The sequence below is a fragment of the Perca flavescens genome, chromosome 12 (assembly GCF_004354835.1).
Source record: "Perca flavescens isolate YP-PL-M2 chromosome 12, PFLA_1.0, whole genome shotgun sequence".
NCBI lineage: Eukaryota > Metazoa > Chordata > Actinopteri > Perciformes > Percidae > Perca > Perca flavescens.
The window spans coordinates 3,228,875-3,300,963 of NC_041342.1; the positions used below are offsets into that span (position 1 = coordinate 3,228,875).

The 72,089-nt window shown below is 41.5% G+C and overlaps 2 protein-coding genes and 4 long non-coding RNA genes across 7 annotated transcripts; 3 read left to right on the top strand and 3 right to left on the bottom strand.

Moving 5' to 3' along the window:
- Positions 1 to 7,021: 7,021 nt before the first annotated feature.
- LOC114565649 (uncharacterized) lies at positions 7,022 to 10,643 on the bottom strand. The gene is made up of 4 exons (XR_003693955.1): positions 10,262 to 10,643; positions 9,013 to 9,082; positions 8,623 to 8,791; positions 7,022 to 7,557 (listed from the first exon to the last, which is right to left on the bottom strand). It is a non-coding gene; the product is annotated as an uncharacterized LOC114565649 (long non-coding RNA).
- Positions 10,644 to 10,752: 109 nt separating this feature from the next.
- Positions 10,753 to 13,367, bottom strand: LOC114565650 (uncharacterized). The gene is made up of 3 exons (XR_003693956.1): positions 13,160 to 13,367; positions 12,216 to 12,370; positions 10,753 to 11,190 (listed from the first exon to the last, which is right to left on the bottom strand). It is a non-coding gene; the product is annotated as an uncharacterized LOC114565650 (long non-coding RNA).
- Positions 13,368 to 33,784: 20,417 nt separating this feature from the next.
- On the bottom strand, positions 33,785 to 43,089 carry LOC114565912 (uncharacterized). Of its 2 annotated transcripts, XR_003694000.1 has the most exons (5): positions 42,006 to 43,089; positions 40,696 to 40,754; positions 40,455 to 40,532; positions 36,244 to 36,314; positions 36,017 to 36,050 (listed from the first exon to the last, which is right to left on the bottom strand). It is a non-coding gene; the product is annotated as an uncharacterized LOC114565912 (long non-coding RNA). The 2 variants fall into 2 exon arrangements; XR_003694001.1 differs by lacking the exons at positions 36,017 to 36,050; positions 40,455 to 40,532; positions 40,696 to 40,754 and adding exons at positions 33,785 to 33,984; positions 34,115 to 34,397.
- Positions 43,090 to 51,358: 8,269 nt separating this feature from the next.
- Positions 51,359 to 57,512, top strand: LOC114564741 (uncharacterized). The gene is made up of 2 exons (XR_003693824.1): positions 51,359 to 56,548; positions 56,699 to 57,512. It is a non-coding gene; the product is annotated as an uncharacterized LOC114564741 (long non-coding RNA).
- Positions 57,513 to 62,829: 5,317 nt separating this feature from the next.
- Positions 62,830 to 64,662, top strand: LOC114564838 (H-2 class II histocompatibility antigen, A-K alpha chain). Its single transcript, XM_028592429.1, has 3 exons — positions 62,830 to 63,104; positions 64,078 to 64,362; positions 64,504 to 64,662. The coding sequence occupies exons 1-3, from the start codon at positions 62,909 to 62,911 to the stop codon at positions 64,638 to 64,640; spliced, it is 618 nt and encodes a 205-aa protein (XP_028448230.1). The 5' UTR covers positions 62,830 to 62,908; the 3' UTR covers positions 64,641 to 64,662.
- Positions 64,663 to 68,703: 4,041 nt separating this feature from the next.
- On the top strand, positions 68,704 to 71,395 carry LOC114564903 (H-2 class II histocompatibility antigen, E-S beta chain). The gene is made up of 6 exons (XM_028592567.1): positions 68,704 to 68,810; positions 68,962 to 69,234; positions 69,601 to 69,814; positions 69,964 to 70,031; positions 70,682 to 70,795; positions 71,052 to 71,395. Exons 1-6 carry the CDS (start codon positions 68,756 to 68,758, stop codon positions 71,075 to 71,077), a joined length of 750 nt encoding a protein of 249 aa, XP_028448368.1. The 5' UTR covers positions 68,704 to 68,755; the 3' UTR covers positions 71,078 to 71,395.
- The last annotated feature ends 694 nt before the right edge of the window (positions 71,396 to 72,089 follow it).

Sequence of the window (72,089 nt, forward strand, 5' to 3'; positions counted from 1 at the left end):
ATGTCTTAAGCTAACAGCGGTGTCCGATTTCAAGTTAATTCATATTTGTGAAGTTTAGCTAGCTAGGTGTTTCGTTAACTGCGACTGTCCCTTCAATCCTATCTATGTGTAGCTACAAATCACGGATAGTTAGCTTCATTTTTCGTCGTAATTCGAATATATTTACAGTTTGAATTTCGTCACACCACTTACACAACATCTAACTAAATGTCCTATAAAGCTAACAACGTTGTCTGATTTCAAGTTAATGAATATTTGTGAGCTGTAAGGGTTTCGTTAGCTGCGACTGTCCCTTCAGTCCTATGTGTACAGGTTGACCATGTCAATGGTCGTGACGGAGCTCCAAGTACCTCATAGCAGGCCATGGTGTGTGATGGAAGGCAGGCCAGCCGGCGAGGCAGCAACACAAGGCAGCACCGGCGCTGAACTCCGACACACAGTCGGACAAAATTTGCAATTAGCCATCCATTTTCGTAAAGCGGCCCATATTTGAGCTTTACATAGTTGATTTCTCGCATAAAAAAGTTTCAGAAGTAAATTTTGTAATGGAATAGCAGAGATCTGCGTGACCTAGCTAGATTCAGAAGACTACCTGATCTCAGGTCAGTTGTGTAGCCTATGTAAATGTTGGGGCGTGACTGTTCTATTAATACACCCATGGTCTGACAAAGGTTCCGTTTTTTGGGAGGTGGACGTCAACTTCCAGCTTTGTTGAGATTCACCCGTTTTCAGCGGCAGTTTCAAAATATGAGATTTTCAGAGTAAAGAGGTGTCAGTGGGACTTTGAGCTTCTATGTATGTCCTATTTACCCACCGAACTGTCGTTATTCAACTATGACAGGGTAAAATCCGTTTTGCATTCTATCACCCCTTTTAATATGTCAACTCTCACTGATTCTTGCTTGCTCATTACATGGCGTTAGTACTTTTAAGGAGTAGGAGATGGTATACATATTCATATTCAAGGACGGGTACAGCTTTATCAATACTAGTTAAACAGTTGTACAGTTTTATTCCCAACTTGTATATATTTTAAATTATTTGTTCTTATATTCTATCCTATTATTATTTCATGTATATTGTATCCTATTATTTCATTAATATTAGTGCTGTGTTTCTGATATTGTGGTGCTGCAACACTGGTAAGGACCATTTGTTTGGGATCAATAAAAATCAATCTTTCTGTCTGTGTGTCTGTCTGTCTGTCTGTCTGTCTGTGATCTCATGTGGTGGGCCGGTCTGGGCCAAAATGCCAGGGCAGATTTTTGGTCCCAGTCTGTCCCTGCCAGTCACTGTGGCTCCAGCAGAGAGGAGCTTTTCCAAAATAAAATTGATCAAGTCATACCTGAGGTCATGTCCCAGGAACGGATCACTGGCCTTGTCATCATCATTATCAATTATTCAATATCGGAGCAGATTTCATACGATGACATCATTGATGATTTTGCATCAAGGAAGGCCAGAAAGGTCAGGTTTTAGTTTTAGTTTGGGTTTTCTGTTCTTAGTGCTATAGTATAATAATTAGATTCTCTTTAGTGTGTCTTCACATTTGTGTGATGAAAGATTTGTGCTATTTAGAATATTTATTCTATATTTTGTTCATTGTCTTTTGGCAATGTTGGAGGTAGAGATTGTGCACCTTAAAAAGTGTTTCCTGTTGTAATTGCAATAGTTAAATACCTGGATTCTCTTAAGCGTATTTTTCAAATGTTCTAACGAAGGATTTGTGCAGTTGAAAAATTTTGTCTTTTACTTATGTTGTTATAAAAAAAAAACGTGTGTGTGTGCTCAAAGGGGGTCTCGCCCGGGGCATCAATCAATGTAGAACCGCCCCTGGCTAGGTGGTTAGGTAAGTTATGTTGGTCTTTGTAATTCTTAAAGTCTAGTTAGTGGTGTAGACTAGTAGGTTTATGTAGAGGTTTTGTAAGTGTCTAGCCTGCTCATTTCACATCTTTCAAGGGGTTAATCCGCATAGACTTGTTAACATGTACAGAGAATAAACCTACTCCTAGACTAAACACTTTCTGTCTAGGACTAGGTTTATTCTATGTGCAAGAAATCAACTCCATATGGATTAATCCTTCGAAGGATGGATGATTGAGGACGTTTATATTTTATGTGTTGCTAGTAGCAAGTGTGCATACCCGTCCCCCTACTGATTACTTTACGACCCCGTCAGGTGCCAGTGTTCTGATTAGGCCTGCTCTGGGCCTACTTAATGAACCCAGCTGGCTCTTTATGATGCAACAATGCGAGGGTGCCACACACACACACACACACACATACAGAGATTTTGTGCTTTAATAGATATATGTTTGATTTTGTTCATGAATCTCAACTGCACTTCCTCTGTGCTCTGTTCTTGACCACACTCAGCTTCAGCCTGTGATTGCATGTGCTGTAAAAGTATGCCAAAGTTTGCGGTTTATGTATGGCAAACAGAATGCCGTTTTTAATGTGGCTTGTTTTAAAATTGTTATTGTTGTGTCTGTTTATTTGAATTGCATAGGTTTTTTTCTACTGACATATGCAGACCTCACCTCGTCATGCTCATCGGTCTGTTCCTGTCTGTCTTTGTTTCTTTCAGATGGACCTGGGACCTGTTCCTGATTTAAACCAAATGTAATGGTGCTTTTCCATTACATGGTACCTGCTCGACTCGCCTCGACTCGCCTCGACTCTACTCGACTCGACTCGACTCGCTGTGCGTCCGTTTTCCATTGCAGATTATAGTACCGCCTCAGCGTGGCTGGTCATCAGCGACGCCGCAGGAAACTGCCATGACGTAATTTTCAATGCGACTCACTCAGTGTACACAACGTTCTCTCAATACAGCCAAAGTACACAACGATGGAGGACGGCGAAGGTGTGTGTTTTTGATTCTCGGCATGTGGCTATTTGCCACAGCCAGAAGACAAATTTTGTTTCAAAAGAAGCTGAAGGCAGCAAAAAAAAACACGTCTGAAAAAAACAGGAGAGTTTTGGAATTACTACAGAGTTCAGCCGTTGATACGACTATTGTTCGCCGACACAAAAGGGTAAGTTACCTGGTAACGTTAGCTAACATTTGCATGTGTTCAGGGCCACAGTCAGTATTTACTATACGCAATACAACGTATTACATGAACTTAAGCAACCATTATTACACACTAAAGTATGCTGTGTTCTGTTTGTGTTTCAGATAATTTACGCTTTGCAAAATCGCCGCCGCAGACCATCTGTTTGGGCGTTCAACCGAGCTGCCGAGTGGTGGGATTTTATTGTTCCCGGTTTCACACACACTCAGTGGGTTGAGAACTTCAGAATGTCCGAAGAAACCTTTATCTACCTCTACAACAAAATGCGTCCAGCGATGGAGAGACAGGACACAACCTTCCACAAGTGTGTACCTCTAAAGAAGAGATTGGCCATGGCTTTGTGGAAGCTTGCGACCGGCTCCGAGTACAGAACTGTCGGCCATCTTTTTGGAGTAAGCATCACAACTGTGTGCCGGTGTGTTCAAGAGTTCGCTGCTGCTGCAGAGATGTTGTTGGTGCCGGAACAAATTTGTTTCCCAGACCAGGAGAAGTTTGCAGAAATGGCTGCCTACACTGAGAGAAGATGGGGGATCCCGCAGTGCATTGGTGCTATTGATGGATCACACATACCCATCATAGCACCACAAGAGTACCACTGTGACTATTTCAACCGTAAAGGCTGGCTCTCCATCATCCTTCAAGGTGTTGTTGATGGAAAGGGACTGTTCTGGAACATGTTTGCAGGAATGGCTGGCAGCTCGCATGATGCTCGTGTTTTGAGACTGTCCAAATTGTGGGAGTTAGCCAGCAGTGGCAACTGCTTTCCAGCTTCCACCAGGAACATCGGTGGGGTTAATGCTGGCTACTACATCCTGGGGGATTCTGCCTATCCCTTGCAGAACTGGCTCTTAAAACCATTCCATGACACTGGACGGCTCACAGCAGAACAGCAGATTTACAACAAGAAAATCTGCAGGGCACGGGTTGTTGTGGAAAATGCTTTTGGTAGACTGAAGGGAAGGTGGCGTTGCCTTATGAAAAGAAATGACTGTGATGTAGAACTGGTGAGATCTATGGTGCTGACTTCCTGTGCTTTGCATAATCTTTGTGAGACTCATGGAGAGGCCTATGACAGTGACTGGGATGCATTTGTAGCAGCAGAGCCTGTGGTGGCACTGTCACAGGGTGCAGAGGAAGAAGGCCAGGATATACGAGAGGGTTTGATGCGCTACTTGAATAGCTAAATAAAAACATTGTTAAATATATACTCTTGTTTTTTTATGTTATAACAGTGTGCAATATTGGACATGACATGCCAAAATATAAAAACCATGACGAAAAAAACACTTCAATTAGTTAAGATTTATTGAACAAATGTGCAAACATGCAAATAAACTATATACATAAGTTAGGAATGGCAAAATACAGACACATGGTGTCCAAACATCATTTACATAAGTTAGCACAACAGATAGCTAAGAATACATATGATTACTCTATTTGAATGATGTTTATAGCTTAATGAGAGTAGACAGCATGATAGGAAATTTAAAAGTCTGAGAATATCCTAGATGTAAGGCTACAAAGACAAGAAGCATACATGTTACCTTAAGATCTCTTTGACCTCTAATTCAAGGAATTGGTCATTTTAAAATGTAAAAAAAGTGGAATAGGTTACTTGATTAGGATACTAATTATAAGAAAATCACATTCATCTTTTATTAATTATTTCAGGAAATTATGAGGAAACTACACCAAAAATCACTGAAGCAGAAGCAGATAGTGAAGAGGAGAGGATGAGAAAAGTTTATCTGGAGGGGTTGTTTGCATCACTCAACGCAGATTTTCAGGCAGGCAGTTTCACTGAGGAGGGGGGCAGATAATAGCTTCTCCCGACAAGAATCTGTCGCTCCAATGAACGAAAAGGATGAGGGCACGGTGATGAGTGCTAATGACAGTGATGAGGATGATAAGAGGGATGCTACCTATGTACCAGAGGATGGGGGTGATAATGATGAAGATGGTGATAATATAAATCATAGCGCCCAAATAATTTTTCAAGAGCAGTCCGCAGCTGAAGATGAACATAGTAAGGTTCCAGGAGCACAAGAAGAGAGCAGAGAGAGGAAGGCATCACTACAGGTTGGATGCTGAAAGGCACGAGCTTGATGACCTCTCAATCCGCAGCGTTGACCTCCAGAAAGTCATAATGCTGCCCCGAATGCCTGGGGGTGAAAACTGCTGTCTTTACAAAACGCATCACGGCATTCCACGAAACCTTCGCCAGTGTGGGGAAAAAAGTCATCTTCCAAGAAGAACAGCCTTTCAGTAATATGGCACGAAGGCATGGCTGGATGAAGGCAGAGGAAGTGGCTTCAGCTTTTGTAACAGCACTTAATCAGTAGGAATGGGGGGGAAAAAAATCCATACAGCATAGTATCGCAATATTTTTTGTGGCAATACTGTATCAATACACAGACGCCAAGTAGTGATCATTTATTATATACATATGTGTCGGTCAGTTTGGTCAGTTGGTCTGCTTGACAATCCCATTTTGCAGCAATGCAATTGAAGTGAGATGAACAAACAGAGAAATGGATCTTTTTAGATAAAACAGCGACATCATTTGAAATAGGGAAGAATTTGAAGTTGGAAAAAAGGTAATACATTGCAATATATCGCAGAATATGTTTAAAATCGCAATAATATCGTATCGTGACATAAGTATCGTGATGATATTGTATCGTGAGGCCTCTGGTGATTCCCACCCCTATTAATCAGGGGCGGGATGTGAAACATATCATTTACTGGCGGCGCCAGATATTTTCTTTTGCTGGTGCTTTGGGGTTGCTGGAAGTTTCATTGAGGGTGCTCTGAAATGTTGAGTTTCCCTTGACACAAATAGCTAACGTTACACACACTCGCGCAGATGCCCACCCACCTACGCCGCGGTTTAGGCCTACTAAACGAGCGAAAGATTGATTTAAAGTTGCCGATACAACAGCACCATAGAACTCTGATTAGCCCACCAAACATATTTCAAATACCATCCAACAAGCCAGGTTCAAACAATCATTACTGCAGCTCTCAGACATTGGCTCAGAAGAGTAATGCAGCAGGCCAAATACACCACACAGCCAAGCACACATATAAACACACACGCGCATGTATCCTCACACAGTTTTCACACTTGCACATATGGTCAAAATACTGTAGTCATATCTGTATGACTTAATATAGCTAAATAAGCCACTGAGTGCGAACACATTTTTTGGGCTATGTATATGAACCTGGTGACAGGTTCCCCATATCTCTCAGTCTCATTTACAGGTTGTGATAAAGTCTCCACAGCTTGACGTTGAGGGAGTAAAAAACTATCCATTGCTAGCGTTAGACTCACTTCTCTAATCCTAATGGCTCCAAATACTGAGCTCTTCTTCTTCTTTGTACTGGTGCCTCCTTACTACTTTAGTCACTGTCACTACGACCCCACTTGAGGATGTAACTTTAAAGTACTTTGAACCAGGTCACACCTCTCGTGAGCGCAGACAGTTTCCACCATGGCGTGGAGAAAGAGATGAGGAAGCGGCCTGGAGGCGCTGTCCTGGATTTTGAAGATTTTAAGAACGTCATCGCCTGCTCCAATTCTGGGAAAGTCGACGTGGTGGAGGTGCAGAGTAGACACATCCTGGCATGGAGGGCCTGGCCACTCACTGGCTAAACTAAAGAAGGCACCAAATCTGTCTGTCATGGCTGTTATTCAGTTCTTCAAACTCTCGCATGATGAAGAGGAGTTCACAAAATTGGACTTCCTGTAATTTCACAGGACAGAATATTGTAAATATTACAATTAAATGTTGTAACTTGGATAAATGTCCTCTTTTAGACTTCTGCAAAGAAAAACAAAACAAATGGTATTTTTTTTTTATATATTTTTTATTTTCTCTTAAAATTGAAGAGAAGATGGAGTGCACAATGCACAAACAATCATTCCTCATTTATTTAACAACAATCTTTAACATGTAAAATTAACATAACAAAATTATTAACACATGGCTGAAATAAGCCTGGTTTTGTGTACTTTTTTATAATGTAATGTCCACAAATGTCCTCTAATGTCCCCTGCCCACTAATGTCCTCTAATGTACCCTGCCCACTAATGTCCCCTGCCCACTAATGTCCTCTAATATCCCCTGTCCACAAATGTCCTCTAATGTCCCCGTCCACAAATGTCCACTAATGTCCTCTAATGTCCCCTGTCCACTAATGTCCTCTAATGTCCCCGTCCACAAATGTCCACTAATGTCCTCTGTCCACAAATGTCCTCTAATGTCCCCTGTCCACTAATGTCCTCTAATGTCCACTAATGTCCTCAGTCCACAAATGTCCTCTAATGTCCCCTGTCCACTAATGTCCTCTAATGTCCCTACCCACCAATTCAAAATCCAGCAGTTTTCTCAAAAGTGTGCAAACTGGTGCGTTCAGCCCTCGTTTTTTCTCTGCCTTGATGCCCGTCTGGGGATTTATGCCGCAAAAGGCTCTGAAAACAGGAGGGGAAAAAACACACTTATCAGGTAACATTTAAGACTGATATGACATGGTCATAACCATGACATGAAACATTAAGGGATCTTTATGAATGAATGAGTGTGTGTGTGAGAGACAGAGTCGGTGTAGGCTATATGAGTGTGTGTGTGTGTGTCTGTGGCTTGGCACGATATCGATACAAGGGTCTGCGATGCGAGTGCACTGGTTGGAGCGGTGTGCATCGGATAGAAATTGGGCTGAAACCGTGATGCATCTCACTTTAAAAGCTTTGCATTGGTAAAATCTGATTTCATATTTTATATAGTCCTGTATATTTTTAAATGACTATTTTCATTCAATTTACTTTCATAATTATCTCAGCCATTTCCCAAACGAGCAGACTATTAGATGGAGAGGGGTAGGTCTATTTTCAGGTCTAAATTCATGTGCATAGTTTACAAACAGAAAGATCTCTTAACACCCGAGCTACACCGGGCCTCTGCACGCGTAGTACGCGTAATTCTACACGCGCGTAGATTCAACTGATGTCAATGATTCCGGCTACACCAGGAACACGGACACTACGGGCCTCGCGCACGCTTGCTTTAAAATAGGAATTTGTTCTATTTTTTTTAAGACATCACGCATTCAAGTAGACAGACAAAACTTTAATCTTGTTTTTTTTTTTTTTTTTTTTTTGTGAGAGCTGCCATTTTTTAAGTGAGAGCTGCCATTGGTTTTGGGGAACTCAAAAATGAAAAACCTTCCCGAATTTCTATCCTGATTTCTTCACAACCGTGTCACGCCGGAGATCCGGCACGGTGCCGGAATACTGTGAGAGATTGAGTGAGTGTCTGTATGTGTGAGTTTTTTCTTATACCTAAAGTAATGTGTAAAATCTGATCACTCAAAATGCAAAGTAATATGATTTTGTATTAAGTGGGCCGGGCCGACTTACGGACATCCCTAACTAACAAAAATGTAAAATACAGAAAAGTCATAAACATTGATTAAGATCCTTTCATATATCAAGTCATTGCTATGATAATTTTCATGACAGTGCTATGTTTAAACACACCTCTGGATGAACTCAAGTGTGCTTGCGGCTTCTGACGGATATTGCAAGTTGAAGACATAGTAGGCAGCGAAGAGTGCTGCCAATCCATGCAGGAGGTTGCTGTGGGGCCCCATTACACATGATCCTTCCATGGACATAATCCATGTGTCTGCACCGCGCAGTATCTCTCCTGAAACCCATTAACAATATGATAGCTAAAAGCTGCACAACACACTAGAGCCACCTAACATGAATTAATTAATGTTCAAGTGGAGAAAGACTCGCACACCTCCACTTGAACATTATTATCTCCTTTGACCACTGCACCCTCCATTCACAACTCAAAGAAAGACATTTTTAGGCGCAACAGTCAACCACATGAATAAATAAAAAAATAAGGGAAGATTATACCTGGTACAACTAATCGAGGTGTGCTTGGCAGGGTGACAGCTCTCTCAATATCGGCAGCTGTGGCAGAGGGCTGGAGAATAAAAACCATAAGTTAACCATGGGTAAGTTGAGTAAACAATGACAAAGAAAACTTGCCTCAAAAGCTGTCATGTTCTACTCAACACCAAGAGGGAAATCAGCTTCAATTTATGGTGCCAAATGTAGAAACAGCTGCTCGTGGAAAATTTCTTTTTTAAATATTGATGCCATGGCAATAAAACGGTAAATTAAAATTATTTTATGAACTACATGGCAGGAAGCAATGGCTAACCCATCAGAGTCTAGCCTGGATCAGACCACGGACTCCGCCAACTTCACTGAGTAGGCTCCGTCTTGGGTCTGGATTCTAGGGCTGCTCCCTCTTAGCCGATTAGTCAACTAATCGGTCGTTTTGGTCTGGGTCAATTTAGATTTCTTTAGTCGATTAGTCATGTTTTATGCTTTTTTCATGCTGAATGATTTATTTCCAAGAAACGTACGAGCACATCTCTGGTAAACACAAGAATCAAAGTGGTGCTTTTGCATGACTCTTTGCGGAGAAACTCAGATTTACAGATCCGTCGATTAAATCCACTAATTGATTAGTCGATACAATTGAATGAGTGTTAGTCGACTAAGAATTTCTTCAATCGAGCACAGCCCTACTGGATTCTCCATTCAGAGCAACGAGTACAGCCAGACCGGAAGAATGTTAGCCCAATGAGCGCTGGGGGTGGATGGGTCTAAACGTGATGAACCAATCAGCCGAGGGCCCCTTTTCAATCAATGTCTGCTTCGGAGATCGGAGAATACTGATCAATCAATAGCGATTGAGGCAGTTTTAGTAAAAAAAACACGGTTTACTGGAATAACCGCTCTGAAACCAGAACAGTATTCTGCATGCAGAGCTTTTTTTAGAAGGGGCAACGTTTTGGCTGTTCTCCGAACTGGCAATGGGAAAAGTTTTCTTTTGAAAAGGTATCTAAAGCCTTCCACTTTTGTAAACACTTTGAATGAGACGGGTGTCAGACTGAAGCGCTAGCTTCGGTCTGATACTCAGGCTAATCAGTCTATGGAGTATTAGAATAACTTGTGCACAGTGTCCATAGAAAAGGATGGGGCTGGTGACTGATTTCTGGTAATTAACAATTACAAAATAGCAGGACAGAGATGGGAGGGAGGGAGTGAGGGAATGGTTAATTTATGCATTAGCACTGCAAGTTATACTTACATCAGCCGTAAGGAAGATACCATCCCCCTCTTTAAAGTGAGCAAGCAGCCACATGATGGTGCAGACAGCTTTGTTTTTTGTTTTTTTTGCCACTCTCTTCATTGAAGGCTTCCAGAACCTTCCCCACCCCTTGTGTCTTCTGCTGTTTGAAGTACTCCATGATGTTCTGACTCCTGTTGTCTATGGCGGCTGGCAGCTTCTCCTGGATAGGAATTCCGGTCAGCTCACTGAAATGCAAGAAAAGGCCCTTCAAGGAGAAGAGAAAGGGCCAGTCGTCCTTCATTTTTGAGACGCTGTGTGGAGGGTCAGCATTGAGATCACAACGCTGGAGAATGTAGGTTCTCTGAAGCCACCTCTGAAGCGCTCCTCTCTCCACGCCTGACATTCCTTCCTAGGGGTCAAAATTTGGATGCATCAATACTCAAAAATAAAATATAAGTTTGTGCCTCAGGATGCCTAGATATTAATTTCCACTATTCCTACCTGGGCAAATAGCTGCTGCATCTGAGTCTTCATCTCTTGTAGGGTTTCTTCAGTCTCCCCTGAGGGGAGTTCTTGAGGTGCCCATCTGACACATCCATACTGATCAACAGGACCTCTTCCATTTGTCCTCGCCTGGGGATTGCTGTGCTTATTCTTTCTTAACCGTGCCAATGTGTTGTTTCGGTTGACGTGCTCGATTCTGGTTTTTACTTGCTGGACGAACGATGCTCCAGCTGTATTTTCACCATCGTCCACATCCCCAAAACATGTGGGGTACTTCTGTATTATATCGTTTACAACTTTCAAACAGATCCCTCTATTTGGATTTGCATTGTGCACCCTCATTTGATCGACAAGCTCTCTGACCATCGCTCTTCTGCAGGATTTGGGCTAGTAGAATTTGCGATGGCTGACTGGATCTCTGATGTCATCTTTTCCCAGTTAACCTTTAAGGATGCAAACAGAAAATGGTGAAAAAAAGAGAAGGATACAAAGATATAAGCTTTTAAGGGTGCATTTGTAGTAATTTCAGCATCAGACTCAAAGGAAGCAGTGATAAGAAATTTAATCTAAGACAACCAAGAGGCCTGTCTGTAGCCAGTTGTTGAGAGTTCCACTAAGTGGCCTGTCAAAAACGATCGTACGTAGTGAGTTAAGTAGCTCCAAAGATGTTTTTTTCCAGGGTTTTCCAAAGAGAATTGAGATGCCTGAATATGCTTAGAATAGTAGGCTATATGAATTTTTATCTAATCCCCATCACTCCCAACAATAGTATAAAGCAAGAAATTAACTCATGGGAAAATGGGATACCTTAGGCTGACTTAAGTTCTGCGTTATGTTTGTGATCCAAAATATAGCCTGCATAAAAATATAGTTGCTCAGTATTTTAATATGTATGCTGCTTGCTCTCTCTCTCTTGATATTTGATGTAGGCTAGGCATCCGTCACCAACTTTACACCTCGCTGTGTAAGCTTGCAGTCCATCTGGAATAAATGTAATATTTAATATTTTGTGATATGGGGGAAATGGGCCTACGTGAAGCATTAAATGTGCACAAAAGCATATCTAGGAGAGTTGATCATATGTTCATTACGGCTTTGGCATCCTACACGAACGAACCTAGGAATTCCAGATCATAGACGTGCTTCTTGCTGTGTCACTTTGAAAACGAAAATGAGGCTGAGGTTAACATGGCCACGGCGGGAATAAGGCGAATTGGTCCAACAAAGTGGCATTCATCGAAGACTGTGGCTGATTTTATGTCATACCAACAATGTACAAAACGTAGCCTACCCAGCCCGTTCTATTCCATTTATTATTGTTTTAATTAAAATTTTTAACGTGTCCAATCTTATAACAAAATCTGAGCAAAAACAAACATCGGCCATTGCCATCGGCCACCGGCAACATTGCCATTTTGAACATCGGCCCAGAAATATATATTAGGAATCGCCAACACCCCCGCCCCACCTTAAAATGTACAGGCCATGGTGTGCGTGGTGAGGGCAGAGCTATTGGGTTGGATGTTCGGGGTGTCTCAGGTGAGGAGAGTTGTGGACTTCCTGCGGGGGACAGGGTTGAGGAGAGTTGTGGAGAGCCAGGAGGAGACAGGACTGAGAAGTAACCTGAAAAATATTTACCATTAGACCCCTGTGATCCAGACATGCTATGGTGTATTTAAACATCCATCATAGTTTCTATAAAACAAAACCATTAATTTTTTTTTTTACTTTTTGTCGTGGTAGCCTCAAAAAACAACTGTAGAAAGCCACCTGACTGCCAAGGTCACATCATGTGACACTTTTTTGTCACATCATGTCACAAAAAAAAGAAAAAAAAGAAAAGAAAGGTGATTGGTGACCAGGGTGGGAATTCCATTTGGCCATCGATATTGCAACTTTTAGGGCATAAAACGAAAGTGGATTTCACAATCTGCCAAAGAAATTAGTTAATACATCATGCCACAAGCATACCGTATTAAAAAAAATCACACCATCACCACAATCATATTGGAATACTTACACAATCCTAAATTTAAAGAACACATTAAGCTATATAACATAAAGCACACTCAGGGCATAGTTCATGAAATAGGCTAGTAAGGCTACATAATCAATTCATTTTTGCTGGCTATGATGGGGTGGCTATGGCGGAGAGGCTATGATGGTGGAGCAATGATGGGAGTGGCACCTTAAAAGTCCAGATACTACAGATCGCAGAGTTAAGAGATTAGGGGTGCGTTCATAAATTAACTCTGAGCGCAGTTTCTGAACCGTCAAGAGTGTAGCATAGAATTACAAATCATTAAAGAGGACGAAGAATAAAAGTGCCTTGTGTGATAGACACACCATGCAGATGACCACCCCCCATCCTAGAAGTGCCCATAGAACCCAAACCACTCAACCTACGGTTACCTTGAGATGAAAAGGCACGGAGGAGCTTTCTAGACTGGACCACACGGAGAAAGGGCAGAAGATTCTCTTCACTTAGAAGGCTCATGTCCTCCTTGTTCTCTACACCAAGTTCCTCCAGGCCTGCCATCAAGGTAGTTAGTGCGTCTGCGGGGAGGTCCGGAAGTACTGCAGAGACAGCCCTCCTGAGCTCCTCCTGTCCTGCAGCCATGTCTCTGCAAAGGAGTGATGGAGACAGATCATTGTAATATCACACATTGTGTAGGATGGCAATGGATAATAATCCAGTAGATCATCATGCCTCACGCAAACAAACTGCTCTTGGGGTGTCCCCAAAACACTGTAGACCCCAATGTCCCTCAACTTAACAAAACAATATTTTTCTGAGACAAAGGACACAGAGCCATGGTGCACAATGACCAGCTCTATCTTGCCAACCTCCAACTCTTTTTCAGTTTTCCAGTTCCAGTTTCTCCAGCAAAATGAACATGCCCTTTTTGTATGATGTGCCCTTCACCGTCACTGTGTGAGATGCTACTGCATCTTTAGATTCAAAATGCAAACCAACAACAGCCTCTCGGATTTTGTGGCTGTAGTCATTTACATAGAATGTCATCTCTTTATCCAGTACCACACTCGGCTGAAACATTTCACCTGCACTCAAGTATGCCTGGAAGAGCTGGTGTCTCTCTGCGACTGTTTTGCAGATGTTCTTGAAATTATGTAACTTCCTAGCACATCTTTTGAAGAACGTGTGCTTACTCTCAAACCTGAGAGTCCAAAGGCGAATTAGGGGACCAAAGTGGGTAATGAGCTCTGGATAATGAAGTAAATAGTGGTGTTTGGGCTTCAGGGGTTCATTGGGAAAGAGCTGCCTTCAAAAGTAGATATGCTCCTCGATAAGTATTTTAAGATAAGCAACCTGATCTGTAGTGATTGCTGGTGCACAAATGAGCTCTACAATTTCTCTGAGCTGCAGCATTCTCACATGGATTCCTAATCCTATCTCCTATCAGGAGACGGAGCAAACGCAGGAAGCACCAGTTCTGGACTGCATGTCCACTAAGTCTTCTGCTACCTGGTGAAACATCGGCTGGTTGGTCCTGGGCATCATTTCCCTGATAGCTGAACTGATCTTTGCACCTGTTGAGTTATGTATAGCTGAAATGTTTCTCCTCAACTAGATGACCAATCAACAAACTAAGGTCACAGGAAACAATGCCTTCAAACAGGTCATGGCCAAGACATGGGGGTAATCCAGGCTGGCAAACATGAAAGAAGGACAGTTGGTTAAAAGGAGAGTCTGACTTGATACCACATTCAGAATTTGTACCACTGTTTTCTAATTCTTGTAGATGATTCAGAAAAGACTGTTATGTACGCTTGTTGCCACATAATAATGGAGAACTCTCAAAACTTGATCTTTTTATATCACAATACCTGCAGAAGTAATGGCTCACACTAAAGTTCTCAACAAATCCACCAATACTGTGAGATCCTAAATTGTCACCCGAAATAGCACACAGTCGACCTCTGACAATTTGGCCATTATTTATCTCGTGGCCAGTCTCCTCAAGAGCTTTCAGGTCTATAATGAGGGGCTCAAATACCTTGTCCATCCCAAAATATTTGAAGTACTGCTCCTTACACAAGAGAACAAGCTGCATTTGATCTATGGATGATCTGTTATGAGGCAAAATATCTGTTAGAGTGAGATAAACTGCAAGAATCTTGTGTTTCTTTTTAGAAGAACCAAGTGGATTAACCACTTCAAATGCATCCTGATAAAGTATAAGACCAAGAGAAGATGGCTCCGCTTTAAATAAAGGGTTGCACTGAGCTCCCTTCCCATCATTTACATCCTGGAAAATACCTTCCGATGATGGTTGGGAACATGTTGCTGCATACTGTTCCTGCATGGACTTGCTTTTAAAAAGTGCAGCCAATGTTTCTTTAATAGGCACATACTGGGCAAACAATTCCTTACCTTTCTCATTGATACCTAATAAGTGAGGCACCGGCTCAACATAATTAAAATGTTTTTTAAAAGCCCTCTTTCTTTAATGGTCTGTGCTCAAAGGCCCACTATTACAGGCTGTGAGGAGATCGTCTTTTCTCATTTCATCCATAATGTTACTAATTGTGGCCTCTGGGATTCCAAGGACAGTTAGTTTCTCACTCAAGGTATTAAGCAGATTTGTCAGACTGACATCATGGACATCTTGATATCCCTCAATAATAGTTTGTATTGTAGTAGCTGGCAACAGTAGTTTAGCCTGAAGTTTTAGATAGAAAAGTGTGATATTCTGAAGAAAGAGGGATTCATCAACTGCAACAGGCACTTCTTGCTCATCATCAGAATAATTAACGTTAGATGGTTCACACTGACTCACTGATTCACTGGCAACAGGTCTTCCTACATCAGAGGGGTTTTCTACATGTTCAACACTGTCATTGCGGTGCTTCTGAGAAAGATGGGATGTAAAACTCGACAAAACAGAGAACCTTCTATCACACCCTCTAAAGGGGCATTCAATGTGTAATCCCTCACGCAAATGTGACCTCAAGTGACAAACTAGTAAAGATGATGTTTCACACCTTACTGCACAAAAGTCACATTGCATAGGAGTACATGGTTTCTGACTATTCCTCAAAGGCACATCTGCTTTGTGGTCTCTGTACATGTGAGCTTTAAGAACAGGAATTTTAGCATACTGTCTGGAGCATTCAGGCATACCACACTGATATCTATAATTAGCACTATTACTGTGCAACTTAATGTGCTGAGTAAACTCACAAATTTTATTAAATTCCTTTCCACACGTGCTAAACTTGCAAAGAAACATTTTGGACTGTTGCTGTGTGAAGCTCGCTAGCAGCTAGCTAGTTGGCTGCTGGTTGAGCTTACTCTCACAACATGTGGTTGTCTGAAAATGTTCGGCAAAACGGACAAAAAACAAGATAGAAATACTGTATATAAGATAATGTTATAAAATCTATTCTTGATATAGCTAGGTTTTAAAAGTTATAAGAAGATAGCAAACATACAAGCTAGCTATCTTTTTAAACTAACAGCAAAGAATTTCTAGCTAGCACTGACAGGAGGCAGATGTGACTTTCTTCTCAGAAGTCAAGAGCGCAATGAAAATTTTTCCACAGAACACCGGACTTTTAGCAAACGAAGAAAGTTGAGAAGAGACCTTTTTACAACAAGCACTTGGAACCAATTTTTCTAAGATGCACTTGCGCAGTTCAGTTTAAGATTTGACACCTTAGCTAGATCACAAACAGAATGACAGTCAAGCTAGCTAGCTTGCCAATCCATCCAACCAGTAAAATAACCATGTTGACGTTATTTCAGGCAGATTAAAAATAGCCTCAACTTGTGATGAACAAGCTAGCTAACGTTAGCAAATACCGGTACAAACCTGACTTCAGTGGACTGAAAGAGGCAGAGACACGTTATCTAGCTAACGTTTGCTAGCTACCTTATTGTAAAAGCACCTATTTTCGCCTTCGTCCATGCCCTATTTCCAGTTTGGCTAAACCACCAGGAGAAAGCTAACTTTATGTTAGCTAATCAAAGCAGACGAAACCGTCACCACCCACTCAAATAAGCAGAACTAATAACGTTAGATATATGATATAAAAATACACGTTAGGCTAACAGTAAGTTACATAACGTTAAGTTACCTTCGTACCGTTGCTTCTTCTTTTTTCTTCTTGACGGTTTGCTTCCTCCCAGAATGTTTGTTTAGAATTGACCCTGAATCAACCGCCTCAAAATTCAGACCGCAGCGATCCCATGATGCAACGCGGTGGCTGTAAAACCAGTGTAAAAACTCCGCTTACAGTGTAGTTACAGTAATAATACAGGACTGTCCATAACTTTCCCATCATGCATTGCCACTTACAGTAAAAACACAAATACAATACATTGTTGTAAGATTTACTGTAGAAATTACATCAATTGCTAACAGTGTACATCACTACAGAATATCCATTAAAAAATGTTTGCTAGAAACTTGAATTATTTGGTAAAGATCAATTATCAGTTTACTTTTTGTTTTGGGAATAATCAATACATCCTATGATTTGACTACATGTAGTTTTGGTTTAATGATATAACAAACTTCAGCTTGACGTCCAGAGTCAAATTAGTAAAATAATTTTGAGTGATTAGAGCAAAAGGACGAAAAAAACATTCTATCCATGTATCAAGACATTTCTTAATCGGTGTTATATATTACTTGAAGCCTATTCTGTGATTTACTTGTTATATAGTAGGCCTACTACAGTGTTTACTCTACAACTGCAGAAAAATCTAATGATCAAAGTGAGACACTGTATCAGCAGATAGTATTGGCTCATCATTATAACTAATAACATGAACATGTCCCCTTAAATATATCTAAATGTATCAGCTATTTCTTGGCAAAAGATTGTACAGTATGAAAAAAGTGTGGAAGACTCAAAGACACAGTGAAGGTATCACAGTGGAAGGGTGTCCGTCCATCCATCGCTTCCCCCCCCCCAATCGGGGTTGAATTTGCGCTAAGTTCTGAATTATGAGCGAGCATCTGATTGCTCATTCAGGGCGACTCCGCCAGCAAAGTCTTTACCTCTTCATGTACGTAGCAGTGTACCACACACACACACACACTGCATATGAAAACATACATGCACATTCACATAAACGTGCAAATGCACACACAGCAAATAGTCTCTCACACACAGGTCTAACTGCAGGCTCTTTTCTGAGCAGAGTTGCAAGTTATCCCTGACCAGTTTCCTTTGGAGGGAATTGAAACACATTTCAGATGTCACTACATCACACACAGTCAAAGGAAAAATCCACATTAACTGATGTATTTAAAAGGTCCCATGACATGCTCTTTGGATGCTTTTATATAGACCTTAGTGGTCACCTAATACTGTATCTGAAGTCTCTTTTATATAGACCTTAGTGGTCCCCTAATACTGTATCTGAAGTCTCTTTTATATAGACCTTAGTGGTTCCCTAATACTGTATCTGAAGTCTCTTTTATATAGGCCTTAGTGGTCCCCTAATACTGTATCTGAAGTCTCTTTTATATAGACCTTAGTGGTCCCCTAATACTGTATCTGAAGTCTCTTCCTCTCACTCAGCTTCTTATTGTGAGTGGCCAGAACACAGTTTCTATACAAACCTTTCCCAGTTTGCATATGGAAATCAGCAACAGTACGTGGCATGTCGTGCTAGTGAGTCTATAGTCTGCTAGCGTTGTTAATTAAAAAAAACAATGTCTGGAAAAGGGTCTCCGGAAACGGGGATTTCTGTCCCATTAAAATAGTCCTGCATCATCTCTGTTAATCCACTGGTTCAGAATGGTTCTGGTGTGGCGGGCCGACCCCAGGCCCAGCAGAGAGGCCACTGCCTCTGTGATTTGGAAACCAGGACCCGCAGCCTCCACGACTCCCTTCAACGTGGTCACTCCAGCTCTCATTAGCCTCTCCGTAAGTCCCGGTCTGCTGCCATCCTTTAGATCCTGTCAGGATCTGAGACTGATTGCCTTTGTGCCACTCTTGTGGCCTTTTTGGTCATTTGTTGTGTTTTGTGCTTTGTACTTTGTGCCGTGTTCTGTCTGATGTGGTAGTCTTGTTTTTCTGCTTTTCTCTGTTCCCTGTTTTATTTTGAAAGTCTGCTTGTCTGGTTTTACTTCCTGTCTGTTAGTTTTCCCGCCTTTGTGATTGTCTAATTTGTTTCACCTGTTGTGCCTCCTGTCCCTTGTTAGTCCTCGTTACCCTGTGTATTTAGTCTCACTGTTTCCTTTTTCTCTTGTCGGTTCGTCATTCCCTGTTTGTCCTGTGTGAGACCTGGTTATTTGTAGTTATGAGTTTGTTAGTTGTTTGAGTCAAAATAAAGAGAATTTGTTCTGCACATTCGCTGGAAGAGTCTTGCATTTGGGTCCACCTGCTGCAATCCTGACAGATCCAGCTGGGCCTCCCACACCAGAGGCTCCTCCAGGAGCCAGAACAGAGATGCTGCAGGTTCTAGTCTGGTCAATTTAAAACGTGTCCATGCTTTAAAAAGTCCTTGATAAAAAGAAGGCAAGTTACACAACGAGATACAACCACAGTCCACTAAAAACAACGAGGCATCAAGACCCAGACCTGCAATCCCCCTTAAAATGGTGCTGGCTACGGGCATCCAGACAACATCATCATTTTCGTATAAAAACCTCTGTATAAACTGTAATCTAAAAGCAGCTGTCCAGCTCTCCAACTCCACCAAACCCTGCCCTCTCTCCTTTTTCAGCAGATATAAAACACATTTGGGAACCCAGTGCATCATGTCCCAAAAATACTTTAAAATGATTGACTGTATGGTTTATAAAAGACAAGCAGGGGGCTCCATACATTTTAATTTGTGCCAGAGGCTGGATGCTACCAAATTATTTATGATTAACACCCTTCCTCTGTAAGACCTATGGGGAAGCAGCCACCTCCATTTTCCAAACTTCCCCTCCATTTTTTCGATGACTCCTTCCCAGTTCCTATCAGTGGTTCTCTGGTCCCCAGGTACTTTAACCCCCCTCTACCAGGTCAACCCACCAGGAAGCTGAGGGAGGCCTCCAGCCCAGCTCCCCACTTCACTCTTGGCCCAGTTGACTTTGGCAGCAGAAATTTCCTGAAACGTCTCCAATACGTCCTAAACTATCCACATCTTGTTGGTTTTTAGTAAAAACAATGATGTCATCTGCGTAGGACGATACAGTAAAATGTGTAGTAAAACCAGGCCATTGATGCAAGAGCGGACATTTTGCAGCATGGATAAGGCGTATAACATCCCTGACATTGAGGAGCTCTGTCATATCCCCCAGTTTACCTTAAATGGTTTACACAAACCACCATTAATCTTCAGCACACTCTCAATGTTCTCATACATTACCTTTTATCTTGGCGATGAAACCAGGGCTGAGGCCGAACCTCTCCAGGACTTTCCACAGGTAACTGTGCTCTACCCGGTCAAACGCCTTATCCTGGTCCAATGAAACCAGACCAGTATCTACACCCAATGAACCAGAGACTGTCAAAATATCCCGAATCAACAACACATTGTCAACAATGGACCTGCCGGGCACACCGTATGTTTGGGTCTTGTGGATGACCCGGTCCAACACCAGCTTCAGCCTGGATGCCAGGACTTTGGACAGCATCTTATAATCAGCACACACCAGAGAGACAGGCCTCCAGTTCTTTATGTCCTGCAAGTCCCCTTTCTTAGGGAGGAGAGTCAGCACAGTCCTCCAGCATCTCTGCGGAAGCGAGCAGCCATCAAAACTTTCCGTAAAAACATCTAAAATGTCCGTTTTCATTTCGTCCCAGAAAGTTTTGTAAAATCCGGAGGGAGACCATCAATCCCAGGGGCCTTTCCCCCCTGCATGCTTTGTAGAGCTCTAAAAACCTCTTCCTCCATCCCCTCAGCTCCTCATTTTCGTCCCCAGAAACTGTGGGCAGGTCCCTGCAGAACATGGTGAAAGCCTAGTCGTCCTCTGCGTACTCTGTGCTGTATAGGTCAGAGTAGAAGTCCACGGCTCTCTCTCGTATCTGTGAAGCTTTTTCCAGCTCCGTTAACAGGCATTCCTTAACAAGCAGGATCTAGAAAAGGCGATCCATGCTTTTATTAGTGCAATGTTTGATTATTGTAATGCTCTCTATGTTGGTTTGAATCAAACCTCCATCTCACGCCTTCAACTTGTGCAAAATGCTGCTGCTCGGTTTTTAACAAATACATCTAGAGGTACACACATCACTTCCGTTCTCTTCACCCTACATTGGCTCCCTGTGCGTTTTTAGAATAGATTTTAAGATCTTATTGTTTGTTTTTAAGGCCATTAATGGCCTGGCCCCGGAGAACCTATCCAAGATTTTAACCCTGCGTGAGCACAGCCGGTCTTTGCGGTTTTCTAACCAACTGGTTTTAGAAGTCCCAAGGTCAAGGTACAAATGTTGGGGTGATCTGCCCCGAGACTCTGGAACAAGTTACCCCCTGATATTCGCACTACTACAGATGTTACTCTTTTCAGGTCTAAACTCAAAACCTACCTGTTTAGAATGGCTTTTAATACGCAGTAGTGTTGTGACAATTTCCTCTTCCTGTCTCTATGTAACATTTTATGATTTTCATTTTCTACGTTTCAATACACATATGAAGGATCAGGAAAAACCGACAGGCAATACAGTACACCCTTTAAAAACATTAAACTGGTGCTTAAAACAATAAAACCTGTCTAGTCTAGCCATAGTTAGCCGATAAAAGATTATACTTAATCTTAATAGTGAGCAATTTCAACATTACAACTCGCAAACGTCAATAAAGCTATTAAAGCTATTTAAAAAAATAAAAGAAACATGTAAGAAACACAACAAGAAAGCTGCATGAACACATTGACTTTGTAGATACTGCAAAAGTCAGATATTGCTTTGCAATAGTGTTTTAGTTGTTTAAGGTCATCCAAAGGCAGAGTGCAGTATCTGCATTTTAGGGGTCAATCAGTGGTGATGTTTTTTATCTATAAAATATGTCTTCCGAAGAAGGATTTACATAAATGCAATACCGCTAATCTACCCATAACATGTTTGACTGGCTGGTAGAAAAACTTTAAAGGCCTTTTTCTGAGTTTCTTTGTTTGCGTAGTTACTGCACTTAGGCCGGTTACACACTGTCTGCGTGGCGTTTCTGTTGCGTGGCGGCTGCGTGGATTTTTCTGTCTTTCCACACCAGAAAGGTGTCTGACGCAGCGCTGCTGCTGCTAGCCTTGTCTGGACACATGGATGTTTCCCATTGATAAAGTGAAATACCATGTTAAACATAAATATATATTGATCTCATTACAGCAAAGACAACGTCGGCAGTATTGACGGCAAAATAGGCTCCAGAATATTTCCTTCTGTATTGACAGGTGCAATATTAGAAAATCAATTTTTTTTTATTACATTTATATCTGCATTTATATCAAAACCTAGAGACTTTCAAACATCAACATGTCATTTATTAATATGTATTTGTGTCTAAACGCCATATAAACATCTTTTCCTATTCTATTTTGCCTGGAAACGCTTCCAACACGCTTGCGTGTCACGTGAAAAATAGGCGTCGGTTCTATTTCTAGCAGGCACGCGTTTTCGGCGCAGGTCGAGCCATGCAGGCAGTGTGTAAGCTCTAACCTGTTAACATGGGAGCCGAAATATAAACAGACACGCCACGCGGCTGACACGCTTACGCGACGCATCCACTATGTAACCGGCCTTTGTAGGGCAGTATAGGCTACCTACTCTTTGTCTGGGATGAGCCGAGGTATCATAGACGAGCAAGTCATTTTAGCCTATATACAGTATAAACGACCATACCAGGTTGCTAGTGCCATGGAAGATAACATATCAAAGTGATAACCTAGAACAAATGGATGTTGTTGTACACAGCATGGATCTGCGGACCACTGACACAAAGGTAAGATGCGATAGGTTCATTACTTAAGATTTGCTGGTATTGTGGCTAGGTCTTGTGCATTTGCACACAAGTGATTGACTGTTTTAACTCTTCTCTTGCAATTAATGTTAGCCTTAGACACCACCTTACTTAGTTACGGTTTGCGTTCGTACAGCCAAGCATTGGTATAGTGCAGATGATCGTGGAGTAGTCAGTATCTTGTATAATGATTGCTTTGAATCTATTGCTGAAATACCTGGGGATTCATCATTGCGCTGATTCCTGGCAGACTTCAGCAAACTCTGGAGAACTGGGGTGGTCGTAACGGTACAGATCCATTTGTCCGACACAAATGAAGCGTGGTGTGGCGACGTCAGATGGCCATGGTTGATGCCCCTGACCAGCAGCTGATTGGACGAACAAACGCGTGAGGTGGGACTGGCTACTCAAGAATTTCAACAGTGTCATGGCGGCTCGTTGAGAATATAATCTGGTATTTTACAAAAATAGTTTACCAAAACGTGTTTCTGAAAGCATTTTAGGCGAGGGGCCGTATATGGGCCGTGCAAGTTGCTGAATCGGTCTTCATTTCAGATCGACAAAGGTCAGTTTTTCGTCTACTTCTACTGGAGAGTCGCGCCGCGGTCAACGGATTCATTTGACGCGCAGCGTTTTTTCCCAATGCTGCGCCGCCTTCCCAGAATGCTTTGCAGGCGCGTTGAAGTTGCTTGACGTCACCCATAGGAATAGAGTGGAGCGCAGCGCGACAGAAGCGTCGCACGGACAAATGGATCTGAACCGTAGTGCTTTCTGCTTCTCTGATCGTCTTTCTTTTATAGGATGTATGCCACTTCTCAAGCAGTTTAGCAGCCGTTTCTGGTCCAAAGAGGAGGATAACATTTTGGGGTATCTGCAGCAACAGAGAAATTAATGAACATTTTTGGTTTACATTTGTTGATGATCACACGTTATGCTTAGAAGTATAAGTTGTGGTTACAGTAAAGGATGCCAATACTTACCAGCCCTTAAGTGTCCAGCAGCCTAGGAAATACTGTGAGTAGATTGTGTGATTCATCAGGATTGTGGATGTGGCGCTGTCTATACTCAAAGGTCTTCTTCATCTACTGCAGGGTGATTTCTCTGTCACTTGTGTGGTTCATCAAGGATGTGGCTTCTTTACAACACTCTCCATTAGGGCTGGGCGATATGGTTGAAAACTGTATCACAATATAAGTTTTTCATATCGGTCAATATCGATAATTATTGATATTTTTTATGACCTATTTAAAATAAGGACCAGGAGAAAAATATATTAAATTTAAACATTTTTATTTTAAACTTAACCCTGCTCTGATTATAATCCCCTCAGTTATAAAAGCAGAAATGTCAACACAACCATGGAAAACACTCAAATAATTAAAATGTAAACAGGTCTAAAATCACAATGAACACTTAACAATTATCTCTTAACATTAAGGTGCAAAATTAAAGAATAAGTAAGAAATGCTTAATAACGTGTCATAAAATAGTGCAACGTGTTAGCTAAATATAAGAAACCTGAGAAGGAACTATTTTCTGCAGGTTTAGTGCTAGGTTGGTAACCTGTCTTATGGACAGTGCTCAGCATGTCTGCCTTCGTTATTTCTTTGTAGCGTTTAGTAAGGCGCTGATGCAGAGTACCTCTCCATGGTGGTCTGCTGCTTGTAGTGTTTAGTAAGGCGCTGATGCAGAGTACCTCTCCATGGTGGTCTGCTGCTTGTAGTGTTTAGTAAGGCGCTGATGCAGAGTACCTCTCCATGGTGGTCTGCTGCTTGTAGTGTTTAGTAAGGCGCTGATGCAGAGTACCTCTCCATGGTGGTCTGCTGCTTGTAGCGTTTAGTAAGGTGCTGATGCAGAGTACCTCTCCATGGTGGTCTGCTGCTTGTAGTGTTTAGTAAGGTGCTGATGCAGAGTACCTCTCCATGGTGGTCTGCTGCTTGTAGTGTTTAGTTAGGCGCTGATGCAGAGTACCTCTCCATGGTGGTCTGCTGCTTGTAGTGTTTAGTAAGGCGCTGATGCAGAGTACCTCTCCATGGTGGTCTGCTGCTTGTAGTGTTTAGTAAGGTGCTGATGCAGAGTACCTCTCCATGGTGGTCTGCTGCTTGTAGCGTTTAGTAAGGTGCTGATGCAGAGTACCTCTCCATGGTGGTCTGCTGCTTGTAGCGTTTAGTAAGGTGCTGATGCAGAGTACCTCTCCATGGCGGTCTGCTGCTTGTGCCATGTTGCAGCTGCAGATGTTGTTGGACGTTGATGGCGAATACGGCTGTGCTCCAAAGTGTGAGCGCGGCTAAAGTGGTAAAACAAGTTTATGGTAGTACCAGTGTTGGTCTGACGACATTGATCTGACTACGGTCAGACTTATAAAATCCCCAAAACTGCCATACTGACTTTTCCTGTTTTCGACGATTTCCTCGCTCACTGCGGCACTCACTTTCCACTCCACGCCGGTTCTGTTATTGAAGAACAAGAGACAGCGATGTGGCGCAACCAAACATGATACGGTTACATGATTGGCTGTTAGAGTGTCACTCCCCACGTTGCTAGGTTGCCAGAGAGTGAGGGCCTTTGTTCATGCAACCAAACTTGATTCACAACCTCTGGTTTCTTCTGATGAAGAAAAACAAGTTAGCGAACGTTTTATCGACCGCATTTTCTATTGATATTGATTATGTGTCTATCGCGATACATATTGTTATCGTATTCATCTGACCACCAATCTGAAGTAGTTCCCTCTCCTGTCTTGGACCACATCCTCCCGCTGACTGCTTTTCGGTTCCTTGGACAGAAGTGTCGTCTTTCTCGGTCTTATCTTGAGCCGCCATGCCAGAAATCCAGAGCCACTTTGGCTGTCATAAAAATGTTCCTTCAAAGGACAGAAACAAAATTAAGTTTTAAGTCATTATCAGCAAATACCAGGAACCGCTGTAAAAATTTGTTCAATTAAAGTCAGGCATTACAACAGTTTTGCGGTGGTTGTGAATCAGACATCCCTGTAAAACGGATGCCAATAGCATTAGAGGGTATGCATGGATGCCATTATTTGTGATACCACCCCCCTCACAAAGTGTCTATAGTTGCTATAAAAGGGCAGAGCTATGCACCTAGCAAAAACTAATAGAGTAAGCCAAAATTACCATGAAGTTGAATAAACATCTCTCTAACAGTTTAAACAACTACTGAACATTTTAATTAAGGACTGCTGTGTTTAACATTAGTTTTATGTAGGTGGACATAATAAAGACAACTTAATGTATTTGTGCATTAATCAAAGGAGCGCTGTACAGTGTCAAGTGCATCCACACATAATTTCCTAATGCAAAAAAAACATTAAAAAAATGAAATGCATAAATACAAAACATACATATCCTTTCTTGGAGAGAGGATTTTTTAATGCAGGGAACAAGGTGACAATTCCCAGTGCATATTTCTCTTTAGTTACTCGCTGAGGGATTCTCCTGCAAAGACAAAAAAGGGAAATTGTTGTTTGCTCACATACACCTGTGCTTTTTAGGGCTGGAACAATTACATTAGTTCTGTAAGGAGGTCATTACTGCCATTGCTGCTGTTCCTCCAATCTCATCCAAGCAACCACTGATATCCTTGAAAAATCCAACATTACTATAAACAAACCATCAGTAATTTAGCCCCAAAGCCTTTACCTACCTACATTTCAGTAATGTAGTATGTGAATTTATTTACTCGTTAGACACCTTACCATGGTATCATAAACTTACGATTCTGTCTCAACCATGTCTGCTGCAAGAATGTTAATCATCTGCCTTCTTCTACTATCACACAGTGTCCCGGTTTCTTCATATTCTTCAAGCACTTGTTTTGTCTGCAGGATCTGTTCCATCAGCTAAACAGATTATAACAACACTGAATTAAAGTGTCAATTGTATGATAATCAGTCAAAACGATTATCATGAAATAATGATTGCTAACACACACAAAAAAATGAAAACCAGATGCAAATCCTTCCTTCCTCCCAGAGGTATATTAGCAGTTTGAATTTGAACCTGGAGCAAAAAACTATTTTGAGATCTCATGATGCCAGGATAAGCCAAATTTGAAAGAAATAGTCCAGATTTTTGTTAAAGCAACGTCAAACTTTCTACATGGGTTTTTGCCTTAGTTTGTTGAATGACAACAGATAATCAAACGCATGAAATAAAATCAGAAAGGTGACAATTTTGATATGATATGAACTATCTATATGTAGACACCAGTTGATAAACTTACATCTCGGGCTGAACGACTCTGAGATGCCTCTTCAGCACTTCTAATTCGCTTGGGTGGTCTTGATGTTTCACCGTCACCGCTACTAATGGACACAGAGAGGGAGCTCCCACTGAATGAGGATAGTGGTGTGGATGTAGGTGATAGCTGAGATGGGCCTGAATCTAAGAACAAAAGATATAATAAACAAGTCACCTTATTTGGGTTCCGCCATCCATTCCGACATACCCCCGCTCCGACATTGACGTCTAATTGTTGGAGTGGTTTTCAAACGTCCCACCACTCCGAAATTTTTTGTTTCCATTAGGGTTAGGGTCGTGGCATGTCGGACTGGCAGCATGTTGTTAGCACCTTATTTGCAGCATAGTTGTGGATCAAATGTTGGTTAGGTAAGGTTACTTTATTGGTACCCGTAGGTAAACTAGTTTTACAGTCTAAGAGGCAGGACATCCTTAAAGCTTTGTAGACCACAACATAACCTACAACACACAAAACATTAAAACATATAAAACCGGTAATGAAATGTAAAAGAAGAAAAAAAGAGGAATAGAAAACCGTACATGACATGACCAACGTGCTTGTGCGTTTTGTAAAAATAATTTCAGAGTGATTGCTGCTGGTACAAAACAGTTTTTAAATCTTATAGTTCTGCAACCAAGAACTTTTAGCCTCTGTCCAGAGGGAATATACTGGAATTCCCTGTTCAGAGGATGTAGACTATCTTCTTTGATAGCCATAGCTAGCCGCTGTAGTTGTTTAGCATACAGGGATGTGGGGTGCAGCTGGGACTCCCCAATCAGCTTACTTGCCCATTTTACAATTTGGTTTAGGCGATTTTTGTGCTTGACTGAGACACAACCAAACCACACCACTAGGGAGAAAGACATAATAGTTTCGATAAAAGCATGATAGAATAATGTCATCATGGTCTTGTCTATATGAAAATGGTACAATTTTCTCAAACAGTATAGACACTGTTGTCCTTTTTTACAGACAGCCTCTCTCCTGGAAATTTAATTTGTAGTCAATAATTGTCCCTAGGTATCTATAGAATTGTACTTGATCGACTAGTTGACCATTTATAGTTATAGCCTCATATCTTGGATTTAAACACTAAGCATGACCCCCGCTTTCAGCTATGCAATAAGCTCTGCTTATATATTGACTCAACAAGTACAAACCCTGAGAGAAAACCTGTCCTTTGGCTATTTATGAACTCCTGTAACATCCAAAAAACTATGCCCCTTTTGTGCTATAAAGACGTTACCATTGCTTTTTAATCACTTATAGCTTTGAGTTAAACCTGTGTCTGTCAGTTGTCTTAATAACTACTTAGTGCTATTCTTAAAATGAGATGCAAGATTATGAATTCAATGCAATGAATGCTTCTGAAATGAGCACTGCTGTGAATGCAATGTTAAACATTTCTTTTTCATTTACTGTAATCCTGATCGTCCTTGATAACAAAGCAAATCCCTTCCACTGTGGATAATTCTGCAAACACCGTTTTATCCACCTCAGTGCCGGAATTATCCTCCAACAGTGATGTTGTTCACAGGGAAGGAATGACGTTAAAAAGACAACATAACATGGCAAGTTGTTTAAATTATTAAATACAATGGCCTTCTCTCAGTCTGAATTAATGTTTAGTCATACCAATTGGGAAATTTACCTTCAGAAATTAATTCTTCAAAGTCAGAAGCTTGTAAATTTGATGTATTTTTCTTTATTATTTTGCCATCAACATGAGCCTGTAGAGAAAGATACGGACTACAGGATATTTCTTACATATCCCTTCAATGCATATTTAATGATACATGAAAACATGACTTTTAATAGCCTAAATAACAATCAAAAAACTTTCACTAGACTCAAATGTTTTCTGACTGACCAAAATATACTTTTTGAGACAGAAGCTGGTGGCAGACGTTCTCTTTCTGCCTGACAGGTCTGGAACTTAACATACTGCTCTTCACAGTTCTTATGATGACTGCGATATTTGTATCCTGTCAAACAAACGCACTGAAACACACAAAATAGTATGCCAGCTTTCCTGTTATGGAATACATTTTATTGAAAAGTAATCCTAAATAACAGGTGCACTTGTAAATTAGCCTCGTGAGACCAGTTCTGAGTTCTCAGTCTGGCATCTTGAGATAGAGAAAATTTGGAGCCGTTCGCCAAACGACCGACCAATCAGCGTTGGTTTTGAGGCGGGTTTAGGTGTGACACAACAAGAAAGACGGATGGTTTATCCAATCAGCTAACCAGTATTTTCAGACAGCGGTAGCCCTAATTCTGTTAGCCGCTCGCTAATGCTTTTTTTCTATTGGATCCTTCTTTTGGAATATGGACCGGGAACCTGAAATGGTTCCTTTTATTCATAAATTCTTGTTACACAAACGGCAAATATCCTTTACTGACATGCTGCTTGCTTGCTGATCTAACGAGCAATGCTTTGCCTGCAGCAGCAGGGGTAGCCTGGCTTGTGGTTGTATTTTCATACGCTTTGTTGATCTGATTGGTTTATTTGGCCCGCCTATCACCAACATAGGCGGTGATAGACAGATGGTTTATCCAATTAGTTAACCAGTATTTTCGCCCCTTCCCAAAAGTTCTCCAACGGTAAGTTCCCAGATGGATATGCCGAGCAAATGTAAAGCAATCCATCTGGCGGAGTCAGGTTACTTGTAAATAGCTTGCCATAAATGATACCTGTGTAATTTTACTAAACACGGGTCCCAATATATGTGTTGGAGCCATTTAATTGGAAATCAGTGTGTGAGTGTGACGCTGGGGGTAACGTTAGCATTAAAGCGTGATTTATACTTCTGTGTAAAATCTATGCCGTGGCTACGTACGTAGGTATTTGGAGAAAAGGACCTAAGCGACTCTCTTTTGAGAGGCGTCGAGGCGGCCGTTCCACATTTGCATAAAATTGGTTGGATTCAACTTCATGCAAATGAGGAGAGGGTGACTCAACGCTCCGCTTCTCCAAAGTCCCCGCGACGCTACGGAAGCGGGGAAATGACGCCGACAATGGACACGTACTATAACACCTCGTTGTGACGCACGTCGTGTCTTGGCAGCATTGCATTTCCCTCGACTCATTTCCTGGTTCTCCTTCTCCATAAACAATATGGAATCGAGGAGAGAGTTAACTTTTCCTGCTCCAGATTTCCCACCGTGGTCAGAAAGAACAGGGGACATTGTTTCTCTCACTATGACTCTAGAGTCGCTACTCGCTCCGAAGATGATCACTGTCACTCTCTCACTTCTCCCTCGCTCTACGACACACTCCCCACACACAGTATAAACTTCAGGCCACTTAACGTAGGCTACAGTGAAAACTCTGTGTGAAGCCAAGGTTAAGGAGGATCAAGGTTAAATGTGGACCAATTTGTACAGGTGTGTCGCGCACGAGGTCACAGTTTTTTGACCGTGAATACGTGGTATGGTGGAAAAGAGAACTTTGTTTGATTAATTTTGTTATTTAAAATAATTGGATTTACATATCCAATTTACAGTTTCAAATTTGGGAAATGATTTGAGTGACAGTTTGTTTGAAGCACGCTACACCGCAGCCACGTTGCGTCCATTACTGACCTAAAAAGCAAATGTGCGTCAACATATAGAAAAGCATTTACCACCAGTGTTGGTAGAGTAGCCTACAGGACACCTTCACAACTAACACATTACTATACGTTTAAACTCAGTTACGTTTGCATTATGGCAACTTAAAAAGGTAAAGATTTAGCCCAACTAAACGTTAACTTACCTGAAGGCTGAGCTGAAGGCTGACATTTTGAATTAGAACCCTCGTCGTCATGGTTTGCTACAAATCAAGTGATACATCACATTAATTAATAGTTTAAGGAGGTGCACTAAAGGCCAATGTTATGTTCGTCTGATCATATTTTAAAAGCCAAAAAAAGCGTGAGTCATTAACGTTATAAGGAAAGTTACTAATGTTAACATAAAATTAAATCACTTGTATGCCTAGCTAATGTTAGCGATTAACGTTACTGAAGATAGAGCGCCATTTTGCAAAGAAAAACCCAGGACATAGCCATATCAGATTAAAAAATTTAATAATGACTAACGTTAGATAGCTGTGCGACCCAAACAGCTTAAACTTTCAAAATGGGGTTTAACGTTAGCTAGCTTAACATTAGTCTAGCTAGCTCGTTAAGTTATCCGCAATGGGCACCTGCCACCTATCATCATGTAACTTTAGTGTTAAGCGAATAAACTCGTTGATAATGCTACAAAGTTTTATTGTGTCTTCACAAATTTTAAACATGCCAACATGAGGACATTTTAATGCAGAATAGCAATAAACAACCCGGTCTCACGCCAGGTCATGAAATAGTCACATTATTTTGATTTATTAATTTGTGTACAGGTCACGATTTTGACATTTATTTTGTGTACACGGCACAAATTTTTAACGTGTACAGGTCAAGATTTTTTAACCTGCTCTGGGGGACTCAACAGCGGGCAAATGAGGCGCCACACGCCGGCCACAACAACAGGACGGACCGCCACATGTGGGACGCAATCCCGGGGCGCAGGGGCACACAACAACGGGGAAATGAAACGCCATAACAACGGGATGGTTGTGGTTAGGAAAAGAAGAACGGGGAAAGGGACCGTCACACGCGGGACAGGCCGACAACAGCGGGACGGTTGTGGTTAGGATGATAATAACAAGGAAAGGAACTGCAACACGCGGGACGTGATCCCCGGTCTCCGGGGTGAAAGTCCTGTGTTGTTTGTGCCTTATCAATACTACTCGCTACCGTCAAGGTTCTGTGATCACGAAATATGCTTCCCATTGAAATACATTGCTTTAAAATTTGTAATTGCCCCACGAAAAAAACAACCATATCGTGTCCTGTCCACGACTTAATAGATTCAGTAACGTGACTATATCACAAACTGCCATGAGAACGGGCTGCAATATAACGACGAGTGTTATGTGATACTCGCCAATCTCTCCTTTTCATGCTCACAGAAAATGGCATCCGTCAAATTCCCTTAACAAGCTACCTGCCGAAATGCCCGGATGTTTAAGTAACGCTCATAGGTTTTGAATACCATTAACTCTGTGATGTTACGCCTACAATATTACGTTTTTCACTAGGACATAGCTCATTCTAGCAGAACCAACACCAGAACCTCAACACTTTACTCTAAACTGGTCTAACACTACAATTTTGACTCTAGTGAATTTGCTGTGCTGTCTCTCCCTCTCGTCTGTCTTGTCTTTTGTTTGTCCCTGTGTGTTTATAGTGTATATTGTGTGCCATATCTGATCCTGAGATGGACCATCTCCTGAAGGAGATGAGTGACCTTGACGATCAGGCTCACCTCCAAAACCTCCAACAGCTATTTAGCATGCACCAGGAGGCAGAGGCAGCAGTGCCCTGCTACGTCCTGCAGTGCTCTGCTACGTCCTGTGACACCCTGCTATACCCTGCTACACCCTGTAGCCCTGCAGTGCCCTGCTATGCCATGAACTACTACAACTACTATCCATTATCTTTATTGTGACTATTATTGCCACTGTTCATCACACCCCCAACCGGCACCGTCAGACACCGCCTACCAAGTGCCTGGGTCTGCAGAGGTTTCTTTCTGAGAGGTTTTCAAACGAGAGGGAGTTTTTCCTCGCTACTTGGGGGAATTACTGGAATTGTTGGGTCTTTGTAAATTATAGAGTGTGGTGTAGACCTACTCTCTGTAAAGTGTCTTGAATTAACTGTTGTTATGAATTGATACTATAAATTAAAGCTGCGAGCAGCAATGGACAGGCCCTCGCGCGTCGGTGTTACCGGCGGACGCCGCTCCTTGCGACCGTACACTCAGACGCTGCAAATCGTCACCAATGAAAAGGGAATTCCCTGCTGAGTTCAACGATACCTCACACAAGACTCTACCTTAGATGTTTGTTTGTTTGTTTGTTTATTTTTATTGTCCCCGTGGGGAAATTAGGTTGCAGCAAATATCACATCATAAGGCATTTTAACAACATTAATCCAAAAAATAGAAAAGAAAAAGACAAAAAGAAGACTGTAACATGTAGATATTATTACTCATAAACCAGGGCACTTGTATGGAGGGGGGTTGTATGGATTAAGTATGGTTCCAGACCAGCTGGATAACGATACATAAATGGGTTGTAAATAGATGGGTCAGCATTTATGAAAGGGGGCGTGGCTTAAACGGGTCCCACAGACCCAAACATCTTGGGTTAAACAAGCTACAATAACAGAGACCAGTAATACAATTAATTACCTTTTTATGTAAGTAAAATTAACAAAACATGCTTTTCAGCCTTTACTTCCGTGACGAATGTGCATCATTTTGTAACTTGTTATAATGCTCGCCTAGCTGCTAGCATGGCATTCCCTCATACTCAGCAACTGACTAGCTAGACTAGCTAGCAGTACTTACTGAGCATGTGCAACACCCAACAAAGACGGAACAGAAGTGCCTCTGTAGTTAAAACACAGAGCTCAACACACAGGGTGAAAAGAGGAGCTGTAGCAATGTGCAGTACAACAAAAATGTGGTGTTTCTGAAAATTAAACCACATAAAAATATTCTGGTACAACCTCTAAATACAATTCTGAACCGGAAAATGAGCATAATATGAGCACTTTAAGTATTGTGGTGCTGCAGAGATGTTCACGGCTTACAAATCCTCTCCTACAGACTAAAAAAAAACAAATCTTTGTTTGGTACAGATCCTTGCAAAAATCACACAATAATCACTTTAATTTCTTTCAATGTTAATAATTTTAAATGAAAATGAGAATAATGATACAAAAATGATAATTCCCTCCAATATTGTGACTCATATCGCAATCACAATATCAGTCAAAATAATCACAATTAGATATTTTCCTTTCCACCTCAAATGAGCCTGAAGCCTGAAGTCCTTGTTGAGGGGTTGCCTGTCGGGCCTGTCTATTACCCCCCCGGTCCCTAGCACCAATGAGCCACTCGGAGACCGCCTTCTCAGCATCTTTACGGGTGATTTGGCTGGTCAGGATGTTTTTCTTTAAGGCTCCTGCAAGAAACAAATATAACGGTTACTTACTTCATATGTGCCAACACAACTCTCAGCCAGGACTGTAAAGGCAACTATGTTAAGAAAAGCGCTATATAAATTAAGATTAATATTAGAACTACACACATACTCTTGAAGGGCGGCAGCGGGAGGTGGAGAGTTCCGTGGCCGGCGGCTGCGTCTCTTCCCTGGGCAGGAACACCGCTTCGCCTCGCTGCTGCGCCGGTTCCAGCTGATCCAGATGGGACCGGCCAAAGACAGAGTGGTGATCGGGAGGATCTTCCACGTAGTCCAGGACGACCTGTACGTCGATTTCGGCGGGAAGTTCCATTGCCTTTGCCGGTGGACAGAGAGAAGCTATAGCGGTGCAGCAGAGTCCGTCCGCGGCTGCAGGATCTCGAGCATTGAAAGACCTAAAAGGAGGAAAGTATCAGTGAAAGTGGCGGAACATTTGCGTCTTCTTGAAAAGGAGTCTATGATTGATGATTTGTTGGCACAGGATTCTGAAAAGGAATACCCACTGGATGATTTGTTAGAGCATACTGAAAGCAAAGATTCCACGGACAATTTGTACGATGCTTGTGATCAGAACTGTTTTGAGAATTCATCAAATGATTTAAAAGATGAAAATTCCTCAGATTTTTTTTTATGATTTTAATATTTCCTCATTTGATGATGTGGATTCTGAAAACTGGGTGCCATGTGATATGCCTGGTTGTGATAGTGACTGTGATTTGCATGGAGATGAATGTGGGCTTGCAGAGTGGGCTGCAAAATTCAACATACCACAAACAGCGCTGTCTGCACTTCTTAAAATCCTAAGGAGGAAGGGCCTTGATATCCCAATGGATGCCAGAACTCTTATGTCCACTGACAGATCTGGCAATGTGACGAATATGGCTGGGGGGGTCCTACTACCACTTTGAAATCGAAAATGTTCCCATAGCTGAACTAACATCTTTAGGACATTTAGCAAATGTGACTGATACTTTCACACCTTGAATTAACATAGCTCTATCAGGCATTATTTACCTAGTAATTTTGCAAGGAAACCACGATCCTTATTTGAATTCAGCACATGGAAAGCTACAGAGCTTCAGCAATTTTTACTTTACACTGGCCCTGTTGTTCTCCTCAATAATATACCCAGTAGAATATACAGAAACTTTTTACTTCTATCTGTATCTATGAGAATTCTTCTGAGTCCTGCCTTATGTTCTCCTGACAATTGTGACTATGCTGAGGAGATTTAAAAACTCTTTGTAACAGATTTTGCTGCAATTTATGGCACTGAATTTGTCAGCTATAACGCACATTCATTGATCCACCTAGCTCAAGATGCACGGAAATTTGGCCCGTTGGATAGTGTTTCAGCTTTTTTCCCTTTGAGACGTTTTTGGGTAAACTGAAAAGACTTGTCCGTCTGCCTAAAAACCCTGTCCAACAACTCGTCAGGTGGATCCACGAGAAGCATAAAGTGGCAAGCCAAAAGACCACATCAGTTTTCAGCCAACTTAAACAGCTCCACTTTTCTGGACCAATGATTAATTCAATTGCAACATGGGAACAATACAGAGGTTACAGTGATGGACAGACACTGATCTCCTCTCGTGGCGATGACTGTTTTTCTGTAGGGGGAAGGGTTCTTATTGTGCGGAACATTTTGTCACATTCTGGAACTGTTAAAGTCCTTTTGTAATTTATTTTAAACTGCCAAATCCTTTTTCACCTATCCAATGGACTCACCATGTCATGAGTTAAAAACAAAAATGGTATTGTTGCCACACAAGGCTGGATACGTGGCAATGCCACTCCTGCACTAGTGTGCTATGTTTTTATTATCATTGTTTGTTTTGATTGTGAATTTACGGAGGAAAAAAAAAAGCATTTACTGGGGACAAACACTAAACTCAAGATCTCGCGTTTGTGACATGGAGTGGGTATTCATTTTCAGACTCCTGTGCCGACAAATCATCAAACATAGTCCTTTTCAAAGAGACGCAAATGTTCCTCCACTTTTGCTGATATTTTCCTCCTTTTAGTTCTTTCTGAACACTCCATTATTTCTATAAAAAAATAAAAAAGCATTTTAGTTTTTAGCTATGATTACAGGGGATCAACAGCCACATGCAACTTAGCTAGCAGGTGAAGAATATAAAACAACAAAAATCACCAGTTAACTTAATTTATATTTGCAAGAACTATAGACTAATACAATAACAGGCTAAATGAACTGACAACATAAGTTATACAACTTACACTTCTCAAGGATGCACACACGCAATCTCAACTGGCTTGGCTGTCTCTTCACTGTTGTGTCAGCAACGTAGCTAGATAGAAAGACAGAAATCTTTAGCCAAATAACCACAAATTCAATACATGCATTTATTTTACATTATAATTATTACTTATGTAGCCTATATTTGAAGTAAAAACAGACAAACATTCTACAAAGGGAGGGAAAAAGATCGATAAAGAATTCTCAAAGAAGGCTGGCTTGCCCAGGCCTAGGCCAGCTTAGCTGCGTCTTTGCGTCCCACTGTCTACCTACACCGCCCGCACCCTGTCCTGCCTGCGCATTGCAGCTGCTAGTATATTTAGTTATTTAACTACCTTTTTGTTAATCTGTGTGTGACCTTCCTTTCGTTGCCGGCCTTGAGCCAAACGGTAACCGGGGATTTCCACTGGATGCGTAACGGCTGCAGACCGGCTCCGGTGCGTGTCTGCTGTGTGCTCCGCCGTCCGTCAATACCCACCGGGTCCGGATTTGTTGCGGAACGGCTGCGGCCGTGACTGACAGCTGTAGTCACAAGGACCCACAAGTTCAGGAAATGAGGAAGGGGAATTCACGTAGAATAGAACCACAAAACCAACAACAGTTTGTTTCCATCCAGAGGAGTAGAGGGGAAACAGCTCTGTGCTGTGTTTTCAAGGTGTAGTGCAGGAAATATGATCCGCCGTGAGCACGGTGTATTTTATTTTGAAAATTAACCGGATATTTATTTGTTTCTGTGCTCGTCTTCCTGTCCCGCACCATCTGCCGTGTGCTGAATTGCTGCGGAGCTCTCCAGCGTCCGGCAAAAATAGAAGCTCTGCGCATCAGCTCAGGAGGGCTGCGGACTGAACCACAAAACCAACAACGGTTTCCATCCAGAGGAGTAGAGGGGAAACAGCTCTGTGCTGTGTTTTCAAGGTGTAGTGCAGGAAATATGATCTGCCGTGAGCACGGTGTATTTTATTTTGAAAATTAACCGGATGTTTTATTTGTTTCTGTGCTGGGGACGGAGTCGGGGCATCGCAGGAGGGCGTTCCCGCAGTCAGTGGAAATACACACACTGACTTTAATGGAAACCTAATGACTCCGTTGACGTTCCGCATCCAGTGGAAATTGCCGGTAACAGGAGACAAAATTGTAGCCTCAGCTTCAGCCCGGTAGAAGTGAGAACATTAATGGATAGAAACCCTAGCCGATAAAACTTTGCTGACATTCACATGGATCAGTGTTTTTGCTTTAACTGTAAATGCAACAAATGCAAACATTAAAATGCCACCAGCTGGTAAAAGCGGAGAAATGGGCATTTTACAGCTTGCTAACTATGCCTGTTCGACTGCCTTGCTAATGTCACAACCAAATCCTTCTAAACAATATCTTTAAGTCAACCACTCAAAATATGCTTGATATTGACTTAATTAAACTTGTCTGTTCAACGCCATACTTTAACCAGGTTTAATTCCCAAAGCTACACAGCTAGCTAGCTACCTCACTAACTGAAAGCTAGCTAGGAATTAGCTAGCTTTTAGTGAACGTAGTCACAGTCACTAAAAGCTAGCTAGTTCCAGTCCTCTTAACTAATACTCTCCAAAAAAGCTATTGGTTAACATCATGCGGTAAATAAAAATCATCCCGTTTGTGGCAGATTCTTACCTGCCTTTTGTCCACACGACAGTCTTGAATTTTTGGATGCTTAACGGTAGTGATGTGCGATACCACTTAATTCCTATTCAATCCGATACCAAGTAATACCCAGGCTTTCCTGCTGCTCTGGTCTAAAATCATCTGGCCAAAAGGACTACAGTTGAAAATTAGCCGGCTGGCTAACACTGGCACATTTACAGAAATGTTGATTAATGTGTGTTGTCCTTTATAAATAAAGAATAAGAATAAGGCTGGTATTGCCGATACCAATACTTTTTACGTATTTTATTTGTAGTGTGATGTGACAACTAGTTTAAAGTTAAAAAGTAGGTTGTAAGCTTACCAATTCCAAATTATAGCTGCATAATGACAAGACAATAAACTACTCTCATATTATTTAATTATAAAGAAAATCTCAGACTTGTACAGTAAAACAGGTTGAAAATAACACAAAATTTGACTCTTAACCTTGTCACAAAATATTCCATATCCATGTTTTGCTGTTCTTTACAACACATGTAAATCAGGCACCCTTGAAAACCATTAAGTCAAATTGTTTTCACAAAACATTCATGTTTGCAAAAAAATAAAATAAAAATAGGCTCCCCTGGCCAGCTCCGTCACAGTGCACGCACAACTGACCAGTGGAAGGAGAAGTAGTTCCTTCCCCTAACCGGATATAATTAAGACTTTTCTGGTGACAACAAGTTACTTATGATAACACTCACTCCAAATTACTGAGTTTAAATATTGATCTTTTTATATGAGAATCGATACTAGAACATGAGATGTTGGGATCATAAATATCGATACTAAAGTATCGATCCGCACATCACTACTTAACGGACAGCAGACAGTACTGTCGGTACACGATCTGTTCTGCACATGCACAAAATGTTCGCGCATGCGCGGATTTACGACACGGCACGATCTGTTCCACGCTTCTGGTCGACAGCCAAGCTAACGTTAGTTTAGCTAACAGCTAATTTGGCTAACCGCTAGCTGAGACAGCATGTAATAACTTTAGAAGACCCTCAAAATAAAACGTTAACATATATAACGGCTGTTATGTCAGTTCTACTTTACTTGTGCTCATTTAAAATACAATCACTCAATATTTGTCTTTATTGTTATTACTGTTTAAAGTCTTAATTTAGCTGTAGCCTGCTTCTCCCATTAAGTTTGACTTAATGTTATTTTAGACTGAATCTAGCTGTCAGGTAGCGGTTAGCCGAATTAGCTGTTAGCTAAACTAACGTTAGCTTCCAGGTGGAGGCTAGCGTGGAACAGATCGTGCAGGTCGTATCCTCGGTAAAACAGTATTATCTTGCGCATGAGCAGAACGGATCGTGTACCGACAAGTACTACTACTCAAAGTCGGCAACGTTTTTTTTTTCTTTTCAAAGGCAGCGGTTGTTGCTGGGCAGACTTCGTTTGCTTGGTGATGGGGGTGGAGCTTTCCACATGTGCGCTTCACAGTGGAGAGTGCACACTTCTTACTTTAGGGTTTGAACATTTGTGGGGAAACCGTTAGCAAACATGTCTGTTGAAAGTCGTAATAGTGCTTAAGACCACTATTTAATTGCCATGGCTACCCTTCTAAATAGCTTAATAGCCTAATAAAATTTGTATAAAAACTGGCTATTGTTACAAATAAAATGTCAGACATGGATGCTATTTTTATGTGTAAAACATACTGTATTTTTTTGATAGGTAGGTTTCTTATTTGCAGAACAAAATGCATTAGTTTGTGAATGATGTTTTGTATTTGCAAACCACACTGAGTTTGTTTGTGAATCGTTGGCCGTGAGTAAAACACGTTTTGTGTGTGTGTGTGTGTGTGTGTGTGTGTGTGTGTGTGTGTGTGTGGTTTTGGCATGATTCTAACTCCATAGTGGGGGGTGGTTGCCTTGGCACTGTGGATACTGACATGCACTTATACAGCACATTTGAGAAGCTGGAACATTCTCTGGTTCAACCTTTTCAAATATTAGGATTTGCTGCTTTTGTCTGTCTCATCATAGTAAACTGGATTCAAATATTGGTCAGATAAAACAATCAATTCATTGTAAACTAAATAAATTGTATATATATATATGGAGCATTTGTCATGCTCCAGATACCAAGAAGTGAACAATCTAACCTTAGGTTACGTTAGCCGTACGTTACAGCCTATGGCGTGGGCCCAAGCATTGCAAATGTAGGACGCATCATTATTATTATTATTATTATTCAGGATTATCTCCCGTTTCAGAGAAGGATACTTGCACCCTGCCCAGGTGATCTTTGCATATGACCCTTATCATCTTCAGTTCCTGTCAGCCAAAGGAAATGTTAGCATAACATGTGGGAGTGTTGAGTTGATTTAAAGCCATTCCCAATATATGCATCTAGTTAGAGGCAATAGCTAATGTGGCTCATTCACAGTACGCCACATAAAAAAACAGAGCATTTAAAGCAGGTTGTTTTTGTTTGACATTAGCTAACATCAGCTAGCTAGAGCTCACAACATCGCTAGCTAACGTTACATATTTTACATATTTAACTTGCTTACGCGTGGTGCCGGGTGCTTCTTCACATGTGACTGGCTGACGTGAGCGTGACAGTAGCTGGGCCCTTAGGATTCTGTCACCTAACATCAAGCCAAAAAAAAAATACTGTACATACATGTGTGTGTGTATATATATATATATATATATATATATATATATATATATATATATATATTTTTTTTTTTTATTTAAAATAAAATTGTAAAAAAATACTTTTATTTTGGATATATTGCCCATCCATACAATGCTTATTGCTTGCAGCCTGTTGCCTATCAGGTGGGTTGAATTCATCAGATGGCCTTCTGAAAAAGAATCACATTTCCATAGTGCGTTAATATAGTTGATATGTAATATGCATATATTGTTGTAATGGTTGGACGACAAGCAGGGGCGGATCTAGAAAAATATTTATGGTGTGGCGAGAGGGGGGCAGGAATTTTTGAGGGGTGGCAACATATAGCAGACGTGTATATGTATACTGAATTTAATCAGTTATCACAGTATGATGACAACACAAGATGGTTTCAAGAGATATATATATACCATATACCCCAACCCGCCCACTTTGCTCTGCATAAGCCAAACTGACCCCTCACAGCAAGGGACAACTAATCACTCAACGAAATCACGACTGTTCACTGTCCTGGCTCCCAAATGGTGGAACGAGCTCCCCATCGACATCAGGATGGCTGAAAGCCTACACATCTTCTGCCGAAGGCTAAAAACCTATCTCTTCCGACTACACCTCGGATAAAATAAAAATAAATAAATAAAAATTCTTGAACCTGCACTTTCATATGTCTCTTTGTTGCTTTGCTTATTTAAAGCTAATGTACTTGCACTTACTACTTGTTATCTGGAGTTTGAACCTTCACAGTTGAAAGCACTTAATTGTAAGTTGCTTTGGATAAAAGCGTCAGCTAAATGACATGTAATGTAATGTAACATTTTATATAATGATGAGAAATAATATGTACACACTACAAAAGGGCACAGGCTGCCATTTACAAACTCATACAGACAAACTTAATCTCATGCAATCAATGTCTTGCATTTGAGGTGACCATACAATGTGATCTTACTTAATAAGAGAGAGAAGTAGGGGCATTATCACAGGAAAGGCATTAAAGTAAGACACAGGTGATAAGTGGCAGATGTGTGAGAGGGGAAGCAAACTGTTTTTGACTGTCAGAGAGGCAGCGTTGCAGGCAGCATTTGTACAAGATTAGGAACTGCCATTGATTAGTTATAACCATCAGACTGTGTTAACACAAACTAACATTTTAGCCTGGGAGAGTATTTTTAGGTTCATTTGTTTAATTTATCTGAGCAATAGATCTAAAGTACATTTTACACAAACTCATCTCCCCATCTCATCACACTTTCACACTGACAATTTTCCCTGATTATTCATATTAAAGCAAACGTGAATATTTATATTTATTTGAAGTCAAGCAATGTGTCTTAAATATTATAGCAAAATGTCCATCTTAGTCATTTCTTGTTCTTATTCATATGTAACTTAGTATACTATGCAGCAAAAATTTCCATACCATGTGGACCGGCTCGACAGGAGATTGTTGGTGATGGCCCAGGCACTCTGCTTTCCCTTTCACTGTCTGAGCCCTGCACGTCTTTCTCCCTCCTCATCTTGGTGATGCTCTCCCTCCATATCTTCACCGCTGTGGTCTTCTCCCACCTCCTCCTGTCCCTGGTCGCCTTGGTCTTGTATTCTGTCTCTGTCACGTTTCTGTGGCCCTTCTCTCTCTCCTTCCACCTCATCTTCTCAGTCTACCTTGCTCACTTGTTCATTTTCTATTTCTCTCGCCTTTCTCTTTGGAGAGAAAAACTACATATTCTACCTTTCCTCTTCATTTCTGTAAGATTAAAAGTAACAATGTTTTCCTTGACAGACGTTGAATCAATATTAGCTTTTGTAGCCTGCTTTACACAGACCAAATGTCAGACCTAACTAACATTTGTATAGTTAGCGAAATAACGTTCTTCAACCTGATTTTTATCATCTCAAAATCAGCATCGCAACTATGCTAGCACTGTGCTTTCGTTATAATTTTATTTCTTGATAGTTAATCCGTTTTGACCTCTTTCCTCCTGTGTCTCCTTTCATTGCGACTCCTGGCTCCCTCTCTTTGCGCCACTCAGTTTTCCCATAGACAGTTTTCCAAACAAAACAGTCTCTTGCCGCTCTGGCGTAATCTCTTGCTGCATTCACCGCAGTCGGACATTGGAGATTCACACTCGTAAATTGTCAAATTGGCCAAAACTTTTAATTCGTTGCTGCCAACTGGGGTGGCAGCAGGGGTGGCAAATGCCACCCTATGCCACCCCGGTAGATTCGCCCCTGACAACAAGACACTCAAAGGAGTATGCAGTTCAGTTTTTCCGGTAAGTAACGTTCCATTTTTTTAAATACTGTTTTTCGTTAGCATCCCAATTAATATCAGTTAGCTAGCTAGATTGCACCGTGCTAACCAAGCTAGCGGGCTAAAGTTATGCAGACCGTATAAACAGATTCAAATATATATTTAACGTTAGTCATATACAGTAGGTATGCACAACGGTCTCGCTGATCTATTTTTTACCATATGTGGTGTTATTGCTAATCGATGCGCATGCTTAACCCTAACCCGCAAGCTAACATTACCATTACATGTAATGGTAGTTACTGTTAGTTTAAAATCAAAGACTGATATAGTATGGCGTTATATATGTGTCACATTCCTGAGCGAGTAATTGTATGTTTTGAGCACAGAGAACTATATTTTGCAAGCACATTACATTTTAAACAGAAATTTACACTTGCAAAAAATAATTTAGTTTGAGTAAACAAAAACCTATTTCAGGCACAATAAATGTATTTGCACTCTAGACTCTAGACACGCTCGCTCAGATTTTCACAGCGTTACAAGTATGCCACAAAACCAACCAATCGCAGAATCAAAAGGTCAATTCCGATTGGCTGTTCGTCTACAATCAGATTGCAAGTAGCAGGAAACAAAAATCTAGGAGGAACAGTCTTTTTCAGTCAACACAAAGCCGGTCTACGGAAAGCCGTTCCACTCCCTATTCAGCCCCATTGTACCGTATTTGTATGCAGTTGCATCAGAGTTCCACTGGGGGGGATTGCGGTCCAGTGCAAAATGAATGGGACCCTATGGAGCTAGACGGCTAAATTTGAAAATACGGTAGTTTGTTTGAATAATATTATCGTCCACACTCGTTTTATTTTCTTTGTTTTTTATTGGTACAAAGAATAAGTATTACTACAGCAAGTTGCCGTGACACAGTATCCATTTTGTGCTTCCCCGTGAGATCGCGTCACGTGAGGTTCTAAATCTGGCAAGATAATCTTAAAAATATCTTGTAGTGTGTGATGCCCCACTATTTTAAAATCTTGTAGTGTGAGCATGTTTAAGATTTGAGGGAAGAAAATCTGCAAAGATTCTCCTCAAGTGTGTGCTGCAACCAGATTTCAAAATGAGGATTTTAAAACTCCTGTAGTGTGAGCCAGGCTTTAGAGGACGTCCGTGTCCGGCCAGGTGGGGATGAGGTGTCGGGCTTTTCAGTCATCGGAGAAGACCTGAGAAATCGCCCTCAGCTGCTACAGGACTCGTGCGATCACTGCCGGCCTTGATCCCCACCTTGTGGGACACGCTTCCTTCAGGGTATGCTCCGGAAGCTTCAGTTCTCTTTGTGCCTTTGTTAGCTGCTTTTTATGTTGCCAGCTGTAAAAAAAACTGCTTACCAGCTTTTTGCAGAGACCCACTGCTCGGTCAATCCAAGAATCTCTCATTGCATACTCTAAGAAAGAACATGAACAAGAGAGGGGGAGAGGAGAGGGGGGTTGTTCTTGTTGAAGTGTGTTTGTATGTTCTGTTTTTGTCAAATATAAAAAAAAAAAAACTTGAGTGGTAGAAGGGGCGATAAAGATGGCGGTGCGCGATTGTGCAGCGGTTCCTAGCTCTCCTGTCAGTGTATACATACCTGCAAACTTGTCGCTTTTCGGTGAAAATCGCCGTTTTGAATGGGAAAATGTCATCCACGTGAATTGTGTGGATCCGAAGACTTTTTATTTTGGGGAGGGGGGTCCTTGACCCGGTGCTAATATGGCACTGATGCCTTAACGACCGTTATCTACCGGACCGAATAGCAACGCGGATTTCGGTGCCTTATTTTAGGTGCCACTTAAATGCCTGCGCTTCTCTCTGATGCTCCGAAAACGGACGTTAGAGGGAACTGAAACATCACCACACGGGACGCTAGTTACAGTAACCCTACACTCGACAGCAGGTAAGCCTACCGTTAGCTAGCAGCTTGAGTTAACACGGTTAAAATGCTGACAGCTAAACGGTGTAAAAATGTTTATGTATTTCACTGGAGAGGATTCCAACAACAGCCTAACACAGATGTTGCTGAAATTCGTCTTGCCAGCCTTGTGCTGCATTCAAAGTTGTTGTAAAATACCTTTTTCCCAACCAGTGGTTGTTTTTGTGGTTTAACTGGAAGTTACTGGTGAAATAAGTTATTGTTATTACATTTTTTATAAATCATTTAAATTCTACGATACAACACAGCCGTTACGAGAGCCTTCCAGACGGCTTATAACATCCCGGAGGACATAGCCAGACCACCGGGCTCTCCGTGGATTGTTGTTGGCAGCGCTGCCAAGCCTCCTACTCACCAACGCCAGATCCATCGCACACAAAATGGATGAGCTGGAACTCGGCATAGCAACGAACAACTACACACGGAACTGCTGCGTGATGATTATCACCGAAACCTGGCTGTCAGTGTTTCTTTATTCTTGTTTTCATAGTAGAATGAAGCACACAGAGAATTATAAAATAGTATTTTCTCTTTCCTCCGTATTTGGGACTCCATGGGGGGAGGAGTACATGCCAGTGCCCACCACTGAGGATTGGCTGAGCATCGCAAAGGGGTTTTACCACCGGTGGGTTTTCCCCAACTGCCTTGGATCCTGCTCTGGTGCCTATAGCTCTGGTGCCTGCTCTGGTGCCTGACTGTGCCCGGCCATGGCATTATCACTGTCCTCTGGCCATTGTCCACTGTCATCTAGAGCTTCCCCTCCCCTCATATTCCTGGACGTTGGCCGGTTCTCCATGAAAGGATTGAGGAAGCCCATGACCGCACTGCTTTATCCAAAAGTGTTATCCATCAATCAATCAATCAATCAAGGAAATAGCATGATTAACATTATTTATCTTTCAGAATTTCTTCCACAGCAGTCCCTGCACTAAATCGATATATCAAGTTTTAATCATATGCTGCTGGTATGCATTTGGGGGGAGAGCGAGTATATATTGCTGGCAAGACAGACAAATTTGAGTATCTGTCAAGTCAGTTTAAACCTAAAATGCACAGCGGAATGGACATGACAAACGCCAAAAGAATGAATAAAACTGGCGGTAACTTTATGGCAAGCTAAGATGTTGCAGCCGTAAACCTCCCGTTTGACACAACGCATTAATGTAAGTGCATTGCGCTAAAATGCTTCTTCTACTTTAAATTAATTTTGCACATTTAAAATAACTCACCGTTGTCGGCTCCAGCCGCTGAACTACACGTTGTTAACAGCAATGGGCTGCTTGCCTGGTACTCCGGGTAACGTTAGCAGTTAGCAGGGTTAGCATGGCGGCGTTAGCCAGGACCAGTCGGGATCACTTTACTGGCTATGTCTCAATTGTTTTTGCAAGTAACCAACTCGGGTACTCTAGCTATATAATTCAATGTGAGTACACAAATGTTGAAATGACAAAAAATGCCCATCCCTAGTAGCTGAGATAAATTAGCCTGAAGCTAATGCTTACCTGTTCAGGAGAAAATAAGCCAACTCTGTGTCCTTTTGGGCTCTAAGCTGTCTCCATCTTTCAAATACATCTCCAATATTTACCAGGCGGTTGTTACGTCTCTGGTCACGCAACTGTTAGAAACATGCTGTTTTCTTTTTTTATGTCATGTAGAATCTATCTCCGTTGATCCTGTTCGTTTGTGTGCTGCTTTCATGGCTGTACTACCGTTACAGCTGTAGCGTGCTGGGTTTACGTTTTTAAAGGTATACCTGGCAACCCGGCCTGCCTGTCAAACTGGGCCGTTGATAACAACACACAGATCAAAACATAAACATAAATTCCGTCACAGAGTGTAAATTTCAAAAAGAAAAAATACTGACATTAGCATTGTTGTCAGAAAAGATAGTATTTCAGTTTAACATGTTTCCTTAATATCTGATGAGGCATTGGTGTCATTTTTGGATTTATTACAGTACAAATATTACATATTGGACCTTTAAAGACTATTTGTCCATTGTTTATTTCTAAAGAAACACGACAATATATAAAAGGCTCCATTACCTTGTACCTCACGTTATGGCTCCGTAGCAGACGCTTTTGTAATGCTAACGATTGTGTCATAACCAAGTGACTTACTGTCCCACACTGGAGGAATTACCATATAGTACAGGAGAAGCTTGCAGGCAGTTTTGACTTACATTAGCTGTTTAGGTTTAATTACTAATGTTAACTAGCATGTTAGTTAGCAATAATTAGCCTGTGCCTATGTTATCTCCTTACATATACCTACACTCTCCGTCTCTGTAAGATTGGGAATGATTGAGATTTCTCTTGTCACAGCTACCAGAAGACTTACAACTTTCAGACACGTTGCTCACATCACATTTACGTTGTCTCTGTCAGTTGGAGGCTGCGCAGTAAAGCAAGAGATCACCAGAAAAGTGCTTCTAATAGCCTTCACTGGTCTCCGTCCAGAGCAACGGGGTATATTGGTCCATTATATATATGTCAATGCGCAGCTTCCATCTGAGCTTGAAGATATAGATGTGACGTGAGCAACCTGTCTAAAAGTTGGAAGTCTTCCGGTAGAAAGAAATCTCAATAATTCAGAATTTTGCAGAGACGGAGAGAGTAGGTATATGTAAGGAGATAACATAGGCACAGGCTAATTATTGCTAACTAACATGCTAGTTAACATTAGTAATTAAACTTAAACAGCTAATGTAAGTTGAAACTGCCTGCAAGCTTCTCCTGTACTATACGGTAATTCCTCCACTATGCGACAGTAAGTCTCGTGGTTATGACACAATCGTTAGCCTATTTTTATAAAAGCGTCTGCTACGGAGTCATAATGTGAGATACAAGGTAATGGAGCCTTTTATACATTGTCGTGTTTCTTTAGAAAAATAAACAATGGACAAATAGTCTTTAAACGCTTCAGATGTAAAGTTATTCGCTGTCAAAGTGACGTCAAAATGAATGGCAGTCAATGGGATGCTAATGGGAGGTGAGTGCTTGTTAGCATCAAAATAGCACCATAGGAGCTAAGCTTGCCAGACGCTTGCTTACCCAGTTGGTCAGAGCCCTTGAGGGTGACAGAAAAGCAGACACACTGGGTAAGTTTTGTAGTTATAACTTATTTAGATAATAAATAGACGGGTACTGGTTTGACTGAAGTTTAGTCAAGCTAATCGGTAGCCAAGTAACCATAGATATAGATAGACATTTTTCATGGGCACAACCCACATACTGAGCTCTGCTGCTCATCCCACAAATGCATGTTCCTTACAAATGGGGCACCATTTCAAAGGGAACTAAACAGGCTTTCCAACGGTATAAGATTTATTGCCAAAAAGCATTGTTAACACAGAGAAAAAAAATCTACCAAACACAAATTTCCTTACTTTTTGTGCTAAGTTCATATAAAACCTTTGCTGTCGAGTTTTCAAGATGATTGTGTTAGTTTAAAAACATCCTATTTTTAAAAGACAACCAGATAAGAGATCTTTTGTTTTATTTCAATCATTTTTCTGTTGTGTCAGGAAAACCGGATCACCTGGAGTAACCCTACACTTCTTTATTTGAACCTGCAAGTCTTTGAAGTGGGGCAGGAAACCGGATCACCCGGAGTATGGCCATGCTTGCTTCTCCTTTTTAGTGAGGCTGCAGTGCCAATCACTGAACTGCCATGTCGCCTCAGAAGAGGAGGAAGAGAGGATGGATGGGAGATAGACGGGAGAAGATAATGCCCAGTTCATACAAGACTTTAGCCCTGATTTTCAAGGAGTAAAGTCTGGCGGTAGAGGGTAGTAGGTGGGGAAGGGGGCCCGGCGGAATAGGAGTGAAGACAAGAAGGGGGAGGAGGAAAGAAAGGATGTTACTTCTCTCTCCTCTCCCTCCTCTTGTGCTTTTTTTCCGCTTCCTTTTCTTTTTTCCAGTCTTTTCAATTCCTCCTCTCTCTTCTCATTGTCTCTCTTCTCTCTCTTTGCTTCCTCTTTTTCTTGTCTCTTTTCTCCATCTCCTCCTTTTCTTTCTTGTCTTTTTAATTCCTCCTTCTCCTCCTTCTCCGCCGCCTTTTCTTGTCTTTTCAGCTTTGTTTTCTGGGCGAGCTTCTGGAGGCTGAGCTGAAGAACCTGGAGGTCGGTGTTATGCTGTGGGAGGATCTCTCTATTTCTTCCTCCATTTGGGCCACTTTGATGTGCCACTTGTCTTTCTTTGCAGATATCTTTTGCAGCCGTCTTGCACCTCACCTGATCTTTCAGTTTGGTTTGCCACTCTGCCTCCCTCTGGATGATCTCACTTTCTTTCTTTTGTAGCTTGGCCACACACTCCAGTGTCTCCGTATCAAGCGCCTTCTTTTCTTGTTGATCAGATCGTCCTTTTCCAAAACGACCCGGCCTAACTCGCTGTCAAAGGCCTCTTGCACAGTTCTGAGCTCGACGACTACCTGCTCCTGTTTTACAACGTTGGTCTAACTATCAAATCCTGGTTTTTCACTTTGATAAACTTCATCTCCTCCTGCCAGGCCTGTCTCATTGTTCTCCTCTTTAATGGATCGACTGAACAGGTTGAACTGTGAACTCCAGTGGCCTTTGACTGACTCTTCTTTTCTTTGGTCAAACTTTCCTTAAGAAGGCGGATCTCTTCATCTTTCTCTTGCTCCTTGAGTTTCCTGTCCTGCAAGTTTTTCCTTATTGTTCTTTCTACCTGAAGAGCCTTCAAGATTTTCCCTTTCTGGAGAAGCACGTGACCGGCGGCCGCTATGCTTGCAAGAGACTGAGCTCCTACACTCCTCCGTATTTCATTAAATAACCAGGTCTATTACCTGTTCCTCGACGCCAAATCAATTTGTTTGTTGTCACGGTGACTCGGTGAAATGTCTGCAGGCACGAAAAAGCAGGTCTTGTTGTGGCCTGGGCTGTCTACTCGTTTGGAGAAATTCGCTAGCATGTCTGCGGCTAATAGAGTGGTGGCTAATGTGAACACACTCTCTAATATGGAGGAATTAATCGACCGGGTCTTTGAGAAGCAGCTTAGTGTGCTTAAATCAGTGATCTACAGCGCAGTGAAGGGAGTGCTGGCTGAAATGAATGCCTCGAAGCAACCCATCGGGGCAGAACCTGAGAGGCAGGAAGGCATGGTATGTGAGCCGGACCGGTCTGACTGCGTCACACTCAAGATCCAGCGCCTTCAGCTGCCTGAAGGGATACAACACGAGCTGGCACTGCACGCTGAATGCAACTCGGACTCGTTCAACTGCTGTGCCGCCCTGGGAACAACCCGCGGGGGGGGGGGGGAGTTCGCCTTCGCTGCAGCCGTGGAGCCTGGTGTTTTGTGGCTGGAATTAGAAGAGGAAGAGGACGCGAGGAAGAGGACACGAGGACCATCCCGCGCCGCATTGCGACCATGGGACTTTGATTCGATGCCGGGGGCCGCGACTGGAGGACTCAGCACTTGTGGACTAACGGTATTTGGGCCACTGTACCGAGTTTGACTGGAGGACGCTGTGTGTAAGTTTTTAAACCAACTGCTGGAGGGACAGCTAACCAGACTGTAAGGAGTGATGAATGCTGGCTACCCTAGTCTATAATCTATATTTTTGAGGACACTTAATCGGAATGAAAAAAGGGAACATGATGAATCCTGACAATGTGCTATGTAAGTTTCGTAACTAAGCTTTATAGGGACACTTAACTAGACTGAAAATACATGACAAATACTGGCTGGTGATCCTAACCGGGGATTTCCACCAGATGCGTAACGGCTGCGGACCGGCTCCGCTGCGTGTCTGCTGCGTGCTCCGCCGTCCATCAATACCCACCAGGTCTGGATTTGTTGCGCGAATTCCCATAGAATAGAACCACAAAACCAACAACAGTTTGTTTCCATCCAGAGGAGTAGAGGGGAAACAGCTCTGTGCTGTGTTTTCAAGGTGTAGTGCAGGGAAATATGATCCGCCATGAGCACGCTGGATTTTATTTTGAAAATGAACGGGATATTTATTTTGTTTCTGTGCTCAACTTCCTGTCCCACACCATCTGCCGTGTGCTGAATTGCTGCGGAGCTCTCCGGCGTCCTGCAAAAATAGAAGCTCTGCGCATCCGCTCCGGAGGACTGCGGACCGCCGGAGCTGGGACGGAGTCGGAACGCAGCCGTTATGCAACCGGTGGAAATCCCCGGTAAGGATGCTGTATGTAAGTTTCGGAGCCGAGCTTTAAAGGGACACTTAACCGGACTGAAAATACATGATAAATACTGGCTGGTCAGTTTACAGTTTGTTAATAATTAAGCTAGACTGAAAGAACATGAGGGATACGGTCTGTTCAGCTCATAACCTCCTTATTGCTCCAACTAGATTGGTCTGTTTTTCAATTCAATTTTATTTATAGTATCAAATCATAACAAGAGTTATCTCGAGACACTTTACAGATAGAGTAGGTCTAGACCACACTCTATAATTTACAAAGCCCCAACAATTCCAACAATTACAGTAATTCCCTCAAGAGCAAGCAGTGCGACAGTGGCGAGGAAAAACTCCCTCTTGGGAAGAAACCTCGGACAGACCCAGGCTCTTGGTAGGCGGTGTCTGACGGGCCGGTTGGGGGTGTAATGAACAAAGCTTAGTCCAGAAATTGTTTGAAGGTGTTTGTAATATTGTTCATGTTTAACATAAGAATCCACTAGACCTGTTTCAATTAACCTGTGACTTAAGACAGTGTAGTTTTGAGCTGGAGTTTTGCGCAAACTGAGTTTGATGCGGTCATGCATCTTACAAATAGGGGAGGGGGTCTGCGGTCTCAGAGGGTTAGGGGATTTATTTTACTTTTCATGTTTTTGTCACACCTTGCTCAGAGCTGACAGTTTTGTCAGCAAAATCCGGTAGGGTACTCGAGACACGTATGGGTTTCAATAGTGAAGATGGCTGAGCTTTCAATCTTTTCGGTTAACATCAGGGGGCTAAACGGACCGATCAAACGAGCTAAATTCCTGGACTATTTAAGAAGGAAGAACATAGATGTGGCGGGCTACATGCTGCTATTCCCTAACCCTAACCCCTAACCCTAATGGGCTCCCCATTCAACCTGGGCTCCCTCAACTGCACAGCTTCCACCTGAAATTTCAACCTTAAACAATTCAGATATTCAAAATTTTCAAAACACTTACAAGCTAGGCTGGACTAAGCCTAATTTAAATAAATTTGAATTCGAAGCACTTACCCAATTTAAAGAGAATACTGACATTGTTATAAAGCCAGCAGACAAAGGGAGCTCAGTGGTCTTGATGGACAGGCAGGATTACCTCAACTTAATGACAGAAACTATTATATTCCACTAGATAAACCTATATATAAGGACACTATTCCTTTTTAATTGAAAAAATTATACAATCATTATATGACAAAAAAATTATTAACAAAAAACTTACCTCCTGGGCAGCAAAGAACCTTGAATGAGACTTTTTTTTACATCCTACCAAAGATCCACAAATAGGCTCAGACTGGAGTGTACCCTTCAAAATTCCTCCAGGGCGCCCTATAGTCTCTGATTGTGATAGCGACACACGGCTGAATTCATAAATTATTATTTAAATCCCCTTTCCAAATTACATGAGAAATACATTAAAGAGACATACGACTTTGTTGAAAAGAATAAAAAGATTAAGGTTCCCCCCTCTGCTTTCCTTTTTTCTCTGGATGTGAATAATTTGTATACAAATATACAAGCCAATATAAATATTTTCCAAAAGTACCCAAAAAAAAAAAAAAAAAAGACCAGACAAGGAGATGCTGCAGTTGCTGAAGATCAATCTCACCAAAAATGACTTTCAATTTGATAACCATTACTTTCTTCAGGTTTGGGGAACAGCTATGGGAAAGTTTTTCGCTCCCTCCTATGCAAATATATTCATGTCAGAGTGGGAAACAGGGGCACTAGCTTCTTGCCAGAAAAAGCAACTACACTATTTTAGATATCTGGACGATATATGGGGGATTTGGCAATATTCTGAAAAAAAGGATTTTAAACTATTTTCAACCACCCTCAATAATCCCAGACAATCAGTCTCACTTAAATACACACTTTGTGCAGATTCTATTGATTTTCTAGACACTACAACTTTTAAGGGGGCAGATTTTGCAGAGAAACTACAGTTAGATATCAGGGTCTTCTTTAAAGAAACCGATACCTATGCCTTATTATTCAGAAACAGTTTCCACCCAAAACATACTTTCGCTGGATTGGTTAAATCACAATTATTGAGATTTGATAGAATCTGCCCTAAAACGGAGGATTTTAAGATGGAGGTGAAAACATCTTTTTCCTTCCCCACCAGCAAGGGGGAACACTTATACCATGCTCCGTAAAGCACTAAAGTACTTTAAAGAGACTAGACCAATCTGTTTGGACCCTATTCTACCAATCATCACTAATTTTTCCTCAGCTAATGTCAATTTTGTGAGAGTGAACTCAGGAGGTAACAATATTTTTTTTAAAGGATCATAGAATCATTGCTGCCTTTAGAAAACAACAAAAACTTAAGTGATATCCTGGTGAGGGCAAAATTAAGGACGGTAAGACGGTACACAAAGGCAGAGCACAAGGGGATTTTTTCAGGCACTACAGATTTGTGCAGAACCAAAGCAGTAAAGAGGTATTTTGTACACAAAAAAACACAACTGTTTACTCAAAAAACTGTTTATTTAATCAGATGCAAACAATGTTCCATTCAATATATTGGGGAATCAGGAAATACAATACTCACCAGATTTACACAGCATAGGTACTACATAGGCAAACAAAAAAACGTACATATCGCTCTGGATCGACATTTTGTGGAACATGGCTAGACAAACCTGAGAGCCACTCAATTGGACTGTAAAACAGAGGAGAAAAACTGAAAGACTTTGGATCACTAGACTGGGTACCCGGTGGCCCCGTCGTCTCAATGAAAGGTGAGGTAGTCTGGATTTGGCTCATGTTTATGGTTAGTGCAATAAGTCTACCGCCTACGGCGTCAGAATTCCATTATCTAACTCCTAATGGAAACAAGAATTGTCGGAGTGGTGGGACGTTTAAAAACAATGGAAGTGCCGCCACTCCGACAATTAGACGTCAATGTCGGGGTGGGGGTATGTCTGAATGGATGGCGGAACCCGATGTGGCGCTCATACAAGAGTCACACTTATGTAAAAGAGATGTAAATCATCTACAAAATAAATACTTTAAGGTTGCTGCCTCATCTGGTGACTACATCAAAACTAAGGGCTCCATCATATTGCTGTCGTGGAAATCTGCACTTACCGTAGACAAAAGCAGTAAAGACTCTTCAGGCAGGATATCTTATATATGTACCACGATAAGGATTAGGAAAATGGCCTTTGTCTTGGTATATGCACCGGCTACATATCTAACCAATAAATTGTTTTCTCTCAATGAATACTTTATTTAAACCAGGATAAATCAGGGGTCAATCACACGAAAGCCCAAAAACACATATCTGACATGTTTGAAGCAGTTGTGGAATCCCACCATCTTACAGACATGTGGAGGATGCGCAATCCTACTAGCAAGAATTACACCTTCTTTTCCACACGTCACCTCACCCATTCCCACATTGATTATACTTTGTGCTCCAGTGAGCTTTAGGCAATGTTCCACACGATAGCAACAGAAACAACAATTCTGTCTGATCATAATGGGCTGATAACCACATTCCATTGTGATATGTTAGGAGAAAGATCTAGGAGATGGCAATTTAACAATTCCCTTCTCCAGAACACAGCTTTTGATACAGAGTTTAGAGCCAAGCTGGCGGAGTTTATATCAATCAATACTGGCTCAGTTTCGGACCCGGCGTACATTTGGCAAGCCACCAAAGGATTTATTAGAGATTGCAACGAACAAGACCCCCGTGACTCCCACGAGTACAAATACAACTGCTGCGACTATGTAGAAAAAGACTGGTGCGATGACAATGAAGGAGAAGAAGAGCCAGGAGACGAGTACAAAAGGCCAAGACTGCATAGAAGAAGAAGAGGACCCGCACGAGGATGAGGAGACGGTAAACAAGAAGGAGACGTTCATCTCATCGGTGTGGCCCTCGATCTCAGCGCCGTAGCGCCGGAGAACGAGAAGGACACAAAGACCACAACTCCAGACGCACTACCGCTCCGCAGGGTTGGGGACCCACGTAGTACGCTGCCACGCGTGTCCGCGACAGTCTCCGTGTTCGACCTGTTTGTCACGCGGCAAATGCGAGACATCGTACTGGCCGCGACGAACCTCGAGGGCCTGAGGCAACTGGGACACGACTGGAAAGCAATGGACGCGACGGACTTGTGCGGCTACCTCGGGCTGCTGAGGGCCATTTTCCGCGCCACGATGCCGATCAAACAGTTCCACGAGTACTCGAGACTGCTGCGATTCGACGACCGTGAGACCAGAGCCACCAGACGAGCCTCGGACAAACCGGCGGCCATACGAGACGTGTGGGACGAGTAGGCACGGTGGCTGCCTCTCCTCTCCAACCCGGGCGCCGACGTGACCGTGGACGAGCAGCTGGTTCCCTTCCGAGGGGAATGTCGTTGTCGTCGCGGTTATTATAAATGTCGCGCCATTTGTTTTCAGCATGACAAGCTGCCAGATCCCGCGACTGTGAAAGACAACAGCGGTTGTCTTTCATAGTCCCTGTGCACGCTAATAGATTGATGGGATAGCAGCGCTGCAACGCTTCTGTGGTTTCGAGTGGTGCATTCGCACGGAACCAGCGCCAGCCCACAGACGCTGTGCTACTACACAATGTGCCTGGCCTGACTAGAGTTTGGTTTCTCCAGCGGCTGCTCATCACAAGCCACACGGAGAGTTGTTAGTCAGACAGACTGACCGAGCGAGCCTGTCTGCACTGTATGTAATTTGCTGCCTCCGGAGCGCGTGTAGCTCGTGTCTAGGCTAATTCGTTGGTTCTTCTCACCACCACCGTGGCACAATTGTCTTGTGTGGGTGGTTTATTTTTAATGTTTTTCTTTCTCTTGTTTTTATTTGTCTTCATCTATATTTTCTTATTCTTCTACTTCTTCCTCGACTGTCTTATTGCTCTTCTTGTCGGTCTCTCTCCTCCTTCTCATTCACATCGTTTGACGACACGTCAAAAGACACCGACAACAAGGTCGATGCTCCTTCCGCCTCTGCGACGCCGAGTCCAGCTACGCGTGGAACATGCAGATCTAAATGGGGAAGCCCTCCGCCAGGGCGCCAGGGTGGTGCTAGGGTGAAGAGAGACATGGCACAATTGCATAATCTTGAATCCTATCATTGGAGGATAAGTCTGGGAGAGAAGTGGGGGCTTGGACTTGTTCCGTGGTATGGAGTAACATTTTTGGCAGGTCACATTGACAATATTACCTATACTTTGCAGGGCTTTGCAAATGAAACGATACAATATTGTTGTGATGTTTAGTGTCTTCTTATTAATCAAAGGGGGAAATGGAATGTGATTTGTATCATTTTTGATATTACTCTGTATTTCCATATTATCTTTATGTTTGATGTTTTAATTTTCATGTGTTTTGCAAAGATACTGGTTGGTGTTTTCTTTTCTTCCAGAGTATATGGGGGAATAAGCAGAAGGGATTTAGATACTCACATATGGACAATAAAGAATGGACTGGAGAATTCTGAACAAGGATACAGTGATGAAATGTTCAGATTCCATCGACACTACACTGAAAATTGACACTGCGAAGAAGCTGCAGTGGACTACATTCCTGTGTTTGTTCTGACATACAGTATATACGTATTTGCATGAGTAATACATAATTTATGTACCATATTCGTTTTGTATTAATTGCTTTGAGAATGTTTTCTGTTGTGAGGTACAGGTTGGGACCTCAGATGTTTTTCTTTTTTCTTGATGCTTAGGGATATCGGGGTCTAGGCAGGGGTAGGTCCATTGGACGGTGCGATGGGTCGACCAACCTGAATTTGGACATTGTTTTGATTTTGTTTTCTGAGGTTTTCACATGTATTTGCTTAAATCATATCTCTACGTAAATTGATAAAGATTTCTTTTCTAATTGAGCTGGAGTACTATGTGTGGCCGCCTCGGGCAGAGGGGCTGTGAGAGAATTTTCCTGTCTAGATTGTTTTGATGGATATTTTGGAAAGACAGCTGCCGGACAGGTTTTTCACTCTCACACTCCATAAAGTTGTTGTGTTGTTAAAATCACACTACAAGGAACATGTGTCAGAGAAATTGTTCTTCTGTTGTAATTTTAAACGTATGTTTTACTCTCTTTGTTTTTCGAGACTTTATTAAGTCTCGAAGGGTGGAAACATGTGGTATCTGGCCCTATAAGTTTAAAGTCTGTATAAAGCTCAAATGTGCTGAGAAATCATGAGCACTGTGTTAGTGATTTAAGTTCAATGATTTTCCTCTCCGCAGAGTGATGTGTTGAAGAGGATGTTCTATTTGATTCTGTGAGTAGGTGACTGAGTGGGATCAATGATTTTATGTGTAGTGTTGGAGCCCCCCAAAGAGACTCTGACCTCAAAAGGGACTTAGACCTTTACTTGCCAACTCACATCTGTTTATTTTATGTTACCTAAACGTACCCCTTATAACCCTGTTCTTGCTGCAGCAAGTCAGAGTGCATATTGGCGTTGTACTCTCCGGGTTCTGCAGGACTCGTCATTGATGCTGAAAAACTTGATGTAATAAAACCTTTATGATCAAGACAGCGCCAGCGGATTTCCTCCTCCACACATCATCACAGCATCGCTACTCATGATACGACAGTAGTCAGCTGGCAGGAGCAGGCGGGAGGGGGGAAAACACAGGAGACACAGAGAGAAGCAGGGCCAACAGAGGAAACTGACAGTGGAAATGAAATAGAACTAGGAAACTAGAAAAGAAAAACTCACAGCCAGACGACCCCAACCATCACAATTTTAAAGTCATTGACAGAATGTTCTCTGATGTTCAGAGAGGTTTAACCATAAACTCTATATTTCCAATAACAGAAATATGAATGTAATTATTTCAGGAAAAGGTCAAGATGAAAACATTTGATATTAAACCAGATAATTACATGGATTCAACTGCTCTCTCTTCTCCTTTTCAATGTCTTTATTTCTTGCTTATATTTGTATTTTATCAGTTCATTAGTTTGTCTGTAGTTTTCTTTCTCTGTCACTTGATGGAGCTGTCCACCTGTTTTCTTGACTCCTGCAAAAGTTGAACAAAACGTGTTTATTTAACTTAAAATCTGAACTGAAGTGAATTAAAGTTGACACAGCACCTGTTTGTGTCTGTGCGTTTGTATTATTGTGTAATAATAGTTTGATGGTTGCAGAAACAAACATATACATTAAATGTATCTTTACATGTTCCCTCACATAGAAAGACATCTGTGTATAAAAGCTAAACTCCATCATCTGAATAAAGCTGTTTAACCAGGTTAGTCGGTGTGATATTACAGGACTTTCATGCTGACTCAATAAACGTGGACAACACAGTGGAAATACTTCTCCTAAATAGTGGTTGCTCATGCTCACCCTCTTGCACACTCATTTATCCACATGAATTCTGATTATTGTATGAAAATAATTGTTTAATGTATGCAAGATAAGCAGAATGTGTAAGGCCTACCAATCTACTGTATATATATGTTATAAGGGTTAAACGGTTGCGGGTGAGTGATAGAAATACATTATTAACGAGGACAATATTCTCTAAACTGTATGGGGCTGTCTGCTACTTCTGTGCTCATTTACACACAATTAAATCACTTCTTTGATTATTTCAGAAGCTAAAAGTTAGGTGGTTTTCTCTGTCAAGTTTATAACTGCAGTTTTAAGTTTTGCTGTTTAATGTCCCACCATATCAGCTGCAGTGACATTACTGCGTGCTTGGGAACATTAACAGTTACTGAAAGCTACCTCTCTAATTATTAAAGAAGACACTCATAGATCAGTACAATACATCATTTTAAAAGCCATAGCCTACAAGGCTTATTTGGATTGGTGGAAGTGGATGATTTCAGGTAATTGGTTTCAGAGCCAATCCGTGCCTTCTCCCATAATATTCCTACTTTCACACATGGTCAAAATAACGTAGTCATTTCTGTAGTGACTTTCTATGAAACCAGTCTCCGTGTAACTGTCTGTGTAACTTTGGATTCAGAGATCCATTCATTTACAGTTCTGTTAACACATGCTCACTGTCATTTTACACGTCAGAGACAGAAATATAGTGCTCACATTAACCGGTTTATTAAACCACTCAGACGGTGCCATGTACATAATTATTATTATGATGAGATGTGTTGCAATGTCTTACAGAAAATAAAAAGTAGCCTACGCATAGTGCTACAGGTTTACGACCGTCACTATGCGCACCTTAATATTCAGAATATGAACGGTCAAATGGTGACGCATCACTTTAACTTATGCTGCCTCAAGGTCTTGTGGGACAGCATTGTTTCCTTTCGTAAATGATAGTCCAGGGTATCTTTTGCTAAAGAAGATGATAAAGGAAAAATGTAAACACCTTTCCTTATCACTTAGACAATTCAAACAGCTCTTATCTTGGCAGCAACTTAACTACTACTGGGTAATTTGACTCCGTTGGGGCCTTCCTAAGCAAAATGAACTATTTGACCGAAGGTCTGGAACTTTTCACAGATGCTGCTCTATTCAGGTAGTGCAGGAAACTGAGTGTTACAGCTGATCCTCAGTAAATGTAAATGGACTGTTTTTATATAGTGCTTTAACGTAGAACAGGAACCATTCACCATTCACACACATTCATACATTGTTGCCGAGGCTGCTGTACAAGGTGCCACCTGCTCATCAGATAAACATTCACACTCCATCGTGTGGTCAGACTGGACCTGAACAGAGAACGAGGAAACTGGAACACAAGCTGTCCCAGTTCACCAAACAAACCTGCTCTCACATTACCTCAGGGTTGAGGAAGTAGATGTGTGTTTTCAGCTTTTCTGTTGTCTTTGTACAGGTGGTTTTATTTTTGGGCTTATAATAACACAAAAAACACATCAAACTTAAATCTATAAAATATGTTAAGTTATGATTATTAACTATAAAATCAAAAACAGTCGGATGTTAAAAACAAGCGTAATGCCTGGAAACCTCTTCACACTTCACACCACATTGTTCACCAAAAAGAAGATAAAAAGCTGACTTGTAAATATGTAATCATGAAACTTTGAGTTTGAATTAAAGTTCAAACTGTTAATATTAGACAAGTCCTTTATCATCTTTGATTAATCAAGATTAAAATTAGCAAATAGGCAGACACTGACTCACCCACTGTTATCATGTCTGTGTTGTGTGACTCTATAGAAACAGGAAGCTGTCCTGTGATGTTAAGCTTCCAGTTTCTTTCACCAATAATGGCTGATTTCTTCTCTTCTTATTCAGCTGTTGCTCAGAGGGATCTTTGTCTCATTCTGCCTTTCAGTTCTCAGTCTGGTTCAACCGTTGTTCAGCATTATGTTCTCCATGTACAACTAACTAAAGAACATCTATTTATTAAAGGACTTTCTACAAGCCAAAAGCATCTTTTGTATGCATTCATTTATATAAAAAATAAATGTCATCCATGTCAAACTGTAGAAAGTGCTTCAGCTCGACATCGACATCTGAATTTAAAGACTTTATTTTGAAAAACTCAAAACTAGAAAAGTTTTCAAATGTAAACAGTATTGCTCACTGATCTGTCATCATGTCTGAGTATTAATGTTCATCTGAGCAGCAGCAGCCTGTCTCTACCTGGACTGTGATGACATCATGTCACCTCTGCTCTCTGATTGGCTGCTCAGAGGTGTAAGAGATCAGCGGCTGCTGGAGTTTCTGTCAGTCGTCCTCAGACTGTTGTTCAGGTCTACAGAGAGATGATGAAGATGAAGATGGTCCTCATCCTCTCCAGTGTCCTCTGTGTCTCTGCTAACCGTAGGTTTCTTTTCTCACTTTCAGTCAGATTTCAACTCATGTTTTTATAGTTTTGTATTTTGTTCTGTTTCCTGTTTTATTTTGAAGTCTGTTTTTCTGTCTTGTCTTGTCTGCTTTTACTTCCTGCCTTGTGTTTCCCCGCCTGTCTGATTGTCTCCCCAGCCCTAATGTGGTTCTGCCTTTGCCGCTGCCCGCAGCCCCTGGTCTCCGAGCCCCACTGTCCTCAGTTCTTTGTCCTCCCTTCGCCCCCTCCAAGGTTGGATTTGGGGAGGGGTTCTGCTATGGTTTTGTATTTTGTTCTGTTTTCTGCCTTGTGTTTCCCGCCCGCTCTGGGCTTTCTGTGTCTCTTGTCGTATTGTTGTTCTGTGCTGTCGGTGTTTTCATACTTTGTCTCGGGTCTCAGTGTCTTGCGTCTTGCCTGTTTGGATTTATTTTCATGTTTGCCTGGACACCTTTTGTTGTAAGTTTGGCAATACATTTTTCATTCTGCATTTTGGGTCCAAACACATGTTTCAGTCAGATTTTTAAGGGGGTGATAGACTAGGACTAATCAACTATGTAGAGCTCAAATATGGGCCGTTTTACGAAAACGTATGGCTAATTGCAAATTTGGTAAGACAGTGTCGGACTTCAAGAGCTCCACAATCTGCCGGGACAGCAGGTGGCTGCCCTGTCGGCCTCTCCCCCTTCACCACAGGTGGGTAGTAACGAGTTACATTTACTCCGTTACATTTACTTGAGTAAGTTTTTGAAAAAATTATACTTCTAGGAGTAGTTTTAAATCTCTATACTTTTTACTTTTACTTGAGTAGATTTGTGAAGAAGAAACTGTACTCTTACTCCACTACATTAGGCTACAATGAGCTCGTTACTTTTCTTTTTACCTCTTTGGTACTATAATTTGCCTAAATATGATTTATTTTGTATTTGTGTCCGTCTGATTGAATTCTTGTGTTAAAAAATAAATCAGACGTTACTCAACAGTTACTCAGTACTTGAGTAGTTTTTTCACCAAGTACTTTTTTACTCTTACTCAAGTAATTATTTTGACGACTACTTTTTACTTGTACTTGAGTCATATTATTCTGAAGTAACAGTACTTTTACTTGAGTACAATTTTTGGCTACTCTACCCACCTCTGCCCTTCACCGACCCGCTGAGCTGGAGCTCTGTCAGGATCTCCCACACGAGCTGCACTGTGTACTTTAGAAAGAAGAAAGACAGTTTTGAAGTTTTTCAAGGATATTGGAAATAAACCACGTTGTGAATGCAGTGTTCCAGGCTGTACAATGGAATACCGGCCCAGAGAAAAGGGTTTAGAACGAGTATATCGGACAATGGAGCGGGAGTTTGGATCTAACGCAGCGGCGCAGAGAACGTGCCTGCAGGGATTCACTCTCCGCTTAATGTCCCCGCGCTGACTAGCTCCAGGGTGAGTTGTAATTCTTTGGTGGAGGTTCCAACGGTAACGTTCCAACAACACTAGTTGTAATGAAAGTGTTGACTTTGTGTCACAAATCCTGCGCTTGCAAAACATTGCTCTATTGTTGCCTCGTCCCCCCCCCCCAATATCTCACACTCCCTTTATAATGTCTTATCACTTTAAATCCAGATGGCCTCTCCTAACCCAGAGAAGTGGAGACAACAAGGTCATCATCATGTCTTCATGAACTTTAAAAACCTATTTTTAACACTTTCACAAAATATACTGTGTAGTTCCGTGTGTGTGTGTGTTTGTGTAGCTCTGTGTGTAGCTACTTGTCTTTGTGTAGCCCTGTGTGTGTGTGTGGTTCGCTCAACCAATCAGTGCGCAGCTCATCTAAATATTCATGAGCATACCATATTTGGAAGAAAAGCTGTCGTTCCAAATAGGGCCAAAACACAGGGATGCATAAGGACCCATAAAATATCAACCGGGACATTTTCCGCCCAACAAATGTTACATACCCCGTTAGGAGACCTCAAAGAACAGTGTGAAATACCCTATATAATCATTCTATCACCCCTTTAATCTCTGATGGCTCAAACAGTAAACAGGCTGTTAGTTTACGGACAGTCAGTCTGAACAACAGTCGGTGTTTCAGCAACTGAACCTTCTTCTTTTTTTCCTCTTCAGTTCTTCGTATTGATGGCTGTTCAGAGACCGATGAAGAGTCGATGTATGCAGTCAACGGTGAAGTGGCTTGGTATGCAGACTTTAAGAACAAGATAGGAGTCAGGGTTCTGCCCAGTTTTGTAGATCCTGTGAAGATCCCAGAAGGACTTTATGAAGAATCTGCGTCTATTCTACAGTACTGCAAATCTGACCTGAAACTTGCACGTAGAGCTTTCAAGAACCTCGCACTGGAGCAGGGTAAAGATAGATAGATATACATATGTCTCTTTAATTTGTCTTTAGTTATTTAAGATGACTTTTTTTGATAAATATGCAGTTTCAAAACACTGTAAAATAAAACTAATATAATTTTAAAAGGCATAACTAGTGAACTTACTGTGTTTATTTAACTGCTGCTCTACCTAATGGCTATGTTTGCTTTTCTTGGGACTAAACTCAATTTGTTGTAAATTAACCCTACCAGGTCAGCGCTGCGGCCTGCGACGGAAGAAACGCGTACTTCATAAGTCTTATTTAATATCAACAGATCAATACATTGTAGATACTTTTGTTTATTGATATTTTTGTTTAGAAGCAGAGAAATGCGCCATTTCATCGAGGTCCTCTGACAATTGTAGCCTATCCAGAAGCTTTTTTAATCCATCATGGAATAAATGTGTCTTTGTGACCCGAATAAATCATCAATCAAAATGGGGAATTTGCACAATAAATCCATTGCGATAAATGCACGATCAAACGTCTATTTTCTGTGTTTTATACCAAAAAGCGAGCTATTTTTCGTTAGCTGGCTGCCATCTTGAAAGTGCCATAATGACTGACATCTTTGTTAACCAATCACTCAAAGTACTATGCCCAAAGAGTTTGTCTTTAGAGAAGGGCCTTTACTTTCAGGCAGAGGAGCTGCAGCAATGGGCAGTATGAGAAACATAATGTTTTTTGAACATTAAATCATGTAAATCTATATTAGTAGACCGCAAGAGTAAAAATATTATGCGGAAAAGGAGTATAATAGGGGCTCTTTAATCTAAATGGATGGCATTACAGAGGGGTCGTATGTTACCTATTGACCTAATGACCCTTGAGGCAAATTTGTCATATTGGGATATATAAATTAAACTGACTTACACTGATAATTATAACTTTCCCACTTTCAGGACTATAAATTGACATAAGACACAATAACATGAGCTGTGTTTCGGTCTCTGTTCAGATCCTCCTTCAAGTCTGATGATCTACACCAAAGAAGACGTGGAGCTCAGAGAGAACAACACCCTCATCTGTTATGTGACTGGTTTCTATCCTGCTCCGGTCAACTTCTACTGGACAAAGAACGGAGAGAACGTCACCGAAGGAACCAGCACCAACGTCCCCTACCCCAACAAAGACGGTTCCTTCCACCAGTTCTCCAGACTGGAGTTCATCCCACAGCTGGGAGACATCTACAGCTGTACAGTCAAACATCTGGCCCTGAAACAACCACTGACCAGAATCTGGGGTCAGAAAACTTTATTTAAACTCACGTTAAATACACTAATTCTTAACTAATTCAATTTGGGGTTTTTTAATTACCCAATTAAACTAAAGCTCAACTGTCTCCAGATGTGAAGTTGAATGTTTCTGTGTTTTCTGTCTCCAGATGTGGAGCTTAACGTTTCTGTGTTTTCTGAGCCCGGTATTGGACCTGCAGTTTTCTGTGGACTGGGTCTGACTGTCGGTCTGCTCGGTGTGGCTGCTGGAACCTTCTTCCTCATCAAAGGAAACAAGTGCAGCTGATTGGTTGGGATTGATGATGTCAACAGTGTACAGAATAGATTAATAAAAAAACAATTAATCAATTCAAATTAATATCAATAAAATGACAGTTTGTGTGACATTAGTTTGTCCTGTTTGTTGCAGTGAAACTGTTATAAACACTCTTACTAGTGATGTTAACAGTATTAAACGAACCTGACTGAGTTACACACTAATTTGAATTAAAGAGCTGTACATCAAATTAAATTAATATTTTACTTTTTTTCGTGTATGAAATCTGTGACAGGTTATAAGATGTCTAAATCATTTATAATATATGAAATATGTAGACATTTCTGGACATTTTATTGTTTTACAATGTGGTAGACTTTACTCTGAACAAAAACTATTGTGGGATCAAATAAATTGAATATGATGTTCAGGTTATAGTGTAAAGCAGGGGTCAGCAACCTTTTAGATATGAAGTGCCTTTTTCAAAATGTCTTGTTTATTAGTGTGCCATGTCAACATTAAGTTTAATTATGACATCACATCAAAATTTAATATCCAGGGAATCTGTAATTTTATTCCATAGCAACATTTGATAACATTTATTTCCCATAATCAGGACATTGTAATCATATCTGGAGTATGACACAAGGCTGCCGTCCTTATGAAAACATCCACATCTGAGTTGAGTCATTGGCCTCATTCGCCAACCGTTCTTACAAAGAAATGTGTTCTTGAACCCCACTTACGCACTTTTTACAAAGATTCTGACATTCACTAATGTTTTCTTATCTTGGATTTGTTCTTAGCTAAGAACAAAATCTACGAACACTCAAGAGCACTCTTACGAACATTTGGGTCACTATGCGCACTTTAATATTCAGAATATGAACTGTCAAATGGTGACGTGTCACTTTAACTTATGCTGCCTCAAGGTCTTGTGGGACTGCATTGTTTCCTTTTATAAATGATAGTCCAGGGTATCTTTTGAAAAATGTAAACACCTTTCCTTATCACTTAGACAATTATCTTGGCAGCAATTTAACTACTACTGGGTAATTTGACTCCGTTGGGGCCTTCCTAAGCAAAATGAACTATTTGACCGCAGCCTGGGACTTTTCACAGATACTGCTCTATTCAGGTAGTGCAGGAAACTGAGTGTTACAGCTGATCCTCAGTGTCAAGAGGTGATAAACTCATGGTTTTACAGAGACATCTGAAAGCACCGTGTGGTCCGACTGGTTTTGGTGGTGAACAGAGAAGGAGGAAACTGTCACAAACTGTCCCAGTTCACCAAACAAACCTGTTCTCACCTTACCCCAGGGTTGAGGAAGTAGATGTGTGTTTTCAGCTTTTCTGATGTCTTTTTACAGGTGGTTTTATTTTTGGGCTTATAATAACACAAACAAACACATTAAATCCTGCGTTTTTTGGTGATTGATCGCGCTATTTATAGGGCCAAAATGCAGTGGTGGAATGTAACAGAGTACACATTCTTTGTTACTGTACTTAAGTAGCCGACATTTTTTACGTATCTGTACTTTAGTAGAATCAATATTGCATACATTTGACTTTTACTTTGTTACATTTTGCAGCAATTATCTATACTTTCTACTCCACTACATTTCTACAATGTTCCGTTACATTTTCTGATCAGTTTCCCCTCTGCCCAAAACGTCTTCCTGACCGTCCCACGTTTGTCTCACCAGTGAAGTTTTGTTGCCATAGATACTGTATATATGGGGCTCCGCTGATCCAAGTCCGGGCGCAGCGCCGCTGACCCTCGGTAATACAGCCTCCGGTAAAAGGGAAAATGAAAACGTTTGTTTTTATTATTCCCGTTTTTAAATCATAGTTGCTATATCTATTTCTCTCCACAGCGGTGTTTACTCCACCAGGCAGCGTAAGACGCGTTCATATCTTATTTTTTTATTTGGCTGGACCTCTTCACATCTCCTCCCCGTTTTCGCTGCTTCACACTTTATTTGCTTACCTGCATGGCTAAAGAAAATAAAACTTAAAATACTTAAAATACATCCATAAATAAAACCAACCGCATTCCAATTCTAACAACATATTTCCGTTTGATGCTGGTTAGGATAGGAACTTCTTTTAAAAGCCAGGCCTTGTTTGTGGTAGTGGACACCTTCTACTTTTACTAAAGTAAATATGTCTCTGGTTATTTGTACTTTTACTTAAGTACTGAGATTCAGTGTTATCTGCTGTTTAAGAACATGTCATGAATCCGACGTAGACTTTTCTCAGGGACTTTCTTAAGAACATATTTAAGAGAAAACTTAGGAAGATATTGGTGAATGAGGCCTATTAACCTTACCAACATTACACCAATCTAACTCAGTTAATGGCAGTAAATGTCAAAACAGGACAATTTGCTGCATGCGGATGGGGATAGTTTTTATACAGTCTACGGTGGGGATACAAGTCAATCAAACTACCGTAAGTAACAGGTCGCGCAACTGTGAACGTTGTAATTTGGCATGTGGATGAGAGAGTGCTTCAGCATTTCAACCATGATTTGAACACGTCAATAACTCTCTTGCACACATGTTGCCTAGGGGTTGTGTTAAGAAAATCTAAAAGATGTGTTCGTTTGATTTCTGAGGAGGAAGGAGAGGCTTGGGTCGAAATAAAAGATTAAGCAAAAGGTTTAATGAACAACACGATGAAAACGACATGACAAAAACAAATGTTACACTGCAGCTGACAGCGGACTGAATTCATGCTTCTCCTTGTGGAGTCACACAAAAACAGTCATGTGACATGACAAACAATACACTGTAAACAGCGGTCTGCTAACATGCTTCCCCACAGTTGCAGCCCTGAATCTTTCTCAGGATCTGAATTATATTCCCTACACCTGGGTGTTTCCTCAAATGAAATCTTCCCCTATTGGTCAGATGTCTCTCAAAAGAAAAGGTGTAAATTCTGTGTCTTGAGGCCACACCCGGTCACAAGATCTTACCGAGGCGATGTCAATTGTTTCCAAACTACAAGAGTACACATTCTTTGTCCTAAACTAGTCTGGCCTAGCAGGGGGTGGCTCCCCAAAAAGAGACAACAGTTACCTTTCCTGTGGGGACAATGAGTCTCCTACAGTATGCTAAATGACAGATATGAGCTAATTAATTCTTTAGAAACTGGGTTTGGGGTTAGTTTGGGTTTAATCAGTATTTGATTAGATTTAGCTGCAGGCTAAATAAGACCAAAAGTATTGTTTTAAAAATATAAGCATGGTTTTAACTTTTTACAACCTAACAGTTGCCTAAATGAACCTAGGGGTTAATAACATATGTGTACCGAGTGGACCCTTCTCTGGGACATGTTTTCATGCTAACAGAATGTGTCTCTAGCTTGAAACAAGCTAGCGCAAACCAGCTGCTAACGCTATCCTTTTGGGCTTTCTACACCCCTAACAAAGCTCAAAATAGCACTTCAACGGTAGCATAATGAGGGTCCCTACATGCAAACCAAGGCATTGAGAACTTTGCAAGTGTACAGACAGTTTATTAAAAAGATAGATTATAAAGACAGTAGCGTTCATGTATAGATGCGGGCGCCATCTTGGAAAACAGTCATGACCAGTCGAACTTCTTCAGTAACGCTATCCGTTTGCTGTCTGCCATTGATGAAGTGTGTCTTGACAAGAGGATAACTGCAGTCCTAGCATGACTGTGTGTGAGCGCGTGCGCATACAGCAGGGTCGGGTTTCTTCGTTGGTGTTTATTCCGGGTGGCGTGGGAAGCATTAGCACAGAACACATAAGAGATGTAAAAAATATTTTCGGTTAATTATACAACTGTGGCCGGATCCCCCCACCCTCCCCACCCCCTCAAATGTTTTCTCATTGGATCTGCACAAATCACATAGGTCCCCCCTTTTTGCTTTCAAAATGGCGAATTTCGCCGAAAGGTGGAAGTTTGCATGCCTGATTAATAATGAAAAATTTGATCAGCAATTCTTTAGTTTCCAGTCTGACAGTGTTCAGTGTGTTTATGGTCCATCAGCTGCCAGGTAACAGGTGATGGTTGGATAGGATTGGATGATGCAAGTCATGTGATCATGTCCTCTGGTTTTTAGAGCAGCTCTCAGTGAGACTGAGTCAGTGTTTGGTAAGAGAACAAAGGAACATGGCTTCATCCTTTCTCGGGGTCTCCCTGCTCTTCATCAGCCTCTACACAGCAGGTAGGATCAATACTCTGATCACTGATCAATACACACTTTATACTGTTTATACTTCATCAGCTTCTACACAGCAGGTATGATAAATACTCTCATCACTTATCAATACTCTGACTATTCACTGAGGTTCAAACTGATTTTTTTTGTTCTTCAGATGGATTTATGGAATATTTTCTGTCCCGTTGTGAGTTTAACTCCTCTGATCTGAAGGACATCGAGTACATCCAGTCGTTATATTACAACAAGGTGGAGTTTGCCAGGTTCAACAGCAGTTTGGGGAAGTTTGTTGGCTACAATGAGTACGGTGTGAATAAGGCAGAAGACTTGAACAACAACCCTTCATATCTGGCTTGGCTGAGAGCTGCAAAGGAGTTGTACTGCAAATTCTACATTGATTTTGCCAACGAACATTTCCTCTCTAAATCAGGTGAGTTTGTGTTTCTGTAACATCCAAAATCATCACATCATTTATAAGACTATATACATATACAAATATATCATTAGATATATGTAATGTTTATATATATATATATATATATATATATATAATCCACATGAATTCCACCTTTAAAATCAAATAAGATAATTTTAATTCATTAGAAATTCAGTTATCAGAAAGCATGATGAAATGAAATGCTGTGGTTCAGCATGAGGTGAGTCTGATACACAACTGCAACAGCAATACTGCAATTGGCATTACTGATACTGTTATTACTTTAGTACTACTAACACATGTATTTGTGAAGTCTGCTTAAAGATAATATAGTGATAATCATCATAATGTGTGCCTCAGTCAAGCCACATGTTGTACTGAGCTCTACGGTGCCCCCTGCTGGTGAACATCCGGCCATGTTGGTCTGCAGCGTCTACGACTTCTACCCCAAACAGATCAGGGTGAGCTGGATCAGAGACGGAAAGGAAGTCACCTCTGATGTCACTTCCACTGATGAGTTGGCAGACGGTGATTGGTACTACCAGATCCACTCTCACCTGGAGTACACGCCTAGGTGAGCCACCTCTAGGTCCAATAAGCTTCAGGTCTAGTTAGCTCTAGTTTGTTCCAGGTCTAGCACAGGGAGCATTCTGCCCATTTTTATAAATGAGTGTTCAGTTTTCTCAGTAAGTGCCAGAATCTCTGATGTGTTTGTGTCTGCAGGTCTGGAGAGAAGATCTCCTGTATGGTGGAACACGCCAGCTTGAGAGAACCTCTGATTACTGACTGGGGTAAATACTGTTTAAATACTGTCTGTGGCCATTTTCAAACCTGCATACTATACTAGCAATGCGAACGGATTTTGCCAACATGTAGCATGTAGTATGCTGTATGCAAATAAAAGCAAAATCTGCAGTATGCTAAAAATACCCGGATGTCATACTGATTTGGAGAAAATCTCCAGTATTCCTCGGACCAGTCTATGCCTCCTACTGTATCCCACAATGCGAAGCGCCGCAACGATCACAACAATTGTGGATTGCCATTGTGGCAAACAACTGGAAACGTTTTACATTGTTCATCTGCTATATCATCATTATATATATTATTATATAAATTCATGTTTGAGGCTTTAATTGTGAAAAATCAACTATGTATAGCTCAAATAGATAGATATTTATTGATCCCAAAAATGGGAAATGAAAGTGTTAGAGCAGCAAAATATCAGTCACACAGCACAGAATATACATGAAATAATAGGATATACTATACATACATACAATATACATGAAATAATAATAGTATGGGCCATTTTACCAGAATGTATGGCTAACTGCAAATTTGGAGTTCAGAAGCTCCACAGTCTGAAGGTGACGGCCGCAGGGTGCCTGTCTCTACCTACTGTCTCCTCACCTGTCTCTCTCTGCATGTCTGTCCTCAGAACCGTCCATGCCTGAGTCTGAGAAGAACAAGATTGCCATCGGAGCCTCGGGACTGATCCTGGGTCTGGTCTTATCTCTGGCTGGATTCATGTACTACAAGAGGAAGGCCCGAGGTCAGAACAGTGCTCGCTGTAGATTAGTTCAGACCTCTTTAGAGAACATTAGACCAGTTTCACAATAGTTCCAGTCTCAGAGGAGTTCCAGACCAGTTTCGGAGTCTGAACGTTGTTCATCTTTACAACTCCTTCTGAAACGTGTCCCAGATATTTCTCTAAAACAACGTCATACTGAACGATGGATTTGTTTCAGACCACATCAGTTATACTGATTAATGTTCGGATGTGTTATTGTCTCTTCTCTTTAATCCAGGACGGATTCTGGTTCCCAGTAGCTGATTCTGGACCTGGTTCTGTTTGTCAGATGGAATAAAAAGCAGCTGCTGCTTCAACCTGCTTCGTGTGTTTTCAGCTCGGTGCTGCCAAATGCTGGACCGACTCAACTCCTGATTCTCTGATGATTTGGACTCTGATACTCAGCTGGTCTGAATCCTGATCCAGGACTAGGGTGTTAATCTGACAGTCCTGGACTAGGTCTGAACCCTTGTCCAGGACTGGGGTGTTAATCTGACGGTCCTGGACCAGAGGCCTGTACGAAGAAGCACGATCAACATGTCCTGGATTTCTTTCAGTTACCCGGCTTCACAAACCCTAATAACCGGTGTCACGACAGTGGTTATCAACTAGTTCAATCAACCATCAGGGTTTCCCAATCCAGTGGCGCGCACGTTCACATAAAAGAGGCGGGGTTTGCACAGCACGACCAATCACAAACATCTACCAGAGCCGCATATTTTCCATAAGAAGAGCAAACTATAATTCTACATAAATATGAAGAACACAGACACGGTTTTGCAGGCAAAACGCAGGAATCAATATCACTTCCTCATCAGTCAGGACCAAGATCTGACCATAATTACATGTGTGCTTTCTATAAACTGTCGTTGCTTTAGCCTATTATTGCAGTTGCAACCCTGGCAGTGGGATGCGAGCGTGAGAGAAGAAAATATATGAAAACATAATTCAAACCGATGTGTCAACAAGCCAATCAATCAACTCAGAGTAGGTTCATGCGCGTGCACCACCATGGGCGTCAGTTTGGTTTGAAATGTGCTGGGGACAGAGATGCATTCAGAAGTACATTTCCAGAAGTGCTGGGTACAATGACACTTTTTTTTTCTCTCTTTCACACAGCTCATGTTTTGAAAAACGCTGTCCTGTAGCTTACTAATGAATAAAAACGTGGTTTAATGTACGTAAACAATGATCAATGATTACCAAATTTCTCTCTAATATTGCTCCTCATAACCACTGAAAACGAAACGAAATCGAACCCAAAGTCCAATTATTA

What these genes read in the sequence shown, in the direction of transcription:
- LOC114564838 (XM_028592429.1), top strand. Translation starts at nt 62,909, where the DNA reads ATGTATGCAGTCAACGGTGAAGTGGCTTGGTATGCAGACTTTAAGAAC. An exon ending in GAACCTCGCACTGGAGCAGG is followed by an intron (nt 63,105 to 64,077) that starts GTAAAGATAGAT and finishes GTCTCTGTTCAG; the next exon opens with ATCCTCCTTCAAGTCTGATG. An exon ending in ACCACTGACCAGAATCTGGG is followed by an intron (nt 64,363 to 64,503) that starts GTCAGAAAACTT and finishes TTCTGTCTCCAG; the next exon opens with ATGTGGAGCTTAACGTTTCT.
- LOC114564903 (XM_028592567.1), top strand. Translation starts at nt 68,756, where the DNA reads ATGGCTTCATCCTTTCTCGGGGTCTCCCTGCTCTTCATCAGCCTCTAC. An exon ending in CATCAGCCTCTACACAGCAG is followed by an intron (nt 68,811 to 68,961) that starts GTAGGATCAATA and finishes TTTGTTCTTCAG; the next exon opens with ATGGATTTATGGAATATTTT. An exon ending in CTACAAGAGGAAGGCCCGAG is followed by an intron (nt 70,796 to 71,051) that starts GTCAGAACAGTG and finishes TCTTTAATCCAG; the next exon opens with GACGGATTCTGGTTCCCAGT.